Source organism: Notamacropus eugenii, chromosome 5, assembly GCF_028372415.1.
Source record: "Notamacropus eugenii isolate mMacEug1 chromosome 5, mMacEug1.pri_v2, whole genome shotgun sequence".
Taxonomy (NCBI): domain Eukaryota; kingdom Metazoa; phylum Chordata; class Mammalia; order Diprotodontia; family Macropodidae; genus Notamacropus; species Notamacropus eugenii.
This window is the reverse complement of record NC_092876.1, coordinates 317,882,485-317,954,573: the sequence shown is the minus strand read 5'-3', so window position 1 is coordinate 317,954,573 and position 72,089 is coordinate 317,882,485.

Here is a 72,089-nt window from a genome sequence, read left to right as displayed (position 1 = left end):
ATGGGCAGATGAGAACAACTTGTTCCAAAAGCCATGAAGGTAGTTGAAGCAAGTGATGTGGAGCACTTAGAACTTGGTTAGACCCCGAGGACGCCAAGGTCATCCACTGCATTCTGAGCCATCGCCAATTGTCTTGACTCTGTCCTGCCGCTGGACTATGATGACTCTGGAGGAGCAAATGAGGCTCATGACTTTGTGCAACTCTGCCTCACTTAAATCCAATTCATGGTCAGATCAAAAGATGTCACCCATACCATTTCACTATTATGCCTCAAAGTCCTGTGGCGACAGGCAGGTGATGAAGCAGCAGTTGCAGATACACTGGGAGCTATAGTCACAATCCTGCACACAGGCAGCCCAGGCCATAGGGTCATTTCTCACTGGAAGCATCAGTGGGACTCATCAGCCCCCTGGGTATCTGAGCAGCTTTTTAAGGATCGCACTGCTCACCTCCTGATATGAGGAAGGGGGCAAAAAAAGGTGCCCTAAACATTGCCTGCTTACCCAACCCTGGCCTGATGACTGTGGCAGGCAAGGAATCCTAGTATGTGGTCAAAACACAAAAAAAGTATGAAAACATCTACAAAGATGATTCCACTCACCATTGGCACATGGAATGTGTGCACACTAACAGACAACACAAAACCCAGTAGACCTGAAAGAACTACTCTTGTTGCAAGAGAACTCAACAGGTATCGTATCTAAATAGCAGCTCTGAGTGAAACAAAGTTGGCAAATGAAGGCCAGCTTATTGAAGTTGGACCTGGATACACCTTTTTTCTGGAGTGGGCACAGTGAAGGGGAGCACCGTGGAGCTGGTGTGGGTTTTGCAATCTAATCAGCAAGCTAGCATGCCTGCCAAAAAGCAAGGCAAGTTTATGACAATGCGATTGCCACTTGCAGGAAAATGCCACACCACCATCATCAGTGTCTATGCTCCCACCATGACAAACCCTGATGAAGTCAAAGACAAATTTTATGAAGACCTAGAGACCCATATTATCAATATGCCAAAAGAGGACAAGCTTATAATTCTGGGTGACTTTAATGCTAGAGTAGACTCAGACCACCAGACTTGGCACGGAGTCCTAGGGAGGGATGGGGTTGGAAATAGCAACAGCAATGGTCATTTACTGCTGAAGACTTGTGTATCACATGACCTTCTCCTCATCAACACCGTCTTCCTTTTACCTAAACACAATAAAACTTCATGGATGCACCCTCGCAATCACATGGTGGCCAAAAGAAACAATATAAGGACACTCTCAAAGTTTCTCTCAAGAACTTTGGATTTGACTGTGCAACATGGAAAACATTGGCACAGCATGGTGTGCCCACATCAGAAAGGATGCTGTGCTCTTTGAGCAAAGCAGAATAGAGACAGCTCAAAGTAAACGAAGAATGGGCAAATTTGGGATATCCATCCCAAATATTCATACAGACTATCAGTGCCCAACCTGTGGTAGAACATTCTGAGATTGTATTGGTCTGATCAGCCACAGTTGGACACACTGAAATTTCACTTTACAATGGTGATGTCATTTTGGTCCTCTTTGAAGACAAAGGACAACAACCAACCATGTGTAGAGCCCATATAAGCTTGAATGCCATCTTGGGGAGTGAGTGGGGAGGGAGGGAGAGAAAATTTTAAAATTATGGAAGTGGATGTTGAAAACTGAAAACAAATTTGGGAAAAATAAAAAAAAATAAAATGATGTTTTCTTTAATTTTCTCTTCCTGCTTCTTTTCTTTTCCTTTCCTATCCTTTTTTCCCCTGAGAATCTGGGTCAATGACTCTTCCAAATCACCCTGAATTCATGCTGGGTTCAAACAAATTATGTTATGGCCAGTTCTACATTTTATTTTGCAATGGAGCAGATATAGCAATGGCACTAGGATGGAACGAATAAGCTCGAACTTTCAATTGATGTTGATTGTGCCAGGAAAGATATTGGATTGCAGTGTCAGTTCATGCTCCTTTCAAAAATTCCCCTCAGAATCAGCTGTGTACCTAATCTTCAATTTCTAGTATGCAAGGAAATTCAGAGTACAGAGGCCTAAAAAACAGACTTTAAACTCAGAAGGAAAAGTATAAATCAATGCTTAAGAAAGGTACCGATGATTCTTTTTTTTTCTGGGTATGTGTGGACTCTCCTCAGAGTACCACTTATATATTTTTGTATACTCTTAACTGTCCAAAATCTTAGGAGGCAAGTGGTAGCGGATAAGGGAATGAGGAGGTAAACTTGGTAGTTGCCTGCTAGTCTGACTTAAGGGTACTAAGAAAGGGCTTCTCCCACTCCCTTTCCCCACTGAATAGGTGTCATCTGGGATTATTTTAATAATAGACCATCTGGTCCTTCAGTTATGCAACCCATTGTGTTCCTGGCTGTTACCTAGTGAGTTCTGCAATAGATCAGGAATTCTTAATGTGCATGTGTGCACATGTGTGTGTATGTAGGTGTGTGTGTGCATGTGTGTGTGTGTGTGTGTGTATGACAGACCCCTTTGGCAATCTAATGAAGCCTGTGGACCCCTTCTCAGAATAATGCTATTGATGCATACAATAAAGTGCACAAGATTACAAAAGAAACAAATTTTACTGAAATATATTTTTAAGAATTTACATACAACATTACAGTACAACATTACAAAATTACTGTATAAGCTCTGGACCAGACTCTTCAGACTCTAGAAATACTAAATAGATTTTAGCCCATCGATTTTGACACTCACCAACAAAAAACTCACACTTATGATGCTTGATTTATGTTTACAGTGAACTGTACATAATATCAGGTCCCTTGGAACAGCTTTGCCTAGAGCAGAAGGGAGGAATAAATAGATAATTATTGCTACCTCTTCGGGAATAGAGAGGAAATGAGGATACTGGGACTCTGGAGTTTATTGTCTTTGACTTAAGAGCCATAAGCAGGGTAGAGCAGCTAGAGTACATACGTACAATAAGTATGCTTCTTTTCCATAATAGTTTAGAGACTTTTCCCACACCTTGTTGTCTTCTACTGGTTTGTGTTTTATATGTGTCACCCAGACTACTCATAACATGACCCTCATTGCATGGAAGGCCATATCTGTTAGATTTTTATACCTCCCTTAGGAGTTCTCTAGTACTCTTAAATGTGGGTTGGAGGAAATCTAGGCTCTTTGCCATTAACTCCAAAAATATTCCCTTAAATCAAATGGAGGTCCCCTTACCTAACTTCTATTTAGCCAGCTAATTTATATTAGCAAATATATAAATTTGCCCTCCTAACTCTTGTGAGGCATAATCCTCCTGCCCTCCCTCTACCGCCTCAATCTTGGGGAAGGGAGAATGTATTAGGTTTATAGCTTAGTTCAGTTCCTGTAGTGTACCATCCCTTTTCCACTTAGGCCTGAGTCCCAGGCACCCTGGTTTCTCAGGGCTTCCATGAGGAGGTACCTGGTTGTACTGCCCTGGCTGCAGTCCTAACACCAAGGTTGCCATGGCTTGAGTTCCTGGCTCCCAAGAGGATCTCCTCTGGCACCTGAAGCTTAGGAGGATAAATAATAGAGAAAAGAAACAAACACTCTTGGAGTTGGAGTTAAAGAGAGAAAGTAGAGGAATGTACCCTCTCATATTTTCAATTCATGGCATCAAACTGGGCACAGCAGAAGATGGTGTCAGAAAAGAACAGGACTGAAAAGCAAATAGTTCAGTATTGCTACTTTTAAAGATGCAGGCAGACAATCAAAGGAGGCTACCCCTACTCAAATGGTAGAGGATGCAGTGGCTTCCAAGTTGGGCAAACTGGATGTGCTCAAAAGACCCCTAAAGGGCATCTCCTGTTAGAATCTGGCATTCCCAGAAAAACTCAGGTTACATACATTATACAGGATCATCCTGCTTCCACCACCCCCCAAGCTGCCACTTCCATTGCCCTGGCATCTTTCCCCCAATGCCCTCCTTCTCTTCCAAAACCACATGAATCAGCAAACTGTCTTCTCTGGAGGAATGACCAACATATATCCAAGTGTAACTGCATTGTTATGGTCAAGGTGTCCTTTGCACTGCCATCAACCCTCCTGTCAAACTGACCATCTCTCCCTACGCCACCACCACTAAATCATCCTGCACTAAGTCCCTAACATCCCAACCATTTTGCCCCACATAAAAGGATTTCTAGCTATGTCTCTGTTAGGGAAATATTTGGGGTTAAGCCTGGAGTGTGAATGACTCCTACTTTGTCTTTTCCCATTTTTAACCTCTGTTTGAATAGAATTCCTATCAAAGTCCCAATTTCTTTTTCAATCTCTCTGGATTAAAAATTCTTAGAGCTCCCCCAAAGAGAAAATAACAGGGAAAAAGGTCAGAAATGATACTCAGGTAGATACACTAAAATGTAGAGCATATGTAATAAGCAAAATGAAATTGATATTTTAATATGGGCAGTTGAGTGATGTTCAGATATTTTAGTTAATTTGTGACTTAATTGATGGGATTTATCACTGAAACCTTTAGAAGGAGGTATGATAGGAAGCATATAGGTGAGACTAGAAGGACAAAATGGAAAAAATGTCAGGGAATTTAGTGGTCTGCATGAATAAATAGTGTAATACGGTGGTAGAAAACACTGATGTGATCTTAAATGACATTAATGGAAATATGGCATGTAGAACAAAGGAGGGATAGTTTTATTGCATTGTGCCCAAATTAGACCACATTTGAACTGCTAAGTTTCTTGTAAATGCTGCATTTTAAGAAGAATATTTACAAACTTTAGTGTATCCAAATATGATATGACGAAGGTTGTGGGGAGATTCTAAAGCATGAGGAGTGGTTGAAGGAATAGGAAATGTCTAACCCAAACAGAAGACTTGGAGGCTCATGACTTCAGTCTTGAAATATTTGTTGAGTTGTTCAAATATTTGAAGGCTTTCTTAGGGAAAAGGGATTAGATTTATTAAGAGAGAACAACTAGGATCAACCAATAAACTGAAGTTGTAGAAATGGGGCCAAAATAAGGGGAAACAGTTTTCTAATAATTAAAGATATCTCCATATGGCATAAGGTTTTTGAGGAGGTATTGTATCTCCTCACCTTAGTAGCATTTTCAATACAAATTAGAAGATGATTTGTCAGAGATATCTCCCTAAAATGTGGCTTCTAGAATGAAATATAGTACTTTAGAATGATGCTTTGGGCTATATGATCCCTGACATTTTTTCTACCCCAGGATTTTAAAGGTGCTTGAAATATATACTTTTTAAAAGAAAATATATGTCTTGATTGTATAATTATTAGAACCACTGTGGTGGAATAGAAAGATAGTTGGAACATCTGAGTTCCAACTCCTCTGCCATTTACTAGCTACCTGTCTTTGGGCAAATCATTTCACCTTCCAGGGCCTCAGTATCCCAGTTTCTCAAATAAAGGTAAACCAGAAAATGCTTATTGTCTATTTTGTTCCTAAAACATTGTAGTTCTATAATTGTATGAATCTATCAGTCTATGCATGGAACCAGATGCCTCTCTAATGATAAACTCATCACTTGTAATCTCTTCACCATGTAGCTGACTCAGACTTTGAATAACACCTTCCTCAGCTTCCTGTCCTGATTAGAGGGTCTGAGGGTAGAATATTACACTCCTATCAAAACCTTCCTCTATAGTGGGCAGAAATTATACTTTCAACTCACTCTACTTTGTAGCACTATCTGGTTTCAACTCTGGTTCAACAATGGAACAAGATACCTCTCTACTTTGTGCCCTCTAGTATTCCCCCTTCCATTTCTGCATTCCATGGTGTGTTGTATTACCCCATAAGATTACACACTTCTTGAGAACAGGGACTTTCTTAGTACAGTGTCTGGCATGTAGTAGGTGTTTAATAAATGTGTATTTAACTGAATAGATATATGCACATAATAGATACTTAATAGGACTTCACCATCCTGTTTATAAAGGAATAGAGGTGGTCTTGGCCAAACTGTGAAAGAGCCAATCTATTTAAGCCATTTCCTCTAATATAATCTCACTCTGATATATCATTGGGGTGTGGAGTCAGTACTGAAGCCTATGCTAGCAGGAACAATCTCTGGTAGGTCTTTGATAAGCTCGATAAAGGCTTGGTGATGTTGTTCAATCATTCAAACATGTTCAACTCTCTGGCCCATGAACGGTAGCACACCAGGCCCTTCTGTCCTTCACTATCTCTTGAAGTCTTTCCAGGTTCATGTCCATTGTTTCCATGATATTCTCTCTCTCTCTGTCTCTCTCTCTCTTTCTTTCTTTTTCTCTGTCTACCTCATTCTCTGATTTCCCCCTTTCCTTTTGCCTTCAATCTTTCCCCAAATCAGGGTCTTTCCCAATGAATCCCATCTTCTTATTATGTGATCAAAGTATATCAGCTTCAGTATTTGAACTTCTAGGGAATAGCCTGAATTAATTTCTGTAAGTATTTACTGATTTGACCTCCTTGTTGTCCAAAGGTGTCTCAAGTGTCTTCTCCAGCATCACAATTCAAAAACATCTATTCTGTGGTGCTCAGATTTCCTTATGGTCTGGCTCTCACAACCATACATTGTTACTGGAAAAACCACAGCTTTTATGTTTGTTGGCAAGATGATGCCTCTGTTTTTTACTGTGCTGTCCAGATTTGCCATGCTTTTCCTTTCAAGGAGCAAACATCTTAATTTCATGACTGCAGTTGCTGTCTGCAGTGATCACTGAGCCCAAGAGTATAAAATCAGGCATTGTTTCCATTTCTTCTCCTTCTATTTGAGAGGAAGTGATGGGATCAGTTGCCAAAATCTTAGGGTTTGTTTTGTTTTTTGATGTTAAGTTTCAAGCCAACTTTTAGACTTTCCTTTTTCATCTTTATCAAAAGGTTTCTTCATTCATCTTCACTTTCTGCCATCAGAGTGATATCATCTGCATATCTGAGATTATTGGTATTCCTTCCAGCAGCCTTAATTCCAGCTTTTGATTCATCCAGCCTGGCATTTTGAATGATGTACTCTGCACATAAGTTAAATAAATAAGGTGACAATATACAGCCTTGTTGCACTTCTTTCCCAATCTTAAACTAATCAATTGAGAACATCAATTCTAACCGTTGCTTCTTGGCCCACATACAGTTTCCTTAGGAGACAAGTAAGCTGATCTGGTACTCCCATTTCTTTGAAGGGCTTGACACATTTTGTTGTGATCTACCCAATCAAAGACTTTATAGTATGGTCAATGAAGCAGAAGGAGACATTTTTCTGCAACTCCCTTACTTTCTCTATAGTTCAGAGAATGTTGGCAATTTGGTCTCTATTTTTTCTGCCTCTTTGAAAATCAACTGCATCTTCTGGTAATTCTTTGTTTCCATATTGCTGAAGCCTAGCTTGAGTAATCTAAATTTAGAAAGGCTTACCACCCTGTGAAGTACAAATAGATGTCATTTCACCACCACCACTACCACCACCCCTGCCCAGGAACCCTTGAAGAACATCTACTAAGTTGCAGTAGAGTTATGATCTGTCTTGGTGGAGGGGGTGCTCATACCAACAAAATTATAGATCCCAAAAGTATTGAATTTGCCAGTTGTTGCTATTGAAAACATTTGTGCAGTTACGTTTACCTCTTCATGACCCCATTGGGCTTCTCATGGCAAAGGTACTAGAGTGATTTGCTAATTCCTTCACCAGCTTGTATTATAGCGGAAGAATTAAGAGAAATAGGGTTATGTCACTTGCCCAGGGTCACATAGCTTGTAGGTGTCTGAAATCAGATTTTACCTCAGGAAGCTTCTTGACTCTAGGCCTGGTACATGTTATCAACTGCACCACTTAATAGGGAAGTCATCAAAGATACTTATATAGATTTAATGTGTTCATAAGAAATTTTTTGTACATTAGTCTTTCAGGCTGTTTGCTTTTTTCCAGTTGATTTCTAAAAATAAACACACAATGTATACAGTGGAATTCCACATTTTCTATATCTTTGAGCGAACTGTATGACAGAAATAGCCTGTGGGAAATCATCTACAAAAGCCTCCCTATACTCTTCAAACATGTAATTGAGTTATTAAGGAATTTTCCTACAACTTCACAACAAGGTGTGAATTTCCTTAAAAGAAAAAAAATCTTAAAAGAATTACAGAAACTTGGCCATAGATGAATGTAACTGATACCGCACAAGAAACATTTACCTATTTAGTAAGAGAATCAGTCATACTCCTTGGTCCCATTTTTTGCAAAAGTCATTTAACCTTTGGAGAATAGGAGGCAGTCAGTGCTCAGCACAGTTATTGAATAAGACATCACAGGATAGGAGGAGGGGATTTATCTCTAAAACCCCAATGACCAGGGCACTTACCAGGGAATTTATTCATCCAAAATTATTTTCCAAATTTATTTATCCACACATTCCAAGTGAATATAGATATCATGAGGTAATCATTAACAGGAGGAAACAGCTTTGAGGAACTGGTCTCCTGGAAGCAGAGAAGAGAATTGAATATGTCCCCAAGACAAAGGTAGCCCTGACACGTAAGTTTTTCTTATAAATATTTTATAAGAATGAGAACATAAATATGTGGGCTGGAGGTTAATGATATTTTCTCCGTCACACCCCCCTTTTTGGTGATATTGATCATGTTTTTTTTCCAAAGTGCTATTAACATTTCCATCAGTACTATGAAAACTGTTGCCAGATTTCCTTTGTTTGTACTTTGATCTGACTTAGACATTATTCCCAACTTTATTTCCTTAAGAGCAATTTCTGCTTCCTGACATACAAGCACATAGGTTACTGAGGTTTTAGAGTGTCATTGATAATGAAAATATATTGTTAGAGGGATACTGAAAAATCAGTTCCTTTTTGTTTGTTTTTCTCCTTCCAATTTTATTTCCTGCAATTCATGCATATTCTCTATGGATGTGCTTGTGATTATCTAGTTTAGTTAGAGATTATTCTAAGCTTTCCATATATTTAATTTCATCTTCATTTTTTTTCAGTTTAATGAGGCAGTCCTGTCTTCCTTCTTTGTAATAAAAATGGTATTTTAAAATGGTATTGCCTGTGATTGTCATATATTGCAACTTAGCAAGGAGATAAGTATTTATTGGCTAAAGTGCTTTAGGTGCTTTTATGGATTTCTATTTTTGACAACTGCTTTACCACACTGGTCAAACTTGTGTAAGAAGTGAGTGATAATAACCAAAGTATATATCTTTACTTGTTTTTCATTTTCCCACAATTTAATAGGTCAGATGGAAGCAGTTGTGAGTATAGGTTTGAATCATTTTTGTTATTTTTATTAATTATTATTAATTAATTTTTTACATCACCATTTCTAATGCAAAACCCTTAAAAGAATCCTTTTTTAAAATAAAGAAGTAAAGTTAATTAAATTAACCAAAACACTGGCTTATTCTATGTGGCCTCATTCTATACCTGCAAACAACAACCTCCATGATGAGGGAAGGGAATTATACTTGTCTGTTCATCATCTGGAGTCAAGATTGCACAATACATTGATGAGGATTCTGCTGTTCAGAGCTGTCGAGTACTCAACAACTGTACTAAGCACTGACTACCTCCTATTCTCCAAATGGTAAATGACTTTTGCAAAAAATGGGACCAAGGAGTGTGACTGTTCTATTGTTGTTTTCCTTTATGATACTGTGATTGTTGTGTAAATTATTCCCATGATCCCCAGTTAATTTAGCTCCATAATAGTCTTCTCAAGTTTCTCTGAATTCTTTATGTGTTTTTATTTTCACAGCAGAATAATACCTTATTGCATTAATATACCACATGTTTTGGCCATTTTCCCACTGATAGGCATTTACTTTAGTTCTTCCCCCAATCCCAACTTTCTTTTCTCTTTTATTTTTTAGCTTTCTATTATGTTATTCAATTTTATATTGTTTTCAGTTTCAAATTCTTTCCCTATCCCTTTACCCTTCTAGAACCCATTGAGAAAGTAAGAAATACAATGCCCACTATACATGTGAAGTAATGCAAAATATATTTCCACATTCGCCATGTTCTGAGGGGAAAAAACATACACACACAAGAAAAAGACAGAAAAATATTTGCTTCAATCTGCATTCTAAGTTCATCACATCTCTCTCTAGAGGTAGAAAACATTTTTTCTCATGAATTCTTTGCATTTGTGATAGATCATTGTCTTGATCGGTTACCAAGTCTTTCACAGTTGATTATCTTAGCAATAATACTGTTACTATGGTAATTGTTCTCTTGGTTCTGCTAACTTCACTTTGCACCTGTTCCTATAAGCCTTTTGAGGTTTTTCTGAGACCATCCTCTTCATCATCTCTCATAGCACAATAGTATCCCATCACATTTAAACTTGTTTAACTACTCCCAAATTGATGAGCATCCTCTTATTTTCAAATTTTTTTTTTGCCACCACAACTCATTCAATCTAGCCAACATTTATCTAGCCCCTCTTATGTGCAAGGTGCTGTCCTAGATGCTTTTAACACAAAGACAAAGGATGAAGAAAGGTAAAGATGAATAAAATATGATATATACACTATTTGTGGTAGCAAACAAAGAAAGAAAACAAAAAAGTGGAAGCCCTTCAATTAGGCAAAAGTTTAAACAAACTGGAGTATAATTGCAATGGGATATCATTGTGTCATTAAAAAATATGAAGAATGCAGAAAAAAAGAGCTCAACTTCTTCATGGAATTTTTCTTTCTCTCATTAACAACAGATATTGGCACAGAAGCTACATTATGATGGGTTTTTTTTGCTTACACTAACCATAGTGTAGCAAAACAAGATAACCAAGTGTTACCTAAGAGCATGATACTTAATGCCTTTGAGTGTGTAGCAAAACCAAATCTAACTAACCATTTACTTGTGTTTCCAGGAGAACTTGCACACTATTCCTCCTCTATTTCCCATTTAAATTTACTATATCTTCAGGTTTCATTTATAGAGAGAAGGTCAATAATGATGTGGTTCAAGTCTTCCAGTAGTATGTTATTTGAATAGTCTTAGGACCTTAATCTCACATTTAGAATACCAACAGGTATATTAATGTTTCTAGATAGTCTATAAACTTTGGGATCTATTCCAGCCTAGCTTAGCAGGTAATGATCTAGCAAGCTTATATCATGAATTAGTAGCACAAGTGATGTTTTGGCAGATTATGCACCTGGATGGTAGACTCTGAAGGGTGAATCATGAAATACCCTCTATGAAGTATAGGATGTATTCCTTTGAAATATACACAATCACAGGCTCATAGATTTCTAGAGCTGAGTAGCCCATCAACAGACATTAAGCTCCAATCCATCCCTAAGAAAGAATCCCCAATATGTCATACATATTATCTAGTTTTTGTATTAAAAAAAAAAACAATGAAAGAGATCATACTTTCTCCCAAGGAAATCCATTCCAGTTTTGGGTAGTATAATTTTTAGGAAGTCTTTGCTTTGTTTTCTTTTTGTAAAATTTCAACAGCATTAAGACTATATTTGCCTCTTCACAATGTCTACCAATGACTTCTGGTTCTGCCTTCTGGGGTCAAACTGAATAATTCTATTCCCTCTTCACTATAAGTGCTTCCCACTTCACTGTAAGTGCTTCAAAGATTTTGACAGCAGTCTTGTTCCTTTTGATATTTTCTCCTCCAGCCATATCTGGATATGTGGAAAGAAACAGTGTCTGAATGTTGCTTAGGCAAAGACTGAGATGATGTTCCAAATTGACTTGCATACTAACTTCATGTCTTTGCCTTAGATAATAGTTTCCTCAATGTATTCCAATGGAGAGGTGGTAGAGGTAAGCAACGTATATTACAGAAAAGTAGTTTAACCTCATTGATGACATTATCTTCCTTTAGAAAAGAAACAGAAATCGAAATACATTTCAGACTTTGACATGAACACATAAACAGTTCATATCTAAGTACCAAGAACAATATGTGGGGCCTAAGTTGGACGTACAATTAAACTTTTGGGCAAGAAGGGAGGAATATAGAGATTATATTACATATATGTATACATATCCATACATATACACACACAAAAATAATGCATGAATGCATAGATTATACACATACATGTATAACATAATATACACAGAACATAGATAACAATACATAACTATGTATATTATATACACATAAATGGCAGTTACATATATAACAATATGCTACCATCTTTTAAAATTAAATTTTATTTAACAATATGAAATGTACTTTTTCTTGCTCTCAATCTCCTCCCACTGAAAAAAGAAAAACAAAATATTTAATTTCAATACTTCATTCATTTCAACAAATATTCATCATCAAGCAACACAAATTCCCATATTGGTCAAGCTCCCAAATGTGTGTCTCTTTCTACATATTTAGTCTATTACTTGTCTCTGAGGAGCTGTGATCATCCTTCATTCTTGGTCTTGGAATTCATAACTTATTATCGCATTGGTCAGACTTCTTAAGTCTTTGGAATTTTTTTACAGTGCTGTTATTGCATATATTTTCCTTCTGATTGTGTTCATTGCACTCCATTCATTCACACAAGTCCTCCCAGCTTTTTATGAGATTGTCTTATAATTTTTTAAAGCAGAATAATATTCTATTACATTCATATAATTTGTTCTGCATATAATTATTCAATTGATCGTCATCCATTTAGTTTCCTTTTTTTTGTCAACACACACAATTGTTATAAATATTTCTGTACATATAGGATCTTTTCCTTTTCTTTGATATCTAGTGTGGACCAAGTAGTGGTATCTCTGGGTCAAGAGGTATGAAGAGTTTGGTAACTTTTTGGATTTAGATCCACAGTACTTTCTATAATGGTTGTAACAGTTCATAGCTCCACCAACACTGAATCGATGGATTAGTTTTCCTACAGCTCTTGTAACATTTGCTATTTTCCTTTTTTTGGACAACTGTACTAATTTGATGAATATGAGGTAGAGCACCAGAATTGCTTTAATTTGCATTAATCTTAATTATTAGTGATGTGGATTTTTAAATATACTTGGATTTCTTCTTTTGAGAACTGCCTATTCATGTGTTATGAAAATTTTTCCCTTGGAGAATGGGTATTATTCTTCTTAATTTGAATCACCTTTATATAATCTTAGAAATGAAACTTTTATCATAGAAACTTATTCATCCCATTACTTTTATGCTTGTCATGATGCCCCTTCTCTGTCTCTCCCCACTGGGTTAGGCTACAGATCTCATCAGAGGGCTGTGATTGGTGTGTGTGTGTGTGTGTGTGTGTGTGTGTGTGTGTGTGTGTGTGTGTGTGTGTGTGTGTGTGTGTGGCATTTAGGGGAGTACTGAGGCTTTTTCCTTTATATTTCCTTTATATTCTCCCCTTTGGTCCCCCGATCTCTCCCTTTGAATGCAGAAACCCAGACACATTTAGAATCATATGAAGGATTAGTTTCTAAGCATTGATTGATTCAGGATTTTTCCTCTAGCCTTAGGAGAGGATCTTAGCCCTATCTCTCTAGTCTCTGCCCTTCTTGATCCGTAATTGGTGTCTCTGAGTAAGAGCTACAGTGCTTTTGATGAAGCTCTTTTCCTCATCTGTGGGATACCTATCAGATGAGGCCTCTTTTTTCCCCTGACCCTTCCCTTTCTGCTTTTATTTTTTTCTGCAAACCAGCTACTTCAGTTTCAGGTATTCCCTAATACCTGGATAATAGGGTGCTTTAATATTATATCTCACATTCACATAGTACTTTCATGCTTCCTAAATACTTTCACCACACAATGCTTAATCACCAAGTAGTGCAAGAATTTTTTTTTCCTTTTTTGTTCTTTGCTACAAGGTATAACGCTGGGAAGAGGAGAGAAAATATATTAGGAAATGAATATGAAACAAAATATACCAAATAAAGTTGTAAAAGTGGTGTAAATATTAGTGTCCCTTTGGCAAAGAAAAAGTTCCTACTCTTAAGGAGCTCATAGTCTAATGAAAAGAGAAAATGATTTAACCATGGTAAGCCACATGGTAAGTCATTTGAACCCAGGTCCAGTTCTTATAGGGGCAGCTAGTGGCGCAGTGGATTGGTGCTGGGTCTGGAGTCCTGAAGACTTGTCTTCCTAAATTCAATCTGGCTTAGACACTTACTAGCTGTGTGACCCTGGGCAAGTCATTTAACCCTGTTTGCCTCAGTTTCCTCATCTACAAAATGATCTGGAGAAGGAAATGGCAAAGCACTGCAGTATGTTTGCCAAAAAGAACCCCAAATGGGATTACAAAGAGAAAGAACTACAAAACAATGACCAGCTTTTATTTACTCCTCTGTACCAAGGGTGGGGAACCTGAGGCTTCAATGCCACATATGGTCCTCTAGGTCCTCCAGCGTGGCCTTTTGACTGAATTTAAACTTTATAGAACAAATCCCCTTAATAAAAGGATTTGTTATGTAAAACTTGGACTCAGTCAGAAAGCTGCACCCAAGGCCCTAGAAGGCCACATATGGTCTTGAGGTCACAGATTCCTCACCCATGCTTTATACCATATCGTTTTAAAAAAAAGAAATTAAAGGATGTTGACCTCCAGAATAACTTTTCAAAGTCATTTCCATCCACTGGCACCTTGTAGTTCACTGGAATGAAGCCATAGTGTTGGAGAGGAAAATCTTCCTTTCATTTTCAAGTGAGGCATTTCCTCACGCTTCTTTACCATCCCTGGCTAACAAAATGCCAATTTTCCCACTTAGCTGAAAACTCAAAAAGTCTGGTGTTGGAGGAAGCCCTTCCTCCCTCCATTTCATCTTTCTCTCTCTGTGCTATCTGGGGCTGCCTTGGCAACCAAGACAGCAGAGTAACGTAAGAGTGAGACAGCGTCAGGCACTTTCTGATATTGGGAGGTCCGTTCTCAACAGGACCTTGGACAAAGGACCATATTTTCAGCTTTACCTCTTGCTGACTCATCCATCATAACCTCCTGAAGTGAGTTTTTCGTCTGAGTTTGGTCTGAAAGAAGAGGCAGCCTGCTTTGAAAATAGTCTCTTCATGCTCAGAATTACCTGAGTTACATAGGTAGCAACATATTAGTTATGTTTTCTCTTATTTCCAATTATTGTAAATGAGTTTCTCCTGAATCACAGGGAAGTAGGAAGATTTACAACAGATTAACTTCCATTTAGTTTAACAAAATTGTCTAAATGCATAAATCCAGCGAGGCTCATGCTCATGAATTTTTATGGGTCCTTGCTGGCAGACATTCTTTTTGTCCCTCCTTCCCTACTCTCTAGCCTGTCCTCCTCCTCCTCCCTTCTGCCTTTAGAGTCTTCCTAAGCTTACACCCATGTCAGAAACTTGAGAAAGCCAGCTGAGAGGAGTAGATGAAAGCTCTCAGGGAGCTCTGTAAAATATATTTTATGGCACCTTTCTCCAAATACTCCTATTTAGTCATAAATGAGTATAAATGAAGCATAACAAGCAATTTGCTGCATGGAAGCGGATATTAATGACTTGACATATTTATGACTAGTTGTGTGATCAGATTTCCCCCCCAATGACAAATTTCAGCCTAACCTGTCTTATATCAAAGGTACCCCCTTTCTTCCCATTTGAAGAAGAAATCTGTTTGGGTCCCCATAATACATCTAATTGGGCCTTAGGGTTTCATTATCCTAGTGTTTAATTGTAGCAATTTGGTTCTGTGATGCTTGACTGTTTAGATTGTAAGCCCCAAAGGAGCAAGCTCTGTGTTCTGTTCATTGGTATGTGAACACCTCTATATTCTGGTGCTTGCCAATTGTTAAATAATACAATGTCTGTCTTGGTGATTTCCACTGTGGCTAACTTTAAGTACCCAGGAGCTCACTTCTGAGAGAAAAAGAGATGGAATATATCCTAAAGATCATATCCATGAGGACATGAGGTTTCCTTGACTTGAGGTAAAGGATTTGGGTTCAAACCCCACCTCAGATACTAGAAGTCTGACCTGGGGCAAATCACTTAATGTCTCCAAATATCAATTTTTTCAAAAGTGAATTGAGAGATTTGGACGAGGTGACCTTTGAGGCCCCTTCCAGCTTTGCTTTAAATCTGATTCTATTAATTTATCCTAATAAACATTTTCATAAAGACATGGAGTGTAGAGGAATGACTAATAAGTCTAGTCAGAAGGCCTAGTTTCAAATCTTGCCTCTGATGTAGCTAGGTGAAACCATGGATAGAGTACTGAACATGGAATCAGAAAGGTCTGAGTTCAAGTTCAACCTCAGGCACTAGTTGTACAACACTACCTTTGCCTCAGCTTCATCATCTGTAAAAATGGGTATAATAGCACCTACTTCTTAGGGTTGTGGTGAGGATTAAATGATAATATTCATAAAGTTTTTGTTTTTGCAAACCTTAAAGCCCTATGTAAATTCTAGCTATTATTATTGTTTGATTAAATTAAGTTGCTTGACTTTCCTGGGTTGCAGTTTCTTCTTCTGTAGGTTGAGAGAATTTGACAAGAAAGCCTCTGAGGTCCTATGCTATTCTAGACTGACCTAGGAAATAGTTCATGTTTTTTGTCACCAGAGTTTGCCACAAGGCAGGGAGAGAACTTCTCTTCTTCATAATGTGTAACTTGAGAATGATACGATCATAAGATTCCATTCAAATATCTCCTATGTGTCACGGCACTGTGGCTATGGAGACAACAAAACAATCTATGACCTCCAGATACTTATATTCATAATAATTTTAACACTAGCAAAGGAGGACACTAAGTGCACCAGGGGTCATCAGGATCATGGGAAAATGGAAGGAACATTAGAGATCTACTTCAAGCCTCTCTTTTTACAGATGAAGCTATCAGAGGCTCGGTGAACCAGAGTGATTTGCTCAGGGTTATATAGATAGCAATTGTCAGAGCCAGATCTTACACCCAAGTCACAGGTAACAGAGCTTAAACAATACTTGTTGATAGATTAACTGCAAATTAAGAGTACTTTCTAATACTCAGTGGGAGAGGTTACATGCCTAAGAGGGTCTGTGCCAATTACAGAATGAATTTTACCCAATTTGTCCTGAAACTACTTCCAGAGACATGGGCATCCTTGTTTAAACTCAACGAGAGCCACATAAAAAAAAGAGGGAGACCCTGCAGCATCTTCAGTAATTCAGTTTGGCTTTAGGACCCCTCCTCCTAGGTTCCAGCTCTTCTTCTTAGGAAACCAAAGAGCACACAAGATCACATCCAGTATTAGAAATGGTGCATTGAATTGTGGAATTGATTGTATCACACTCATATAGAGGAATTGAAGAGAGAGAGAGAGAGAGAGAGAGAGAGAGAGAGAGAGAGAGAGAGAGAGAGAGAGAGAGAGAGAGAGAGAGAGAGAGAGACAGAGACAGAGACAGAGACAGACAGAGACAGAGACAGACAGACAGAGAGAAAGAAATCTGGGTCAGGCACTGAGCAGCAGACAGGCATAGCTGACCCACGGGGGTGGTAGAGGGAGCAGGTGCAGTCAGTGAGCAGAGCAGAGGTGCACACCTGTACTTGCTTATTGGTAGGGCTGCAATAACCGGGGCACAGTAGGAGGGAAGGAGCAATAGAACTTTGCTGACGTGTTTTCCTCAGACCAAGCTTATAAAACCACACACACAGTGTAAGTGAGTCCCTGGGGAAAGAAGGAGGGCATAACTGACAATGAAATTCAATAAAATGAAATCCAATAAGAGGTATACAAAGAATTTCTTAAGCTTAAAGAACGAGATAAATGTCAGCCATAAGGATTATCCGTCACAATGAGAAAGCACGGCCATAGTAGTCTGGGGTCCATGAGCACCTTCCATTTTATGTCTCTGTCCTCTCTGGGTATGCCTCTTATTGGGGAAGACAGCTAGGAAGAGGGGTGTTATGTGTGTTCCCTTCGAGAGACTATATATGTCCATGTACGGTTAGGTAAGCTTTCCAGAGTTTCTGGAAGATAAGAGAAAGCAGGGACATTTTTTTAATCTTTTAAAATAGTTTATTATTTTTTCCAATTTTCATGACTTTGTCCCTCCCACACATATTGAGCAAATAAAAAAAAAATCCTGAAGAATAAAACCCTTGGTACATAGACACATAATTTGGTGAAACAAATTTCCATATTATCCATATCTGAAAACTTAGGTTTCCTTCTGCATTTTAAGTTCATCGCTCACTTCTCGGTCAGGAGGTTAATGCCCTGTTTCATCTTCAGTCTTTTGGACTCAGGGTTTACCATTGCACTGACAGGGTTGTAAAGACTTTCAAAGTTGTTTTACTATGTAATGAATAAAGCATTTATTAAACAGCAACTGTACACAAAGTATTGTGGTAAATGCTAGGGGTAGAAATAGAAAAATAAGACAGCTCCTGCCCTCAAAGAGTTTACACTTCTTTGCAAAGTCTGAGCATGATGCCATCCTTGAGAGCTGGAAGCTCTCCAGGAGCATAGAGCTCACAGGAGGAATCATGTGAACATCACTTAGGATAGACGACTAGGGAGAAGGAATCTGCGTGAACTTTAAGCAGACCCTGATGCTTCACACTTTGGGAACTGGGAAACCGCTGGGTAAGGATGGAGAGAAAACGCTTACCCATCAGGGACATTTCAAAGACTCCACCTTGGCCTTTGTTCAGCTCCTGGCTAAAGCTCAGGCCCGTGGCTTTTGTGTCAAAAGCTCCCAAGGGCTGCAGAGAATGCCCAAGTGAATTCATTGGCATTTTGAACTAGCTCTCCTCCCATCTCTCTCTTCAATATAATGGTGTCGAAACCCGGGAGTCCGGATATTAATTAGACTCCTATGATCTTCTCCTAGCCACTGTATAAGGGGATGCCCTTGAGCTGGGTCAGTCACATTTTATTCTCCTCTTTTCCTGGGACACTGGGAAAAAGTGGCAAGAGGCTGCCTGGAGACTGCTGGGAGGGGAATTCGGGGAGGAGATCTTAGGGAAAAGCATCTAGTGTTCCATTGTAACACAGCCTGACCTCAGTATAATCTAGAAAACTAATTTGTGAAGGAGTTTCTAAACAAAACAAGCTTAGTAAGAAGTTTCGTCTCCAAAACTTAAAGAAAAGGCACCTTGCTCTGCTTGAGCAGACTTTTTACCCGGTGTTGTTCCTGCCCCTCCCCTGTGGGACATTGCAGGGAGGCGGTAAGTGGGCCTCTGCTCCTGGTTTTCTTTGGGGGTCCCTGTGTTGAGGTTCAGGGGTGCTAGGGACCCCAAAATACCAACACTCCGGGTCCTACTTGAATGAATTCGACTTAAGATTTCTTTAAACCAAAGAAAAACAAAATTTATTAAAGATTTGCCACCTTGAGTTGACTCTTAAGGAGCCTAACCATTTGCAGTGCTCGTATTTGAAAAGCTGGTCAGATAAAATCTCAGCTAGACAAAGTTTGTGCAGGAGTAAACCTGAGCACCTTCATGCAGGCGAGATGGAATTTACATACAGAAAGTCCATGGGAAAGATCTAGCGATGGTCTAGTGGTCTGGGAGGAGGGTCTAAGGAGGATCTTGATGGGATTGGGGTAACTAGTGATGTAATCTAGGATAGGAAACGGCTGGAAGCAATTGGGAGGTATCAGACAACAGCAGGGCTTGGGTGGGATGCAGGTGAGACAATCAAGAGGTGACAGACTATGGAAGACCAGGTTAGGCCAAGGGCAACAGATCTGAGTCTGAAAGGCCAGATTAAGTGGATTAAATGGGAGGATTCAAGGAGGTTCCAAGAGTCTGTACCCCATCACCTGCACCTCAGTTTCAGGGTCTCTGCCCTGTGGGCCAGTACCCCTGATTTACTGCCTAGATGTAAGCCTTCTGTCTGTCCCTAACCTTTTCTTCCCCTCCCTGAGGGATATGCATTTTCTAGTCTGCTATGGCTCAAAGGTAAAAGAGACAACCAACTACAGCTCCTCTCTAGCCAATCTGGAAGGCTCTGGGTCCAGCGGCTGGAGGCCATGAACCTGGGCACACCTTCCAAAGCCCTATCTGGAAGACTTTTAGGATACCAACCCCTTCCCTTGATGACCCCGAGTGGCTAGCCTCTCTCCAACCTGAGTTCGGCACTGAATTCTGCACTGATCACCCTCCTCAACCTATTCTGGCCCCTAAAGAGGACTCATTGTCCCTGTTCAGCAGGAAGCAGGTACTGAAGACAATAATCTTCCCCCTTTTTTCCAGAAAGAATTCTCCTACCTAGTGGTTGAATGGGGAAATGATGTGGATAGAAACAGTGTCCTAAGAGTTAAAATAATATTGATTGACTTTGTGAAGCCCTTGGTGCCCTAAGGTCTCCCCATACCACAACTTCCCCTTATGCTGGACCATAAGATTCCCTGTCCCCACCCCTCATCCTGTGGGGAACATAAAATTCCCTGTCCCTACCCCTCATTCTGGGGAATATGTCTTGTGACATATCTTGCAAGACTTACCTTAGATCTCCAACCCCCATAAGGAAATCCTAAAATCATTCTATATAATCCTGGTCCTTTTCCTACATCATTGCCTTTATTTAGCTCCTTGCTAAATCTCAGGCCAGCTGCTTTTGCATCAATAAAGCTCCCAATGGCTACAGAGGAAAAAAACAACCCAAAGTCTCCACCTCCCCATGAAGACCTGCCACACAGAAGACCACCTCATTCCCTTATCTAATGGGCATGACACTTTGACTATTCCATGTCCATCACTACCTGTGAGAGGGGGAAGAGGATGTGTGCTAGCAAAGTACTAGAACACATTTTATCCAATGCCTAGGAAGAAAAAGTAAAAATCCATAAAATTTTTGGTAATATAGACATAGATGTGCTCATTGATCCCCAAACTAAAACTCAAAAGAACTGAAATAAAAAGAAAAAGCTGGATTACTGCAATAGCTTTCAAACTGTTTTCCTTTGCATCCACTTTCTCTTATGTGTAATGTATCTGCTTCTGCATAATTTCTATGAAATTTAAAAAGAACGGCAGCGAAACAATGAAGATTGTGAAATTATAATGACAAGCTTGGCTGCAAAGAGGAGATTTGAGAAAGCACATCAGGCTGCTCTTACAAATGGGTGTGAAGGACTATAGGTATAGAATAATGTACAGAATACCTGACTATTTTTTTATATGCTGGTTACTTTTTCTGTACTGCTTTTTTTTTGCCCTCTTTAAAAGTATTATAAGGAGTGCCTTCCTAGGGAGAATAAACTGGGAAATGTAGTTGAGATAAAAACAAACTATAAAAAGTTTATTTAATGAGAAAAGTAGGAACTCTTTAGAAAAAAGGAACTGAAATAAAATTTAGTGGCAGCAAATAGACCTACACGACCCTGCTTAAAATTTATAGGTGACAATGGGGTCAGTGAGTTCAACAAATTAGATATTTTTCCTTATCTAACTCAATATTCTGTTGACTCAGGAGTATTAAACATTTGCTTTTTGAACCATGCCTCCTCTCCCTCCACTTCCCAGGAGCCCTCTAGATTTGTTTGAGTTTTTGATTTTGAGTTGACTCTTACTTTGGATATCACTACTACCACAACCCCTTTAGCTACACAAATACTGATCCCTGATGTTACTGTCAACAGCACCACTTGGTCCTTTCACCTCCATGGACTTTATTTATCCTTGCTAATTTCCTCTCACTTATTTATACCATGATTCTGACTCTGTCTGCCCCCTTCTTGTCCTGGGCCGAAAGGTGGCTGTTCAAACAGGAAGGCTCTGTGCAGCACTGTGAAACCCACTTAGCCACAATCCCTGCCTAGGTCTGACTGGACAAGGCCAAATACACAACCCACATTTTGCATCTTGCTGCCAGACTTATGTTCTTCAAGCATTACTTTCACTATGTTCCTACACTGCACAAAAACATGTTCCTAATTGCTCAAAAGAAAAACGGTCAGCCTGGTCTTCAAGGCCCTGGTTATTCTAGGTCTCTCTATCTCTCCTACCTCAACCCTATACAAATTGTCTTTTGTAACCAAACTGTTCTCTACTTAGGGCTTCCCTCACATGAATGGCACGTGCATTTCCAGTTCTATATCATTGCTTATCCCAAGGAATGCCCTTCTCACCCCTCCTTACTTGTTCCAGAGCTCCTTCTCCTTCAAAGCTCAATTCAAGTCTTCCTTTCTCTAGGAAGCCCTGCTTGACTGTCCCAGCCTTCAGGTAACTCTCCATCCTTTAAGGTCTATAACTAATTATTTGTCATTTCCCATATGCTATCTTGTTACATTGCTTATGTTCTGATACTTCTGTCCTGTCTCATTAGCTAGGTGTGAGTCCTTGGATTGCAAGGCCTTTATCTTATAAATGACCTAATGAAAAAAAAATATTGAGCACTTACTATAATGCAAAGCAACGTGCTAAGTGCTGGGGACAGCCATAGACAAGCCAGACAGTTCCTGCTCTCAAGGAGCTCTCCTCAGAATGGGAGAGACTACACACATAGATGTCAGCTGCAAGTGAAATGGAGAAGTCCCATGGACCTTAGGGGCAGAGACAAAGCAGATGGTAATACCTTTTTTTAAAATATCATCTCTAGTGATAATCATATCTGTTTCTGAGATGGAACCATTTGATAATATCAAGATTACATCTTCCTTGGAGGATGGATGCTGAGACTGAACTAGAAGCAGGCGGAGGGGGTCCTGCCACTTGAGGCTCTTGTCACTGTGGCACTTAGTCAGTAGTTGGTAATAGTGGTAGTGAGGAAATTGGGTCTATTTTTCACAGTGATTACTTCCCTCAGTGACAGCTGTGGAGACTGGACTAGGAACAGGATATCACCTAGGACCTTCATTCAGGGGGTGCTCTGTACATGTTAGGTTTCAAAATAATTTTATTTGTTGTTGATGAAGATCAAGAAATAAGAGGACTTTCAATTTAAAACTCACAGAATGAACTTAAAATCTATTACACCAAGTGGTAGTATAGAAGGGAAAATGAAAATCTTTTAGGCTTAAGTATGTTTTTAAATTGATAGATAAAAAAATGAATTATTACGGGGAAGCTAGGGAATCTAGGTCCTGTTTCTGATACAACTCCCCTCCCCCATTGGAAGTCACCTTCTCCCATCCAGGATAGCAGTCCTATTCTGCCCTCCTCCCCCACTGCCCCATCTGCCACCTTCTGACACATGACTACTTGAGGCTAGAAGAGTCCCTGGGGAGGGCGTCACGGGTTTCACACCAAGATATAGGATCTGTAACACAAAAAAAGGAAGGAGCTCATGAATGTTGTCCATATCTCCCAGCTCAGACTGCTAGCAGAAAAATGCCAAAATCAGTTAGCATTACACTTCTTGAGTTACAAGTTCTGTTTTTGTTTTTTGCAGGATTTTAATGAGGCCAATGGCGAAGTTTAACCCTTCTACAATTACAACCTCTTCGAAACAGATGAAAAACTAAACTGAAACCTTGTATGGCATAAGCTATTTGGAAGATTAGAAAAAAAAAATTTCTTTGTAGGCCAGTATCCAAACTCTCATTGTCATATGCACTAATTTTCTCATTTGTTAAATCAATAACCATTTTTTCAGGTACCTAGTAGATGCAAAGTTATCTGTCAAAAACTGTTGGAGACGTAAAGAAAAATAAGACAATCTCCCTGCCCCTTCCTCTCCTACCCCAAAGCTTCTAATTTAATAAAGAGAAATTTCTACACTTGGAAACACAAGTAGAGTGAGAATGAAACGTGCATTCTCAGGGAAGCACCAAAATTTACCCTTGTTTCTCCTCCTGGGTGTATTGTGGGGGATAAGGTTAGAGAGGGGGAAGGCTCCTGATAAGTTCCAAGAGTTCTCAGAAGAAGAAATCAGGGGCTTTGAGAACTGAAATTAACTCCTGACTGTGCCACCCAGTAGTCAAGCTATTTAGACTGGGGAGTTGTTTGTTGTGATGCTTCAGTATTCTACTTCCCACTGTTTCTTTACCACCATTCACTCTCCTTTTCCTTTTCAATACTTTTACTCCACCAACCTTCTAATCCTGCGGCAATCGTGTTTGCTCTTAGCAGCTGTTGGAACAACATGCCACAGATGTCCCTTGGCTGCAGACTCTAGAAAGTTCTATTATATTGATCCAATGAGTTTAATCCTCACTCTTTATGGATTTTCCTAATACTATGTCAGGCTCTTGGACTAAGGGCAATAATAATAATAATAGTAAATATTTATATATTGCTTTCAAGTTTGCAAAACATTTAATAAATAATTTCATTTTATTGTCATAACACCTCTGGGAGGTAAGTACTACTATTATCCTCATTTTACAAATAAAGAATTTGAGGCAGACACAGTTTAATGACTTGTCTAGGGTCACTCAGCTAGTTAAGTTAAAGAGGCTGGATTGAAACTCAGGTCTTCCTGACTCCCAGCTGAGCACTCCATCCGTTGTGCCACCTAGTTACCTATCACTCATGTACAATGTTCTGGCTTCACAGGGACTAATCTAGTCTGCCCTAACCATTTTCTTGTCCTTATCATAGTTATGAAAAGCATTAACTAATACATATGTATGGTATTTTAGAGGTGGAATGCATCAGAAAATCATAAATTTAGAGGTAGAAGAGATCCTAGAGGTCACTGTCCACGTACAGTGGAAAGCATACTAGATTTGGAATGAAGAGGTCTGGGTTCAAATTCCACCTTTATTGTTTGCTACCTGTGGACCTTGGGTGAGTCAGTCAACATCTCTGAACTTTAGTTCATAGACCTATGGCAGGCAGTAATACTGGCACTCTGTAATGCAAAAGGTTACTGTGAGAAGTCATAGGTCAAATTAAGTACCAACTAAGTATAAATGCGTATTATTATTAATGGTAGCGTTTCAGTCATCAGTGGATCAGGGGATAAACCTTTCCAGTCATACATCATGTGCTGTTCCTCAAAGCCCCCCTGCTTCTGTTCTCTTTTTGTCTGATTATAGAGTCTCTCCTTGAATGGTGAAGGAATTTATCATATAAAAAGCAGTCCTAATTGTAATGAATCCTTTCGTAAGTCTCAACAAATCACAAAGGTTGTTTTAGCAGCTGGAGCTAGTCTACTATCTTGTAAAAAAGCATTGCCATATATTGGTAAAATAAATTAAATCCCACTCTTCTCTATGGCAGGGCCTCACAATTCTGCTAAGGCTGCACCTGAGGCTTTTTCTATGAAAGATATCAGCCTAGGAAACATTCCTACCTGATAGGAAGTCTTGGTGAATTTGTTTCCTGGATCTTCAAAAAAACTTTTTAAAGCCCAAATCTCATTTGGAGGCCAAGTTTCCTGGAGGAGATTTCACTGACATGTACCACATGAGAAGAACATGGGGTCAATGCCATTACTTATCTGCCATGAGGCATATTTCATCACTAGTTTGAGACAAGCATTATGTCATTTGACAACAGATCTCTGGGGGGGAATAAATAACTCAAGGTGGGTGTCCAAGAATAGACTCCCCTTCTTTTAGAGAAGCTTCTGCTTACGGAAGAGTCTGCTTCAACAAGTGGGCTTTCATCACCTCCCATCATAGGGAATTAAGTGAGACTAGGGCTCAGATGTAGCTGGCAATGCTCTGAGGCAAAGGACTAACTATTGTACTTTATCTTCCATTAGTAACAAAATAATACCTGAAATAGCTTGATAGATTGCTACTTTAAAAATCACTTTCACATCCATTATCTCATCGGAAATTCTTAATATTCCTGTAAAACAAGTAAGGCAGGTGTTCAGAGGCCCCAAAATGCCAGTGGTAGAAGGGACCTCAGTTGTTCTAGTATAATCTGTAACAGAAAAGGAATCCCTTTACTATGGGATTTCTTAGCCTTGTGTGTGTGTGTGTGTGTGTGTGTGTGTGTGTGTGTGTGTGTGTGTGTGTGTGTGTGTGTATCATGGACTCCTTAGGCATTCTAGTGAAACCTAGGGAACCCTTTGCAGCAAAATGTTTTTAAATACATAAAATACATAAGATTACAAAGGAAAATTATATTGCAATTCATTGATGGAAATATTTTTTAAAAGTTCATGGACCCAAGATTAAGATTTGTCTGTAATACTCCTGGAAAATGGTTATCTACCCTCCATAGAAACATCTCAAGTTATGGGGAGCTCAGCGCTATTTGAGGGAGCCCATTGATCTTTTTTTTTTAATTAGGAGGAGTGTATGGCTCAGTGGGAAACGAGCAGGATTTAGAACCAGAGAAACTGAGTTCTAGTTCCAGTTCGGCTCCTTACCACTTGTGTGGCCTTGACCAAGACTGGCCTAAGGCTCAGATTTTCATCTTCAGAAGAAGGGGGTGGGACTATAAGAATCTTTAGCCCTTTTCACCAACCCTAGAATACAGAACGTTTGTGGATACACTGGCTCTCTGTAGTTGGGTCTCTTTTCTGTGGTCAGTCTGTGTTGTTTACAATCTTCATCCCCAGAAGCATAACTTTGAATTCTTAAACCCAAGTCAAAACATTTGGTTATTGGGCACAGAGGCAAGGGAGTTAGTAGCTGTAATACCAAGTAGAGTCTGTCAGGAAAGAAAGTGGTATAGATGATGGCCTGAATGTGGGGATCATCATGCCTGGAAAGGAGAGAGCCTATCCCTAAAGAGTCTAAGCTATACCTCCCTGGGGGTTGAGACTGGAATAGGGATGACGGGGTGGGGGAAGATGCTCCAAGAGAGGACAACCATATTGTTAGGGTCCTTGGAGTAGTGTTTAATGGCGGATGGTGGCAGAGTACTGAGAAGTTTTCAGTGGTTTCTGGGCTAGGGAGGAAACACAGCTACCCTAGAGTCAGCAACATGAGCAATAACCTTAAAAGTATATGAGGTGTTTCAAAAATATTATCTCATTTTCTAATCTCAATAACCATGGGAGATCGATGCTATTATTATTTCTTTTTTATAGATGAGAGAATTGATGCAAAGTTAAGTGACTTATGCAAGATCTCATAACTGGTAAGAGTCTGAGACAGGTATTTGAACTATCTGCTTCCACAACTAGGTCTTTCTATAGATCTACTTATAGCTACTCTAACTATAGCTCTGCTTATCTCTGCTTCTTATCTTGATGCTTTATTGCTTCTACTACTTGATTTTGGACACTTAGAGTAAGAAAAAATCTAGTCTCCAGATAACAGATTTTATTGTATTTAAACTTTTTTAATGATGAGAATCATTGTATTTGGTGAGACACTGTTCCAAAACGCTTTTGGAAGTGGCATTTCTTTTGATGACCCTCTTGAGAAATGGATTAGAAAAGACTAAGCAAGTATATACCAGAAGAGAAATACGGGCATACCTCAGGAGATAATATAGGTTTGGTTCCAGAGCACTGCAATGAAAGGCAAGTAACAGGAATTTTTTGGTTTTCCAATGCATATCAGAGTTACATTTAAACTACATTATAGGCTTTTCAGTGCGCAATAGTATTATGTCTAAAAACACAGTATAAATACCTTAATTAAAAATACTTTGTTGCTAAAAATGCTAACCATTACATGATCTCTTTGCTTATGGAGGTAGCTGCTGACTGATCAGGGTGGTGGGTTGTCGAAGGTTAGGGTGACTGTGGAAAATTCTTAAAATAAAACAGTAAGATTTGCTGCATTTGAACTTTTTAGCTTTGAATAGTTTTGAACTATTTGAACAATTGTAGGGTTATTAATTGACTAATTTGAGTATTGTTGTGTCCCAAGGAATATGGAAGCCTCAGGAGAGGAAAGGGAGAGATATGAGGAACCTCTGTAGGTGGAGCCGCCAGAACACACACACCATTCATCAATTTAAATTTGCCATCTTATAGGGGTGTGACTCGTAGTGCCCCCAAATAATGACAACAGTAACCCGAAAGACCACTGATCACGGATCACCATAACAGATGAAAGAATAATGAAAAGTTTAAAATATTGTACAAAATATGATACAGAGACATGATGTGAGCATATGCTGTTGGAAAAAATGCGCCAAAGCTCTGGTGCAGGGTTGCCACAGTCCTTCAATTTGTAAAAAACACAGTATCTACGAAACACAGTATTTGTGAAGCACAATAAAGTGAAGCATAATAAAAGAAAATATGCCTTTATATAACTTTCACAAGGAAGTCATGGTGCTACACTTCGGAGAATGAAGTGGATTGAGAGGGATAAAAGATATAAATTTCCATAAGTTAAAGACATAAGTATAAGAGATTGGAGGGTAATTATGAATGAGGTCATATGAGGGGTAAAAGGAAAGTTCTCTAGGAAAAGAAAATACTGATCTCTGCACTGATAGGGACAGTCCTGACTACACTTTTCTTCTTCCAATGAATATTTTCCCTGAAGGGAAAACATACTAAGTTGCTAACAAGTCAATGGACTGGGTTTCATCTTGAAAGTTGAGGCAATGGTGGTCTGCGAGGATTTATGAGTTTCACTCCACACACAGAGGCAATTGCTTTCCCTGTGTGCAACCCCTCTCTCAGTTCTGGTCTCTGAGTCACTCTGATCCTCTGTTTTTTTCAACCATATACTTCTGTTCGCTTGAATAGGGTAAAGCATAAGAGTGAGGATCAGATCCACAATAGCTCTAACTCAATCAATAATTCAATGCAACTACTAAATAACTCATCTATAAGGGAGGTATTTTCAGTGACACAACTTTCACTTAAAGGTGTCTTTGTATCGTTTCAAACTGAATTCTTTTTTCGAACAGAGGGAAGATCATGGCTTGTTCATGTCCCAGTAGGTGGACCATGGGAGGTGCTATAGCTAAGTTTGTCGTGGGGAAACTAACTTGCTAATGTGCTTCTTCTCACATAGCCTGGTGGTTACATAGTTATTCTTCCCTGAAACTATTCATAATTTCCTAACCTTATCCTGCCTTCTTCATGCATTTTCATGTGGCATACTTTGTGGAGTCTTCTTACTTTTCCTTATGAAACCTAGGCAAGTCATGCAAACAAATAGCAATGTCAAAAAATGTTCTCAGTATTAGTAAAAATAATAAAATATGGTCAACTGAAGAGCAATGAATGTTTTGTTTTTGTACCCCCATATCTATGTACAGAGCCCTTTACATAGAAGCTGCTTAATACTCACTGAATTAATAGTAGTGATACATAATTATATAGAACTTTTAAATAAAATTTTATCAAAAATCTACAATACACGATAAAAGTAATAGTAACATAACTGGAGAAACACTGTGTTATGGAAAATAAGTAGTTTAAAAAAATTCTGAAAGGGGATGAATCTAGCCCTGGCCTGTTTGTGAGAATGATGCCCTAGAAGAGGATGCAATATCAGAGGTGGGAAGGACCTGTGAACACATCTAGTTCAACTTTATCAATGTATGTCAACAATGTCCAGAGTCCTCTTGAAGATTTTCTGTGCTTTGGTGACAGATGGCCTCTGGGGCAATCCAATTCCATTTTTAGATAATTCTAATTTTTAGGAAATTCTCTTTCATACCTTTAACTCTTTCAGTCAGACCTGTGATTTTATCAGTGTAGGCAGATTCTGGGTAAAAATAACTTCTTCTGCAAAGGCACATTGACTGTTGCCATGCAATTTTTAGTCTTAGAGAGTTTCCTGGGGACAATTAATGGTTAAGTGTTAATAGTCCTAATGATCATAATGGCTAATATTTATAAAGCACTTACTATGTGCCAGATACTATACATAGTGCATCATAATCATCATCTCATTTGATCCTCACAATAATGCTGGGAGGTAAATGTTATTATTATCCCCATTTTACAAATTAGGAAATTGAGGTACACAATGGTAAAGTGACTTGCCCAGGGTCATACACCTAGTAAATATCTGAGGCCAGATTTAAACTTAGGTGCACCAGACAGTCCAATACTCTAACCACTGTACCACTTAGCTACAGAGTCAAACAGCCCATATGTGTCAGAGTTGGGATTTTAACCTATGCTAATTCTGCTACTGGCTTTCTATCCATTGTGCTATGTTGACTTTTACTTTCCTTATACTGAGTAGGAAATAGAAAATCTTGTAACTATTACTCATCTGTGCTTCAAGGCCTGGCAGAACAGGTTGAATCTTTCTTCTACAAGATAATTCTTCATACATTTGAAAACTGTCATTGCGTCCCTATTAACTCTCCTTTTTCCAGAATAAATGCTTCATCTGATCCTTCTATCTTACTATGTCAAGTCCCTTCACTATCAGGCTCATCTTCTGCTATACCCAACTTCAGTCTATCAATGTTTCTCCTAAAGCATGATTCCAAGAACTATCTTTGGACTCTTAAAAAAAATTATTAAGGACCTCTTCCCCTAAAACTTTTGTTTATATGGGCCATGTTATTATTTATTATATTAGAAATTAAAGCCTCTAGTATCATGAAAATAGTTTTGACCTTTTAAAGGGCCTCATAGACCCTGAATCACAGTTTGAGAACCATTGACATAGAATGATGGGAGAGGGAGAAAGAGACAGAAAGAGGAGTTGGGGAAGGAGAGAGCTAGTGAACATTTACTATAAATCAGACACTGTGCTAAATAGTGGGGACAACAGTACAAAAAGAAACTTCCTGGGGCTCTGAGAGGGTAAGTGGCTGTGGTTTCATGGTCAATATGTTTCAGAGGCAATAATTTAACTCATGGCTTCTTGCTTCCAAGTCTGTACCTTTATGTTTTGAGATCTTTTAGCATAAAATATATTACCTAGGAAATGAATGATCAGGAAAGGAGGTGGACCAGTCATTTAGTGGAAGTAAGAGCTAATTGAGAGATAACCTGAGTGTTATATTGGTAAACTTGAAACATTGAAAACAAAAAATAAAACAAAACAAAAATTTATATTAAGGACCTTCAGAGTGTTGGGCAGACATTCTATGAAGAGTTAATGATAGGGCACCTGAAGTACAGAAATTGCTTTCAGGAAATGACCTACAGATTTATTATCAATAGGACACGGTGTTGCAGTTGCTTACTAATAGTAGGGACTGTTTATACTGAAGTGTCTAGGTGTCAAGTGGATAAAATGCTAGAGGTAGAGTCTGGAAGACTTGAGTTCAAATCTGGCCTCAGACACTTACCAGTCCAGTGACCCTTGGCAAGTCACTTAATTCTGTGTGCCTCAGTTTCCTAGAAAAAGGAAAGGGAGTGGAGAATAGAGAGGAGGGGAAAGCCTTCTGTGTGCCAGGCACTGTGCTAACTAAGCATTTTAAGAATATTATTTCATTTGATCGTCAGATTATCATGTCAATATTTATTAAATGCTCATCATATGCTACAATTATATTTATTCAAGATAGTCATCTCTGGAAAAGTATGCAAGATCAATTCCAAGAAGATTAGGAAATGATGCATGTATGTAGTCTAGGTTCATTACGCAGTTCCTGCAAGACCTTAGGTTAGTTATCTCACCTTTTGATTCTGAATTCACTTTTCTATAAAATGAGTCAACTGGACTAGATATTCCTCAAATCTCTTTCAGTACTAGGATATTAAGATCTTTAGTAATGCTGCTAAGTTTTATCATCTAGTGTTTTTCTTTTTCTCTTTTTCTTTTTTTAAAGATTTTTTCCAATGCTTAGATCAGCCAAATTTCAACTCTTTATCAGAACTGAATCACCTTTTTAAACAGAGATATACAATGATTTCTTCACTATATGAAACAGTGAAAGAAAGGAGACAGGTCTCACAAAACTGTCTAGTTGACATTTCACACAAAAGGGCATTCTCTCAGGCTAGTCACAGGTACAGCCTGCATCTATGGGAATATTGACTGTTTTCCAAATCAGCCATCCATCAACATGTCCAAAGGTTTTTGCCAAATAGTTTCAAATGTATTCAGCTTCCCAGTTGTCCAAATACTTTGAGCAAAATCAATGATACTCATCTGCTATTTTTTAGAGATTTAAAGTCCAAAGTCTCTGGGAATCACAGCTGGCATCATCCAGCTTGTTAATTATTAGTAATTCTGGTCATTTTTTTTATTTTAATTTTTCTCAGAAGCAAGATCTTCTGTTATGAGCTCCATAAGGGTACACTCCAGGTCTCTTGGGTAATAGAAACTGAGAATAAATCAGTCCAATTTTAATTAGTGCTCTTTCGAGCCAAGAGATCATTAGAGGCAACAAGATGGAAGTGTTCACCAGCCTATCCTGAACTCCTATCTGCTCAGTCCACATGCTCTTGTGTGCCTGTTTTCATAATAGGCTCATTATCAAAGTGAGTAAATAGACATTTTGCTTCAATTAATCCCTGTTGTTCACTGTGTTTATCTTGTAAACTCTTGAGCTGAGTTGATTAAAAATTAGCTTAGGCATGCGATTTATGATTTGCCTGCTGAACTTTTTTGGTTGTGTTTAATTTAATATTATGAAGGTATATTTCTGGCTTGTATTGATGACTCACACCAGAATTGAGGGCAGTGTTGCTACAGGGATTATTAGTAGGGTGTTGGACCCAGGAGAGGTAGGCCACGGAAAGGGAATAGCAGCATGGTGTCATGGACAGAGAGCTGCTTTCAGAGTCAGGAAGGCTTGGGCTCAGTTTCAGCCTCTGTCACATAGATATGTGAACCTGGGCAACTCATAGGACTTCTCAGTGCCTTAAGTGCACTTTCTAAGGTAGGAAAGTTATGAGTCTTGCTTGGCAGAAGGAATATCTTTGCCAGAAGTGTCTTATAACAATGAGATAAAAGGTTTGGACCAAAGACGAAAAAAAAAGTCATCAGAACAACTTTCTCCCTCCTCCCTCTCTTCTTTCTTCTCTCTGTCTCTGTCTCTGTCTCTCTGTCTCTGTCTCTGTCTCTCTCTCTGTTTCATTTTTTAATTAACAAAAAATATTTTCTCTCCCTCTCACCTCCCACCCCATTGGGAACAACAAAAAAAGTGAAACCCATGTAATAAATATGAAGTCAGACAAAACAAGCTCCCACATTGGCTATAAAAAAGAAAACAAAGCATATGTCTTAATCTGCACCATGAGTCCCTCATCACTCCATTAGGAGTGGAGTAATAAGTTCTCTGAATCAGATTATGGAAGCCCTTGAATGTAAGACAAAGGAGCATGTATTTTATGTGGTAGATAATTGGAGACCATTGAATATCTATCTATCTATCTATCTATCTATCTATCTATCTATCTATCTATCTATCTATCTATCTATCTATCTTTCTTTCTTTCTTTCTTTCTATCTATCTATCTATCTATCTATCTATCTATCTATCTATCTATCTATCTATCATCTATCTATCTACCTGTCTGTCTGTCTGTCGGGCTGTCTGTCTGTCTGTCGGGCTGTCAGTCTGTCTCTCTCTCTCTGTCTCTCTATCATTTATTTGTCCATCTCTCTCTATGTACATACACATGTATAAAAATATATATCAGAGAAGTGACATGACTTTCTATGATATAAGAAAGGTTATCAAGGAAGTATATTTGAGTGGCTCGAGAGATTAGGGTTTAGAAGAGGAATATAAATTCCTTGAAAGCAGGGATTATTTCTTGCTTTGTGTCCATACCTTCAGCATCTGGAACAATTCTTTGGATTGGTAGGTACTTAATAAATTATTGTTGGATTAGAAATATTGTATTGGAGTTGAGAAGACTCAATAAGGTGCTAGTGTAATAGTACAGATGTGTAGTAACAAGAGACTGCTAAGGTGGTGGCAATGGAAATGGAAAAGAGGAGAAAGATACAAGAGCTGGAGGTATTGTGGGAAGACATAATGACATTTTAATGAGGAACATTTAAAGGAGAAATACAATAAGGTGAGTTTTAGATGTGTTGAATTTGGATACTGATGGGGCATTCAGGTGGAGATGTCCTATTGAAATCTAGAGATAAGTCTGAAGCTCAGATAAGAGTGCAAATCTAGAGCTATAAATATAGGACTCATCTACATAAGTGTGAGTGAATTGGCAAAGGGGAAAAGAGAAGTGGGGTAGGGGCAGACCCTGAGGATAAAAAGACATACACATCTTACTAAGATATCTGGAAGAAAACAATTAGTGAAGGAGCAGTTACAGAGAATGGAAATTTGAAGAATATAATATTTCTGAAGTTTTGGAGAAGAGAGAATGTGCATCATGAAGGGCTTATCAGCCACAGCAAAAGTGGCAGAGAATTAATGAATATGAGCACCAGGAAAGGGATATTGTGTTTGACTTCAGAGAGAGCACTTGCAATAGAATGGGTTAAGGAAGAAGCCAGTATCTAAGGGACTGAGCAGACAATGGAAGTGTGAAAGTGGATGCAACTGCAATAAATTAATTTTTTTGAAGTTTAGAAGTAAAGTGGAATAGAGGCATTTGCAGTCTTTTGATTTGGTTAAATACCTCATCACTCAAAACAAGGATTAAGAAACAGAGTCATCAGATGTGAGAGCAAGCAGCAGGTAAGGAAATAGTAATCCACAGACAACAAAATCAGTATGAAAAATCAGAAAACAGTGTTGGATGAATAAAAATTGACTCTGAGGCAATGGTCTGGCTTAATCTGAGTTTGAATAGATACCATCTATTTGGGTAGGAAGGATTCATAGGTAAAGTGACTGTTCCTGACTAGAAGGGAGAGTGAGAATTGAAGATAAATCCTGAAAGGAATAGTCCAATATCATCTTTCTATGGTGGTTGATACATTATTTCCACTAAGAAATTAAATGTCAGGCAATAAATATTTATTAATTACATACTATGTTAGAGGTACCCTGGTAAGCACAAGTGATACAAAGAAAGCAAAAAAAAAAAAACTGCCTCTGCTCTCAAGGAACCTATGATCTAGTGGGAGAACACAATGCACAATAAGAATAACTTGCTGGGACATAGTGAAATCCTGTAGGCTCATGGAAAATGAGGTGGTCTTCCTTGAATGGAAGAGCTGGTTAATTTCTACCCTCCCCCTTTTCTAATTAGAGGGAGAAAGGGGCCCCAGGGCCAGTGGTTATTGAGGGGGGAGCTACATGACAGGGTACCCAGATGTCATACTGAGAAGGTGTGAATTTTAGAGTTGGATTAAAAAGAATAAGGAGTGAATCTTGTTTTATTAATTAATTTTTCATTTATTGATAAAAAACTTTTGAGGAGGCTTAAGGATTCTGGAAATCTTTCTCATGACTCCTATCCCTGCCATTTTTTCAGTTTTCTGGGTATATGGAAAAGCTATCCACAAAGGATTAGAAGGATGGCAACAAGAGAAAAATGGAGACAGTGAGTAAACTATCTCTAAACTGACCCTGAGGATGTGAGGACAATCTTGCTTCAATTTCTTACAGCTCGTTGATGCCTAGGGCTGATTCAGCTTATGCTTCTGACTAGGTAGACATCTCTTCTTTCACCACTGTTCCAAATGTGGGCTTCCCCAATAAAGGAGGACTGAGGAATTCTCAGTTCCCTCAGCCTCCTCTCCCCTCTGATTGGAGGATGGAAGTTGGAGCACTAAACACTTGACAAAGTTTTCCTTTATAGACAGAAGGATCTGGACCATTGGTGGGGAACCTGTGGCCTCAAGGCCATATGTGTGGCCTTTTGACCAAATCCGAACTTCACAGATTTATTGGATTCAGTCAAAAGGTTGTGCTTGAGGACCTAGAGGGCCATATGTGCCCCCAAGGCCACAGGTTCCCCACTCCTGATAGACTTTCCAGTTCAGTCTCTACTTTCCATCTCCATCTCTGGTGTCCACACCTCCACACCTTTTCCAGCTTTGTCTGGTGTGTTTTTCCCCTATCAGACCATAAGCTCCTTGAGGGCAGGGGCTATCTTCTTTTTCTTCTTTGTATCCCCAGCCCTTAGAACACGATTGTCACATCATAGGCATTTAATTTATATTTACTGAGATAAATTGAATTTGGTAAACAATAAATCAGCACTTGTTCTGGGAATAAAGGATCTGAGTTTAAAATCCCATCTTTGTTGCCTACTCTGTTTGTGACTATGGCAAGGCACAGTAAGCTCTCCTGAATTCAGGATACTCCTCTTCAAAAGGAAGGGTTTGCATTAGATGGTCTTTGAGATCCTTTCTAGATATGTGATACTATGATCCTATTAGCAACTGCTCTCCCCTGCTAGACATGCTAAACAAGTACTCATGGCACATTTGGAGATGATAGAATGTTCCTACCATACAAGGGGCAAAAATTCCTAATTCATGCTTTTCCTAATTTCATCAAAGCATCTTCTATTATTTGCAGGGCTAGAGCAGCAATATTGTGATTCATTCCTGCTATATTAGAAATAAGGCAAGGAGGTGGTGCAGTGGATAGAGTGCTGGGCTTAGAGTCAGGAACATTAATCTTCCTGAATTCAAATCTGGCCTTATATACTTATTCACTGTGTGACCCTGAGCAAGTCACTTACCCCTCTTTGCCTCAGTTTCCTCATCTGTAAAATGAGCTGGAGAAGGAAATGGCAAACCACTCCTGTATCTTTGCCATGAAAATTCCAAATGGAGTCATGAGGAGTCAGTCAGACACTACTGAAAGCAACTAACCACTACCAGCACCACCAACAACCACCACATCAAATTGTAAGTAAGTGAAAGACTGGAAATTGGAACAAAAAGCTCCAATAACAACATTCTGCTATTTATAACAAATATTTTTGTCTATTACGTACAGAGCTCTGCTTTTCACACAGCTGTTGTCCCTACTGTTGTCTTGTCTTTGTTATACATATTAATGCTCCAGTTCTTGACCACCTGCTTTGAATTTCAAAATACTTTTGTGTTATAAGGGTACTTTTTATACTGTACCTTTTATACTGCATTAGCTTTTTTCTTGTTTTTAATTAATTAATTAATTAATCATTAGTTTCCAACATTCACTTCTGCAAGATTTTGAGTTTGAAATTTTCTCCCCATCTTTCCCCTCTGCCCACCCCAAGACAGGGTGCATTGTGATTATCCTTTCCCCAAATATGTTCTCCCTTTTATTACACCCCTCCCTCATTTCATCTCCATCTCTGCTATTTTCTTGTAGGGCAAGATAGTTTTCTATACCCCATTGCTTGTATATCTTATTTCTCAGTTTCATGTAAAAACAACTTTTAACATTCATTTTTAAAACTTTGAATTCCAACTTCTTTCCCTTCCTCCTTTCCTACAAATCCCCAGTGAGAAAGCAAGCAATTTGATATAGTTTACTGATGTGTAGTCATGCAAAACACTTCCATAAGAGTCATGTTGCGAAAGACTAACTTGATTTCCTTTCATCCTATCCTACCCTTCATTTATTCTATTCTCTCTTTGGACCATTTCCCTCCTCAAAAGTATTAACTTCTAATTACCACCCTCCCATTTGTCTTCCTTCTATCATCCCTCCAGTCCTTACTTATTCCCATCCCCCCTACTTTCCTATAGAATAAGATAAATTTTCATACCACATTGAGTGGGTATGTTTTTCCCTCCTTAAGGCAAATCTGATGACAGTAAGGTTCACTCTTTCCCTGTCACCTCCTTCCTCTTCCCCTCCATTGAAAAAGCTTTTTTCTTACATCTTTTATGTGAGAGAAAATTTATACCATTCTGTTTCTCCCTTTTTCCTTCTCCCAATATATTCCTCCCTCACCCCTTAATTTTATTTTTTTAGATATCATCCCTTCATATTCAACTCACTCTGTGTCTTTTGTATATATGTATATAATCCCTCCTCCTATTCTAATACTGAGAAAAGTCTCAAGAGTTACAAATATTGTCTATCCATATAGGAATGTGAACAGTTCAATTTTAGTAAATTCCTTATGATTTCTGTTTCCTATTTACCTTTTCAAACTTCTCTTGATTCTTGTGTTTGAAAGTCAAACTTTCTATTCAGCTCTGGTCTTTTCATCAAGAATGCTTGAAAGTCCTCTATTTCATTGAATGACCATTTCCCCCCCTGAAATATTATGCTCAGTTTTGTTGAGTAGGTGATACTTTATTTTAATCCTAGCTCCTCTGACCTCTTGAATATCATATTCTAAGCACTTTAATCCCTTAATGTGCAAGCTGATAGATTTTGTGTTATCCTGATTGTGTTTTTGCAGTACTCAAATTGTTTTTTTTCTGGTTGCTTACAATATTTTCTTCTTAACCTGGGACTCTGGAATTCAGCTCCATTATTTCTGGAAGTTTTCCTTTTGGAATCAATTGGTGGATTCTTTCAATATCTATTTTACCCATTGGTTCTACAGGGCAGCTTTCCTTGATAATTTCTTGAAAGATCATGTCTAGGTTCTTTTTGTTCATCTTGGCTTTCAAGTAGTCCAATAATTTTTAAATTGTCTCTCCTGGATCTATTTTCCAGGTCAGTTGTTTTCCCAATGACATATTTCACGCTGTTTGTTGTTTTTTTATTCCTTTGTTTTTGTTGTATAATTTCTTGATTTTTCATAAAGTCATTAGCTTCCATCTGCTCCATTCTAATCTTTATGGAATTATTTTCTTCAGTGAGCTTTTGGACCTTCTTTTTCATCTGGCCAATTCTGCTTTTTCAGGCATTCTTTTCCTCGTTGGTTTTATGAATCTCTTGCCATTTGGGTTAGTCTATTTTTAAGGTGTTATTTCCTTCAACATTTTTCTGAGTTTCATTTAGCAAGCAATTGACTCATTTTTCATGATTTTCTTGTATCACTATTATTTCTCTTCCCAATTTTTGTTCTACTTCTCTTACTTGATTTTCAAAATCCTTTTTTGAGCTCTTCCATGATCTGAGACCAAATCATATTTTTCTTTTAGGCTTTGGAGGTAGGAGCTTTGCTTTGTTGTTTTCTTCTGTTTGTTTATTTTGGTCTTCCTTGTCATCAAAGTAAGATTCTATAGTCCATTTTTTTCCCCTGGTTTCCTCAGCCATTTACCTGACTTTTGAGCTCTTTGTCAAGGTTGTTCTCTGCTTCCAGTGAGAATGGGGGGGAGGGTGTACTGTCAGCCACTCAATCCCCCCTAGAGCTTCACAAATAGCAGCAGCTTCTGCCCCTGCTGCTGCAGCTGCCTTGGGTTCCTCTACCCCCACTATGCTGGGGCCAGAGCACTCTACTCTCTCATACAGGTCTCACAGGTTTTTTCTACTGACCTGCTAATTTCTCCTCAATGTTTTGGGGTTGTAAAGTCTGGAAACTGCCACGGGTGCAGAGATTCAGTGCCCCAGAGACCTGCTTAGGTCCTCTCTGTGCTGCTGCATAACCCATGCTGGACTGTGCTCCATTCCCAACACGATATGATAGATGCTTCCCATTGACCTTTCATGCTGCCTTAGGTTTGAGATTTGCTTCACTGTTATTCTGTGAGTTCTGCAGCTCCAGAATTTATTTAGTCATTTTTTCAGGTATTTGGCTGGGTTTCGGAGGAGAGCTCTAGCAAGCCCTTACTTTTTCTCCACTATCTTGGCTTCACCGCTGCATTGGCTTTTTAGTTTTCTGATGGCTCCTTTTCCATTCTGACTGCTAATCATGGAATCATGGGATCTTAGACTTGAAAGAGGCCCAATATATCACTTAATCTAATGTACCCAAGCAAGAACTGACTCTATAATATTTCTTTAATATACATACATGAAAACAAATAGTATGTTTTGTTCTGCATTCAAACTCCATAGTTCATTCTCTGGACTTGATTAGCATTTTAATTGCAAATCTTTTAGAATTATATCATTCAAAGTTATTCATCACACAGTGTTGTTACTAGGTTCAGTATTCTCCTGGTTCTGCTCACTTGACTCAACATCAGTTCATGTAAGTCTTTCCAGGTTTTCCTGAAATCTGCCTGCTCATCGTTTCTTATAGAACAATAGTATTCTATTACATTCATATACTGCAACTTGTTGAGCCATTCTCCAATGGATGAGCACCCCTTAATTTCTAATCCTTTACCACCACAAAAAGGGCTGCTATAAATATCTTTGTACATGGAAGTCCTTTTCTCTTTTTTATGATTTCTTTCTGATTCAGACCTAGTAGTGATAGTAGTGATTGCTGGGTCAAACCATATATACGGTTTATAGCCCTTTGGACAGAGTTCCAAATTGTTCTCTAGAATTGTTGGATCAGTTCGCAACTCCATCAACAATGCACTAGTGATCCAGTTTTCCCACATCTTCTCCAGTATTTATCATTTTCATTTTTTGTAATATTAGCCAGTCTGACAGGTGTGAGAGGGCACCTCAGATTTGTTTTAATTTGTATTTCTTTAATAAATAGTGATTTAGAGAATTTTTTCATATGACTACAGATAACTTTAGTTACTTCATCTGAAAACTTTCTGTTCATATCCTATGACCATTCATCAATTGGTAAATGACTTGCATTCTCATACATTAGACCCAGTTTTCTATATATTTTAGAAATGAGACCTTTATCAGAAATACTGGCAGTAAGAATAGTTTCCAACTAGTTCCCAACTTTCTGCTTCCCTTCTAATCTTGTTTGTTTTGTCTTTGTTTGTGAAAATGTTTTTAATTTAGTGTAATCAAAATGATCCATTTTGCATTTCATAATGTGCTCTATTTCTTGTTTAGTAAATTCTTCACTTCTCCATAGATCCAAGAGTTAAACTATTCCTTGTTCTAATTGCTTATGGTATCACCCTTTACATCTAAATCACAGACACATTTTGACTTTATCTTGGTATACAGTGTAAGATGTTGGTCTATGCAGTGTTTCTGCCATACTAGTTTCTACATTTCTCAGTAGTTTTTGTCAAATAGTGAGTTCTTATCTCAGAAGCTGAAATAACTTTGGGTTTATCAAACAGTAGATTACTACAGTCATTGACTACTGTGTATTGTGTACCTAACTTATTCCACTGACCTACCACTCTATTTCTTAGCCAGTACCAAATACTTTTGATGATTGCTGTTTTATAATATAGTTTTAGATATGGTATGGTTAGGGCACCTTCCAATGAATTTTTTTTCATTAATTCCTTTGATATTCTGAACCTATTGTTCTTCCAGATGAGTTTTGTTATTATCTGTTCTAGCTCCATAAAATATTTTTTAGTAGTTTGATTGGTATGGCACTAAATTAATTTAGGTAGAATTGTCATTTTTATTATACTAGTTTGGCACATCCATGTACGACTGATATTTTCCCAATTGTTTGGATCTGACTTTGTTTGTGTGAAAAGTGTTTTGTAATTGTGTTTATATAGTTCCTGGGTTTGTCTTAACAGGGAAACTTCCAAATATTTTATATTGTGTACAGTTATTTTAAATGGAATTTATCTATCTCTTCCTGTTGGGCCTTGATAGTAATATACAGAATTGCTGATGATTTATATGGATTTATTTTATATCTTGCAACATTGTTAATGTTGTTACTTGTTTCAAATCATTTTTTAGTTGATTCTCTAGGATTCTGTAAGTATAGCATCATATCATCTGCAAAATGTGATGGCTTTGTTTCCTCATTGCCTATTTTAATTCCTTCAATTTCTTTTTCTTCTCTTATTTTTAAACCTAACTTTTCTAATACAATATTGAATGACAGTGGTGATAATAGACATCCTTGTTTCACCAAAGATTTATCTATTTTATTGTTATTTTTCATAAAACCAGCTTTGTTTATTAGTTTAATAGTTTTCTTACTTTCAATTTTATTAATCTCTCCTTTGATTTTCAGTATTTGTAATATTTAATTTTATCTTAATTCGTTCTTTTTTATCTTTTTTAATTGCATGCTGAATTCATTGATCTTTTTCTCTATTTTATTCATGTAAGCATTTAGAGATGCAAAATTTCCCCTAAAAACTCCTTTGACTGCATTCCATACGTTTTATTATGCTATCTCATTGTTTTCATTCTCTTGATGAAATTATTGTTACTATAATTATTTGTTTGACATTCAATCTTTAAGGATTATATTATTTAGTTTCCAATTAATTTTTAATCTATCTTTCCATTGCCCTTTGTTACACATTATTTTTATTGCATCATGATTTGAAAAAGTTGCATTCAATATTTCCACTTTTCTGCATTGGATTGTGAGGTTTTTATATCTTAATACATGATCAGTTTTCGTGTAGATGCCATGTACTGAAGAGAAATAGGTATGTTCCTTTCTATCCCGATTCAGTTTTCTCCAGATGTCTATGATATTTAACTTTTCTAAAATTCTATTCACCTCCTTAACTTCTTTCTATTTTTTTTTCTTCTAGTTTTGAGAGGATGAAATTGAGGTCCCCCACTAACAGAGTTTTGCTCTCAATTTCATCCCATAAGTCACTTAATTTCTCATCTAAAATTTGAATGCTATACCACTTGGTGTATGTATATTTAATATTGATATTACTTCATTATTTATGGTCCCTTTTAACAAGATGTACTTTACTTCCTTGTGTCTTTCAATTAAAATTACTTTTTATTTGTTTGAAATCAGTATTTAAAACTCTGTTTTTTTTTTTTTACTGTTTGTTTTTTTCTTCAGTTAAATATTCTATTCCAATCTTTTACTTTTACTCTGTGTGTATATCTCTGCTTCAAATGTGTTTCTGGTAAACAACATTTTGTAGGATTATGTTTTTTAATCCACTATGCTATATGCTTCCATTTTATGACAGAATTCATTACATTCACGTTCATAGTTATGATTACTAACTATGTCTTTCTCTCCATTCTATTCCCCCCCTCCATTTATATTTTTTTCTCTCCTTTTACTGTGTGCCTCCTATCCAGTGTTTTGCTTCTAACCACTGCCTCCCTCAATCTACCAACCTTTCTATCAGTGCCTCCTCTTTTCATTCCCCTGTCACCTCCTACTTACCTATAGGGTAAGATAGATTTCTCCACCGAACAGAGTGTGTATATTATTCCTTCTTTGAGTCAAATATGATGAGAGTAAGGTTCAAATAATGCTCACTTGATCCTCCCTTCTTTCCCTCTATTGTAATAGGTCTTTTGAACCACTTCATGTGATGTAATTTACCCTATTGTGCCTCCTCCTTTCCTCTTCTCTCAGTACAATACTTTTTTTTTATTTTACCCTTTAATTTATTTTTAGATCATCACCTCAAAGTCAACTTATACCCACACCCTCTGTCTTTGTATACCTCTTCTAACTGCCATAATAAAGATACAGTTCTTGAGAGTTACATGTATCATCTTTCCATATATGGATGTAAACAGTTTAATCTTGTTGATAACCATGTTTTTGTTTGTTTGTTTTTTCCCCTTTGTTTCCTGTTTATCTTTTTATGCTTCTCTTGAGGCTTATATTTGAAGATTGAATTCTCTATTCAGCCCTGGTCTTTTCATCAGGAAACATTGAATGTCCATTATTTTATTAAATATCTATCTTTCTCCCTGAAAAATTATGTTCAATTTTGCTGGGTAGTTGAATTCCAAGTTCCTTTGTCTTCTGAATTTCACTTTCTAAACCCTCCAGTGCTTTGATGTAGAAACTACTAAGTCCTATGTTCTCTTAACTGTGTCTCCATGATATTTGAATTGTTTCTTTTTGGCTGCTTGCAGTATTTTCTCCTTGACCTGGCGCTTCTGGAATTTGGTTACAATGCTCCTTGAAGTTTCATTTTGGGATCTCTTTCATGAGGTGATTGGTGTATTCTTTCAATGACTATTTTACCCTCTGGTTCTAGAATATCAGGAACATTTTCCTTGATAATTCCTTGGAAGAGTCTGTTCAGGTTCTTTTTTTTGGATTATGTCTTTCAGGTAGTCCAACAATTCTTAAACTATCTCTCCTGGAACTATTTTCCAGCCCATTTTTTTTCAATGAGATATTTTACATTTTATTTTATTTTTGGATGCATTTTTGATATCTCAGAGTCCTCTTGTCCTATTTGAATTTTCAAGGAATTATTTTCTTTAGTTAGATTTTGTACCTCCTTTTTCATTTGGCCAATTCTATTTTTTAAGGAGTTATTTTCTTCAGTGGATCACCCCCTCCCCCCAATTTGTCCTATATTGTTTTTAAAGGAATTGCTTGAATGTTTGGTAGTTTATTTCAAGAAAGAACTTCAGTATCTAGTATCGTAGCCTAATAGGTTCAGAGTCCACAGAGACAGAGGAAAAAAGAAATGGAAGGAATAAGAAGGGAGGGGAAGAAAACGAAAAGGAAGAGGAAGAAGAAAGGGAGGAGCTTTGTTGCCCAACTGGAACTGATCACTTGGGTCCCCGGTGAGGCAGCTTGTACTACTCACAAGTCATTGCTTGTTCTTCATTCTCAAAGAGGACAATGACATCAGGAAAGGGATGCCATGATTTACAAGTGAATTGGTTTTATGTGAGGGAGTGCTATGCAAAGTCATCAGCCTTATTTTCTCCTCCAGACCCATCTGGGCCCAGTGGAAAGATATAAATTAGGAAAACTGGAAATGCCTCTGCCCCCATTCTCACTTGGGTAAAAGGTAAGTGTAGCCTGGCACAGATAATATTCAGGCAAGCCAGCAAGAGGCACTTAGCCACAACAGATCAGGAACTGAGTACCCTTAGTTCAGATTCAGCAGGCCAATGGCAAAGCAGGCCAGCTGTGAGTCTTTCAGCCCTAGTGCAGAAGGCACTGAGAATCCAGGTAAGACTAGGCTGAACAGAACAGTACAGAGAGCAAACTACCAGCACCTGAGGCCCCACAGTAAGCCAGTGACCAGGCCCCTGGTTCCCAGCACAAGCCACTTGGGACAGTGCCCTCTGTGCCCCAGGAAGAGAGCTCAACTTCAAAACTCATGACACAGGCTAAAAAAATGAGTAAAAATTAGAAATGAGCCCTGACCATAAAAGGCTACTATGTTGACAGGGAAGTTCAAAACACCAACTCAGAAGAGGATAACATTGTCAAAATGCCCACAGGTGACTCTAGAAGTGGAAATATGAATTGGTCTCAAGCCCCCAAAACTCTTCTTGGAAGAACTCAAAAAAGGATTTTAAAAATCAAGTGAAGCAGAAGAAAAAGTGCGAAAATAATGAGAGGTATGCAACAGAAAGTCAACAGCTTGGAAAAGGAAGAACAAAAATTGACTGAAGAAAAAAATTCCTTTAAAAACAAAATTGGCCAAATAGTGAAAAAAAAAAAATTCAATGAAGAAAATAACTCCTTAAAAAATAGAATTCTCCAAATGGAAAAGGACATACAAAAGTTAACTGAAGAAAAGAATTCCTTAAAATTAGAATTGGGCAAGTAGAAGCTAATGACTCTGAAACATCAAGAATCCATCCAACAAAATTTTTAAAAATGAAAAAATAAAAGAAAATGTAAAATATATCATTGGAAAATCAACTGGCCTGTAAAATAGTTCCAGGAGAGATAGTATAAGAATTGTTTAACTACCTGAAAGTCATGATCAAAAAAAGCCTGAACAGTCTCTTTCAAAGAATTATCAAACTGCCCTGATATCCTAGAACCAGAAGGTAAAATAGTCATTGAAAGAATCCACCAATCACCTCATGAAAGAGATCCCAAAATGAAAACTCCAAGGAGAATTGGAGTCAAATTTCAGAAATATCAGGTGAAGGAGAAAATACTGCAAGCAGCCAGAAAGAAACAATTCAAATATCATAGAGCCACACCAAAGATTACACAGGATTTAACAGATTATACATTAAAGGACTGGAGGGCTTAGAATGTAATATTCAGAAGACAAAGGGACTTGAATTACAACCAAGAATCAGCTGCCTAGCAACATTGAGGATAATCTTTCAGGGGAAAAGATGGACATTCAATGAAATAGTGAACTTTCAAAGTTTCCTGTTGAAAGATCAGGGCTGAACAGAGAATTTAATCTTCAAATATTAGCCTCAAGAGAAGCATAAAAAGGTAAACAGGAAACAAAAGGAAAAATAAGCAAACAAAAAAAAATTACAGTTTATTCAATAAGGTTAAATTGTTTAGATCCCTATATGGGAAGATGATACTTGTAGCCCCTTATTAAGGCAGTTAGAAGAGGTATACAAAGACAGAGGGTATTGGGTATAATTGACTTTGAGGTGATGATATTAAAAAAATGCAGGCTAAAATAAAAAAAAAATGACGTATTGTGCCAATAGAAGAGGAAAGGGGGAGGCACAATAGGGTAAATTACATCACATGAAGAGATTTAAAAGATCTATTACAGTAGAGGGAAAGAAGCGGAGGGAGGTCAAGTGCACTTTGTTTGAACCTTATTCTCATCAGATTTGGCTCAAGGAGAGAATAACATACACACTCTGTTGTGTAGAGAAATCTATCTTACGCTATAGGGAAGTAGGAGGTGACAGGGGAAAGAAAAGGTGGAGGAGCTTATAGAAAGGGATGGCAGATTGAGGGAGTTAGGGGTCAGAAGCAGAACACTGGATAGGAGGGACAGGATGAAAGGAGAGAGAAAAGTATAAATAAGGGGGGAATAAGTTGGAGGGAAATACACAGTCAAAAACATTTAAATTACTATTAAATAAAAAGAAAAGAAAAAAAAGAAAATCCCAAATGGGGTAATGAAGAGTTAATCATGACTGAAATTACTGAACAATAATAAATTATAAATTTCTGGATAACATAGGATTAAAAAAAATATTCTGACGTTTATTTCCTGTGCTCCATCAAGCAAGTTACTTACTGATCCTCAGTTTTCTCATGAGTCAAATGAATGGGATGGATAGATGAACTGTAAGATTATTTCTAGCTCTAAATCTTTGTTTCTATCATTGTTTTCAGTTCTATATTATAAAGAAAAATGTGATAGGGTGAAAAGAATACTAATGGTAAAGAAGAGAAAATGACAAAGATCATTCAGTCCACTGTTTTCTTTCTACATAGTTAATTAGTTTCTCAGATATTCTCATTCCTATCTTTCTTTAAGCCTATTAACTTTTATACCTAATATAAAAAGAAACCTAATTTTTTTGTAGATAATTTTGAATATCACTGATAATTGAAATAATTTTATCCCCTTAGATTTGTGGATTCAAAATATTTGCAATATTTTAAAGTGTGACTTAATGATAATAAAGTCTCAGCATTACATAGCTCAGGATCATTTATTTTCTCCCTAAGGAATATGTCTCTAATTTTAAAATTAGAAGGGAAAATGCATCAACATGAAGACAATTTTTTTAAAAGGAATACATCTATTTCACAAAGTAAGATCAATCCATATAGTGTTTTATCTTGCCTTTAATAGGGGTGTGTGTGAAGTCATTAAAGAATAGAGAGTCATCTTTCAGATATAACCCCTCCAGGGGTGATCATCATGCTGATTCTTCTGAAGTTGATTTTGTTGAGCATTAGATACTGCTGTTATCATTTCACTCAGGCCATGAACATCGGAATCACTCAGGAGATTCTAAAAGGGATCATTTGTCTATGGGGAGGCTTAGCTTTCATGTCATCAGACTCCCAGGACATTTTATATTATAGGATCAAAGAACTTGAAAGATTAAATTAATCTTCGTGCAACCCTATTGTTTACAGTCTCTCAAGAAAACCCACCCTAAAACCCAAACAAACAACACTGTGATTTCAGTGCCAATAAACTGTTGCCTGTTTTCAAATTACTTTGCCACATCATATGGCAGGAATAATTTTTCACCAAGGAGCTTCAGTTCATAATTGTAGAAGGAGTATTTCTTAGAGATCTAAGCCCGTTATATAAAATGAATCAATCCACTTCCTCTCTTCCTTATTTCCTTCCTCCCTCTCTCCCTCCCTTCTTTTCTTTCTTCTTTCCTTTTTTTTCTTCCTTTCTTCCTTCTTTTCTTCCATGAGATATCCAACATTTACTGGTCTGAATTAGGGATGGAGGAAAAAATGTATCCATTTGTAAATAGATTAACCACATTAAGTATTATCCTAGAATTGTGAGCTGAGGTCCACAAATGTTAAGTAACTTACCTAAGTTCAAGTAATTAATTAGTGGCAGGCTTGGGACTTAAATCTCACTGGCCCTGACCCTTGATCTGTGCCACATAATCCAGGGTGGGTATTTCTGTCCTATGGCCTCCTTTTGAATATTTGTGAAGATCAAAGGATGGGTGCATATTGAACTGCTATACCTATGGCTGGCTTCCCAAAGAATCATTTTTTAAATTCCTGCTCTTGAGGACTGGCTGAATGCCTAGTTGTTTGCATATCAGCCTAAATTGGCTGATATTTGATCAAATCAGACTCAAACAATGTGAAAAGGAGAAAAATATTTTGTACTCTCTTACTGATATCAAAAAAAGATTGAAAAGCAATTAAATGACTGAGAGTAGAAATTTGATTTGGCAGTTTTCCTTTCTCTCTCCCCTAATTGTGAAATTCCTTGTGGTTTGCATCATTTACTTATTCTTACATTGTTTCCTCTGTTTCAGCCTTATCTCCTCAGACAGATATTAAGCTCCTTGAGGGCAGGGATCATATCATGTACTTTCTGTTTATCACCTACAGAGTCTAGAATAATTCCAGACACAGGAGAGACTCAATGAATATTTCTCCTCTCCCTCTCCCTCCTTGCCTCCCTTCCTCCCTCCCTCCCTCTTCCTTCCTCTCTCTCTCTCTCTCTCTCTTTCTCCGTCTTTCTTTCCCCCTCTCTCTCCCCTGACTAAAAATACAAATTTCCACAAAATCTAGAGCATTATATAGTCTTTCCAAAATTCTCTCCCACTCTTCTTGCCAATTCCCATATACATATAAAGTTGAAGTTGCCCTTACTCTGTGACCATTCCCAAATTCATTTGGAGTTCTCCTGTTTGTCTCAGAAATTGCCACTAGTTTTGCACTTCCTGAGTTTAAAGAGCATATTTCTGCCTCCTCTTTTGCTGCTTAATTAAATGCTGCTCTCTTGCACTCCAAACTTCTATTTATCTCCTGACCTCTTTCATCTCCTGGAACGATTTTATAATGGAAATTGCCTTGTGAGAAGTACAGTTTCTGGTGAAGCCAAAGCACCCTAAGAAGTAATTTCCTAAAAATAGGATGTTGTTAATATCAGCAGTAAAGTGGGGCTTAGAAAAATATCCACTGTCAAAAGACAAAGAAAGGTGAAAAAGCAAATAGAGAGTTTTTGGTGCATGTACCTTAGCATTGCATAGTGGGAATACATTTCCTAAAGAAATAGCTCACAGTGAGTGTCTGCAAATAGCAGAAACCTATAATAGCATCATTTCAGGAGCAAGAATGAAAGCATGGAGGTAAGTATAAAAAACTGCTGGAATTCTGCTTTTAGGCAGCCATTCTGAACACCACAATACTTGGAATTTGGAACTGAGGCCCTCTGGATAATTAAGTAGGAGGCCTGACAGGATATAGATTGTTAACAGAGGCAACTAGGGGATATCATTGGCAGAAAATTCCTGAAGCCAGATTAGCCATCAGAAGGCAGCATCAGACAGGGGAAAGAGTACTGTCTTTGAAATCAAAGGACACAAGTTCAAATCCTGCTTCTGATGCTGCTTATATGGGATCTTAAGCAAGTCACTTAACATGTCTGGACCCCTGTTTCTTCATCTATAGAGTAAGGGAATTGTATTAAATGGCTTTGATTTTGGATAGGAAACTTTTGCCAGCTAGCCTGGATTGAAAATTCAAAGAGGGAGGGGGGGCAAAGGGAATCAATATCCTCAATGGATCCATCAAGATGGTCAGGCGTTGCAGTATTCTCCTCTTTGTTCAATGATTCAAATTTGGAGATACCAGGAGCAGGTGCTCAGGCCAAAGTTAGGACCAAGACAAACTTATAGAAGGTTGGAAAAGAGAGAAATCTGCATGGGCTAAATTAGTTAGGAAAGACTTCATGAACTTCATTTCCTGTGAAGGCTAAGTAGCATGTGGATAAATCAATTAGAAAGGACAGGACATTTTAGAAAGGTTATGTATGTCTCTGTCCCATCCCTCCCATTCATCCTTTCTGTTTCATTCTTATTTCTCCCAAACTAGTCCAGGTTCACGTTCTTCCTTTCTTGTGCTTTTTAAAAAGGAGCTGATACTTATTTCTTTTTTAAAATTAATTTACTTGTTTTCAGTTATTTATAATCACTTCCATAAGTCTTAAATTCTCTCCCTCTCACTCCTCGCTCCTTCCCTGAGAGAGCATGCAGTCTTATATTCCAAACATACATTCTTATTAAACACATTTTCACATTAGTCATGTTGCATAGAAGAATTAAAATGACTAAGAGAAACCATGAGAAAAACCAAAACAAAACAAAACAAAATGTAACACAAGAGAAAGTAGTCTATTTCTTTCTCTTTTCCAATTCCATAGTTCTTTCTCTGGATGTAGATGATATTTTTCCTCAAGAGTCCCTTGGGAATGTTTTAGGTCCTTATATTTCTATGAAGGGGTAAGTCTATCAGAAATAGTTCTCATGCACTGTGGCTGTTACTGTGTACAATGTTCTCCTGGTTCTGCTCACTTCAGTCAACATCAGTTTATAGAAGTCCTTCCAGGTGTCTCTGAAGTCCTCCTGTTAATCATTTCTTATAGCGCAATAGTATTATTCCATTACTTTCATTGACCACAATTTCTTAAGTCATTCCCCAACTATGGGCATCCCCTTGATTTACAATTCTTAGCCACCATAAAGAGAGCTGCTATAAATATTTTTGTACATGTGGGACCCTTTCCCATTTTTATGATCTCTTTGGGATATAGTCCTAGAAGTGGTATTGCTGGGTCAAAGGGTATGCACATTTTTGTAGCCTTTTGGACATAGTTCCAAATTGCTCTTCAGAATGGTTGGATGAGCTCACAGCTCCACCAGCAATGAAGTAGTGTTCCAACTCTCCCACATCTTCTCCAACATTTATCACCTTCCTGTTTTGTCATGTTAGCCAGTCTGATAGGTGTGATGGGGTACCTCAGAGCTGTTTTGATTTGCATTTCTCTAATCAATAGTGATTTAGAGTATTTTTTCCTATAGATAGCTTTAATTTCTTCCTCTGAAAATTTCCTGTTCATATTGTTTGACCATTTATCAATTGGGGAATGACTTGTATTCTTGTAAATTTGACTCAGTTCTCTATCTATTTTAGAAATGAGGCCTTTATCATAGACAGTAGTTGCAAAAATTTTTTCCCAGTTTTCTGCTTCCCTCTTAATCTTGGTTGTACTGATCCTTTGTTTTTAAAGGCTATACTAGTGGAACACAAACTCTGACAAAATTCTATGAAGTTGTACATATGTTATCTGACTGTTTTCTGAGGTTCAGTGTAGTTAGACTTAGAGTGACTCAATGTCAAGTTATTAATTAGCTTTTTTGTTATAATAATTATAAAATAATTTGTTGAGGTTTGAAAAGGTGCTAGTTGCACCCATGGAGGAAATATTCACAACATTGAAATCACAGGTATTTTGAAAAATGGATGTATTCCATCCTCAATTTTAAATCCCTGTCTCTATCATATACACACACACACACGCACAGACACAGACACAGACACACATATATATATTTGTGTATATATGTACATATATATGTACACATATATATGTACATATATATGTACACATATATATGTACATATATATGTACACATATATATGTATATACACACATACATACATATATAGATACAATGTACCTAAAGAATAACTAATTATTTCATGTTATTCCTTTGCTCAAAGCCACCAATGACTCCTAAGTATTTATCAAATAATATAAAACATACTAGCTTGATATTTAAGTCCTACTATGTTCTGGAACCCACTAATTTCTCTCACATACCCTATAATAAGTCTGATCTAAATGGACACTTTTCTCCAAATATAGTCCTGAGTCTTTCATATCATTTCTCTGTTTGTAGTACAAAAGTCACCATTCCCATCTTTACTTGTCCAAGTGTTATTCATTCTTCAAGCTTACCACAAATACGGTTTATCCTATGAGGATTCTCATTCAATTCCAAGTGACAGGAAAAAATGTAATAATAGGTAATGAAAAGAAGATTGAGCTGCTCAATTCCAAAGCAACTAGCCATGAAAACATTTCTGTGGGAGAATTTAAAATCATTCTTACAAACAAAAATACACATACATGAGAAAAGAAAAGAAAAAAAGTTATGTACTATATCAAAATATAGTACATAATTTTAAGAAAATTGTTGTGAAATATTAGCAGTGAAGAAAGGAAAACAAGATTAAATTTTGCCCCTAAATGTAAGTATCAAATTTCAAAATTTTGAGATAGAAGAAAAATTCTCACAAGTGGCTAGAAAGAGACATTTCACTTACCAAAAGATATCAGTTCAAATAACCCAGGATTACTAATCAATGATGACAAATGAAAGAAAGAATGAACTATGATATACTCAAAGGAAAAGAAAAATATTTTATACCCAAGGAAAGCTTATTTTGTGAAGCAGTGTGCCTTTAAGGAAAAAAAAATGTATTTTCAACAAATTAACTATTTCCAAATGTTGCTTTTTTGACAGAATCAACTGAGAAAAAAATTTCAAATGAAAAGCAGGAAAGTGATCATTTTTTAAATTAATTTTATTTATTTTCAGTGTTCTATAATAACTACCATATAACTTAGATTTTTTTCGCCCTCTCTCCCCTCCCTCACTCCTACTTGCTACATTCTGCAATTGAATTCCATAGTTCTTTCTCTGGATGTGGAAGGCATTTTCCCTTAAAAGAACATGGGGAACTTTTTTAAGTCCTTGCATTGCAATAAAGTTCCAAGTCTACCAGAAAAAAATCTCGTACACTGTGGTCATTGCTGTGCACAAAGTTCTCCTGGTTCTGCTCCTTTCACTCAGCATCAGATCATATGAGTTTTTCCAGGCCTCCCTGAAGTCTTCCTGTTCATCATTTCTTACACCACAATAGTATTCCATTACATTCACAGACCATGCTTTATTCAGCTATTCCCCAATTCATGGGCATCCTGTTGATTTCTGGTTTTTGGCCACTACAAAGAAGGCTGCTATAAATATTTTTTTACATGTGGGACACTTTCCCTTTTTTATAATCTCTTGGGGACACAATCCTAGGAGCTATGTTGCTGGGACAAAGGGCATGCATATTTTTGTAGCCCTTTGGGAATAGTTCCAAATTGTGCCCTAGAATGGTTGGATCAGCTCACAACTCCACCAACAATGAATTAGTGTTCCAAATCTCCCACATCCTCTCCAACATTTATCATCTTCCTATTCTATCATGTTTGTCAATCTGATAGGTGTGATGTGGTACCTCAGAGTTATTTTGATTTGCATTTCTCTAATCAAAAGTGATTTAGAGCATTTTTTTCATATGATTATAGATATCTTTAATTTCTTCCTCTGAAAATTGCCTGTTCATATCCTTTGACCATTTATCAATTGGGGAATGACTTGTATTTTTGTACATTTGACTCAGTTCTCTATATATCCTAGAAATGAGGCCTTTATCACAGACACTTGCTGCAAAAATTCTTTCCCAGTTTTCTACATCCCTGTGAATCTTGGCTGCATTGGGCTTGCTTGTGCAAAAACTTTTCAATTTAATGTAATCAAAATTATCCATCCTGCACTTCATAATGCTTTCTATCTCTTTAGTCAAAAATACTTCCTTTCCCCATAAATTTGATAAATACGCTATTCTTTGCTCCACCAATTTGTTCATAGTATCAACCTTTATACCTAGATTGTGTATCCATTTGGACTTTATTCTTGTGTATCGTGTCAGGCTTTGGTCTATGCCTAGTTTCCACCACACTCTTATCCAGTGTTCCCACTAGATGGTCTGGTCAGGGGAGATCTCAGCTGAGGTAGAGCAAAGGCAAACTCAGTGCTTGGTGATCCGGGCTGCTGTATTGTCTTCCTGTTTCCCGTGGGTCCTAGTGCGTGTTTCCACCTACCCCCTGCCTGCCCCCCTGGGGCTTATGTCCTTCTAGTTAGCCTCTGCTACAGTAAGAGGAATCCCCCTTAGCTATTTTCCTAGTCTCAGGTGCTACGAGACTGTTTGCCCCTTCTGCTGATTCCACTGATCCTGGATTTTTCTGGGGAAATATTTTATGGTTCTTTTGAGGGCACCAAGGGGAGGGGGAGAGAGCATTTACAGATCAATCCACCATTTTGGCTCCTGGAAGTTCAAGTAGGTGACTTACAAACATTTCATCTGCAGGCTGAAATTCTCAGTAGTGGTTGCGGCTGATACCTGGGGCTCAGAGACTGTCACTCATTTGGCTCCACTGGTCCTCTGCCCTGGGCTGCCATTTTGCCATTCCGCCATCCTGCCCCTGGCTCAGGCCACCCCAGGACTTTCCTGCTTGGCATGCTGGATGTGCTTTGCTGTGTGCTTTGGCCTCACCCCTGAAGAAAAGATCCTTCCCATTGACCTTCCAGTCTGTCCTGGTCTGTGAATATGCCACAGTCTGTCTCCTATTGGATTCTGCACCTCCAAAATTTGATCAGATTCTCTTTCTAGAGGTATCTGAAGGAGTTTATCTAAGAGCTTAGGTGAGTTGTTGCTCTCACTCTATCGTCTTGGCTCCCCTTCCCAGAAAAGTAATCTAAAGATTTATGAGCAAGTCTAAATAGGCTGAAAAAGGTAGGAGATAGCTCAGTGTTTACATTCTCTAAGGAAGATATGTGATTATTCTCTTTTGAAAGTCTCACTCCACCTCTTCTCTATAAATTGTTATGCATGTGGAGGACTGGAAATCAATGTCTTCCAGAAGGAGATGGAAATGGAATGAAGTGATCTTAAATTTCTCAGAATCAGGGAAACATGGGTGACTCTTTCAGACAAAGAAATGCAAATAGTGTGAAAGGAGGGTTTATAGAAAAATACATAGAATATGACAGTGAAGTATGCAAAATGATTCTAGAAGTGAAAGTCCTTTAAACAGATCTAGAGCTGGTCTGGGAAACAATGAAGTGCATGCTTACACATCTGAAGATGTAGTCAAGGAGAGGATTATTGTAAGTAAAAAGCACCATAGTTATCTAGAGTGGATTCTTTTAAAAGGAAGATTTAGTATTCAGTGAGATAGAACTGGACTGTGAAGTGAATGGAAAATATTTCTGTGAAGGATAAAGAAGACTTCAATTGGCTTATTTTAAGAAAGCAAGCTAAAGTACCTGGGATGAATTTTTATTAACATGATGCAAGAAAAATTTTGGCAGAGGATAAAGCAAACTTTAAATTTATATCCTTGAATATTAAAAAAAAACCTCATTCCCAAAGCAGTTTTGCAGAAAAAAAATAAAACAAAGAAAATAAACATAATAAAGAAAAAAATATATTTTAAACATAAAAAATATACTTGAATTGGAAGTCTGAATTATAATTTATTATGTCTAAATTAAGTCTAAAACAAGTAGAAAAATCAAAGAAATTTTTTATGGAAAGTGTATATCTCTGAACAATTACATTAATGAAAGGTAACAACAATTCAGCATACAATTAAAATATGTGATGATTAGATTAATAATCTCAGAATATTCATAAAATAGAGATTTTATGAAACAAGTCAACCATTAATTTTTTAAAAAATACATTGATCAAATAAATGTTTTAAAAACACCAATACTATTAACAAGCTCTTATTTAATTTGATAAAAATGAGAGAAACTAAATCACCAAGATAGAAGTGAAATAGAGAAACTTTCAAAGAATAACAAAATAATAAATTAATCATTTATGTGTCAAAACCTGAAAACAAATAAAATAGAGGAATATTTAAAAAATAAAATGCTCAAATAAAAAATGAAGTGGAAATGATTTCATCTACAAACGAAAAATTGAAAAAAAAATTTTGAAAGAAAAAAAAACCTGAAGCTTCATATTGAATTACAAGTACCAGGGTGTGCTGGACCCAGCCCAGAAGAGCTTATGATTTCTGTGTGGACATTTACATTTCGAAAATCAGCAAGTGCTACAAATTGAGATTGGTTCATTATTTTGTTGATTTTATAGAATTAAGAAAGTGATGAGTAAAATTACAATAATTCAGATTAAACTTAAAAATGTCTCATGCATAGAGTATTTTTTTCTCAGAGAGCTGGACAAAAACATTTACCAGCATACATTGTTAAATATATTCTTTCAAACATTTAAACAATAGCTCTATTACTACATGAACTTTTGAGAAAAATAGATAAAGCAGACATTTTACCACAATTTCTTGATGTGAAAATATTATTCTGACATCCAAACTAGGGAGAAAGAAGAAAAAGAAAATCATAGATCAATATGGTTAAAACTTATTGCTATAAATTATTAAATATAATATTTACAAAAAGTTTTTGTAACACACTTACAAATACAATGATATATGCCAAGACTGAAAGTATGATTCAACATCAGAAAATTATTAGCCAAATAATCATGTTAACAAAAAAACAACAAAACAGTTACATCAATCTACAGAAGAAGTCTGACAAAAAGCTAAGAAAAGGAAATGACAGGACCTATCCTAAACATGATGAAAAGCCTTTAGAAAGGTCTTTTAAATTAAGTATTGGTATAACACATAATGGAGAAATACTGGAGGCTTTGTTAATAAGAATGAGTTAAAATAAAGGTACCAGCTTATTCTATTATTATTTGACATATTATAGGACATCTATAACAATAAGGTAAAGAAAAATGTAATGAATAGTGTAGACAAAGAAGAAGTAAAACTATATTTGCAGATTATATAATGCTTAGAAAACCAACAAACAATTCTTAAGACAATGCCAGCTTCAATAAAGGAGCAAGATAACAATAAATATACAAAATTATTAAGATTATCCCATAACTAACAAAATCTAGGAGAAAGAAAAATTCTACTTAAAATAACAAGATTCATTATGTATCTGATAATTTATCTGTGGAGACACACATGAGAGTTATATAAATATAATCATAAAACAATGTTTACAGATATAAAGACGTAATTGTTCATACCAATATAGTAAAAATGATAATACTATCTAAATTATGCTACAGATTTAATGTTATACTAATAAAATATCAAAAAAATACTTTATGTAATTATGCAGAATTAAGTATATCTCATTTGAATGCTACTGGTTGTATCCATTTATTTGAAGACCTAGGAGAGTTCCAAAAATGATAGATTCTTTCCTCAATATCCCCTCTCTGTGCCTATACTTTATCAGACACTCTAATATACTCTGCTCATTTGTTTACCTGAACATTTCCAGTAACCTGAAGTTTCACCTCAACCATAAAAGGACCAGATGTTAGCTAGAAATAAACATACATTTAAATTCAGAAAGAGAGCTAAATGTCTCTGTAAGGAATTTTTGTAACTGGAGGCTCTGAGCAACAGTGATTCTTGTCGTACCTTTTAATTTGCTATAAACTCCATAAAACAATAGAGAATGGGATTATGTGTATATCTGAGCATCCATTTTGTCGCCTTTAGGTTAAAAAAATGAGGCAATTGTAGGAACAGGGTATGTCTGATTAAATCTCTGGAGACAAATTGGGGTATGGAGCACAGGACTATCTATCTGTGGTCAATTACTCTCTCCATGGCAACAACTGTGATCACCAATCTTACATTAGTCACAATCACACTGTTAGACAGTTTTGCTTTGCTATTTACAAGGCACATCCTCTGTAGCCAAGTTTTAATTGGGTGTGTTGGAGAAGCATCTCTGTTCATTCACACCCCGGGAAAGAGACCAGAAGGAGAAAAATAAATGGAAAGAAGGAGGGCAGAAAGGCAAAGAATCAAGGAGAATAAGAAAAATATGAATGGGAGCTGGTGATAAAGAACAATTGCCATCATGACTCCTTTAGTTACTACTTTTTAATGATTAGGATTAATGTTACATGGACACAGAGTGGACAGGTATTCTCTTAGTATGATTTTAGTATCATTGGGAAGGGAGGTCATCAACTTGAGTCATTAAAAAAAAATAAGGAGGTATTGGGTCCTTAATGACAAACAGGCTTATTGGGGATTACTGAAAGATAAATTAGATAGATAATACAGAAAAAAGATGATGTATTCCAAAATAGTAAATTGTTTGGTCTTAATCCAATGGGTAATGGGTAACGGGGACATAATACAGTTTCTAGAACAGGAGATTTAGGAAAAATAGGGTTAGGTTGCCAAATGGCCTCAGGGGCTGTATATATTTTTTTCAGTTGATTATAGAAATGTATCTTTTTAAAAAAATTATTTATTTAAGTTTTCAACATTCATTTCCACAAAATTTTGCCCCCTGGTTCTGGAATATCAGGGCAGTTTTCCTTGATAATTTCATGAAAGATTATGTCTAGGTCCTTTTTTGATCATGGTTTTCAGGTAGTCCCATAATTTTTAAATTGTCTCTCCTGGATCTGTTTTCCAGGTCAGTTGTTTTTCCAATGAGATATTTCATATTATCTTCCATTTTTTCATTCTTTTGGTTTTGTTTTGTGATTTCTTGGTTTCTCATAAAGTCATTAGCCTTCAACTGTTACATTCTAATTTTTAAAGAACTATTTTCTTTAGTGAGCTTTTGAACCTCCTTTTCCATTTGGCTAATTCTGCTTTTTAAAGCATTCTTCTCCTCATTAGCTTTTTGAACCTGTTTTGCCAATTGAGTTAGCCTATTTTTCAAGGTGTTATTTTCTTCAGCATTTTTTTGGATCTCCTTTAGCAAGGTGTTGACCTGTTTTTCATGCTTTTCTTGCATCTCTCTCATTTCTCTTCCCAGTTTTTCCTCCACCTCTCTTACTTGATTTTCAAAATCCTTTTTGAGCTCTTCCATGGCCTGAGCCCATTGAATATTTATTTTGGATGTTTGGGATACAGAAGTCTTGACTTTTATGTCTTTCCCTGATGGTAAGCATTGTTCTTCCTCATCTGAAAGGATGGGATAAGATATCTGTTCACCAAGAAAGTAACGTTCTATAGTCTTATTATTTTCCCTCTTTTTTTAGGCTATTTTCCCAACCAGTTACTTGACTTTTGGGTCCTTTGTCAAGAGCAGACTATACTCTGGGGTTCTGTAAGATCTCAGTTCCTCTAAGGCAGTACAATCAAACATATACACTGGTCTGGGAGCAAGTAGAAATTTTTGTGCCCAGAATCTGAATAATAGAGTTTCCTCTTCACAACCCTCTCACCTCTAGTTCCACCAAGACAGCACTGGGGGCTGAGATTCAGATAAGCTGCAGGGGCAGGGCTGCCATTCAGTGTGAGATAAAGATCAGCTGCTCAAATCTCTCAGGAGTATTAGATGGGGGCAGGGCCTCTACACAGGGCTGAGGTAAGAGTCAGCTGTTCAGTGCCCCCAGAGGTTTTATGATCCAACAAAGGATGCAGGCAGCTGTAGGGACTGCTGTGGAAGCTGAAGTCTCTGCCTGAGGCTGGAGCTATGGGAAGGCCCTTCTCCTTTCTCAGCCAGCTGAAAAAACACTATCAGTGCCCTTTGGTGCCTGTGGGTAGAGGGATCTGCAAACTGTTGCTACTGGAACTGGGGATTCCACTCCCGAGGTCTGCTCTCCTCCTCCTCCCAGAGCCGACACAAGACCAAGGCTGGGCTGGGCTCTGCTCCCCGTTGGGTGAGACAGACATTTCCCGTTGGCCTTTCAGGTCACCCTGGGCTGGAAATCTCCTCTACTCTGTTGTTCTGTGGCTTCTGCTGCTCTAGAATTTGTCAAGAGTCTTTCTTTACAGGTATTTTATGGGCTGTGGGGGAAGAGCTAGTACATGTGTATCTTTCTACTCCATTTTCGTTCTGCCCCTGAGAAATCTTGGGCAGTATATTTTTAAAAAATAGAGACCCATAGTCAAGTTCTACTGTCCATATTTCTTTAAATTATATAGGAAAAAAAATCTGATATGCTAGCTTTCATTATTGTTCACCCTGTGCTGGTATACTCTGTATAAGGGATGGTAGTAACCATGCTACAAACTTTATGTGAACCTGAGTTCAAATACTGTCTCTGCCATTTATTTTTTTTGTGACTTTGGAAATGTCACTTAACTTCTCTAAGCTTCTTCTTCTTCTTCTTCTTCTTCTTCTTCTTCTTCTTCTTCTTCTTCTTCTTCTTCGTTTCCTCACCTACAAATTGATACCTTTGAATTAAATAATCCCCAATGGCCCCACTAATCAGGTTACCAACAAGAATTAATTATTTGTTAATCCCAGGCACTGTGGTAGGTAGATAAAAAGACAAAATAGACATAGTTCCTCACCTAATTCTATCATCCTATTATCCTTTGTACATACCAAAATGTCCATACTAAGAAAGCTCTCCAAGTCTTCTAACTTTTGTATTTACTTACTATCTTTTGGTGCAAGAGCAACTGTTAAGTCATCATGGCTTTGTGATATATTCTGTTTATTAAAGTCTTATTATTCCTTAAAAAAATGTGTGGGGGGGGGCTACTTGCAGAATGCACGGTCATAGATGTAAACTTAGCTTCCACATTGACCTACATTGACTTGAGTCACTTCCAAAACAGATGGCTGCTGAAAGCATTGCCTCTCCTTTTATTTACTTGTTACTCATACCTAATATACCTCCAAAATATATTCATCAGACCACTTTTTCATGCCATTATGCTCACAGAATAACGATCATCCCCTAGAGATTTCAAAGCAACATCTGTAAGCACTCAGGTATACTCCCCAATTCTCCCTAAATAACCTTCCTAAAAATGAAGTCAGATGCTCAACCTTGCAACCATTCCAAGAGGAGTGAGTGGGGAGAAAATCTTATTGCATGAGGAATATTAATGTCTACATCTATCTTTCTCATTCATAACCACAGCATTTTAAGCTCCTCATGAGTTGGGTGTTTGTAAAGATTAACTGAGCATCAGGCAAGGGGGCAAGGAATGAGGAAGAAAGAGATGTTTATGCTCTCTGTGTGTGCATTTCCCTAACTCCAGTTCAGTTACATTCATTGATCTGGAGAGATCAATTCCCCCTGGGAAGACATAGACTTGGTCTACTTGCAAAATTCCTTATTCTCATTCATAGGGAATTGTTTTTTAAAAAGAGCACAAAATACACAAGTCATACTCATTGCTTTATGCAAGTTGGTTTGTCATAATGACTGTAGCAGCAGGATTTAATAATGGATATTAAACTCTTTATATACCAATCCCAGAAACAAAGACTTAGATTGGGAAGAAGACCAGGCTTGGAACAAAATGGCTTCATTTCTTAAGTACCATTTGTTAAGAAACAAAAGGTAGGAAGAAACATCCAGATAAACTTAAAACATCTCATGAGGAACACTTAAATTTGAAAGTCAGCATTTTGATTTTGAGTTGTTTTCTTGAACATTGCATTACAACTAATGAGCTAACTATTTTTTCTGGCCAGTACTCTCCCCACTTTCTTCTTTCCAACTGTCCACAGGGGCAATTATGTAGCAGATAATTTTCCTGGACGCTCCCTTTCATCTTTCCACTTTCTCATCTTACATATCTCAGTGAAAAGCACCAGGAAGATTCATTCACTTTCAGTCTCAGCACCACTTTCTCCATTCTCTCCCAAATGATAATGGGAAACCTCCATTAGCTTTGTTGGCTGTCATTTTGGCTACCATTCAGTCAAAAACACATCTGATAGTTTGTTGATTTGCTGTGTTCGAGAAAGCTTTTTGTGGAAAAATCAAATTTTAATTCACCTTGAGGTTAGACAGTGTGAATGTGACCTTTAAGTTCTTTTTTTTTTTATAGTATACATCTTTTTAACTGACCCATAAATAACTAGTTAATGTCTTTTGATGCCAGGTCAGCTATTTTCCTTGTGAGGCCCACATTAGATGATTTTGCACATATACTTTGTATTATTATGCAGAAAATGGTGGGAAACCTATTGCTTTCTCAAAATGTCAAACAAGAAGCCATCCTTTTTGTACTCCTATCTGAACCATGAAGAATTGTGTAGATTTTTAACTCTGATATTATACTTTTGATTTTGTCTTTTTTTTAATTCCCACTTTCCCCACAATGCTCTGTTTTTCTGATAGTGAGTGCTTTCTCCTTTTCATTTTATCTTTCCCATGAGACCTCAAAAATAACGTTTTTATCATTTAAACCAAGGGGAAAGCCTCCTCCCTACCTTGATATGATTTCCTGCTTCCTTTTCATGAGGCCACAGGGAAATGAAACTTGAAAACTAGCCTGGGGCGGGGGGGGCGGAGAAAAATCCATCTTAGTCTCTCTTCTGTCATTTTCAGAACCCTCCAAAGAGGACAGTGGCCACACAGCTTCCATTCTCTCATCACGAAATGAGGTGTTAGTGACATTTTCTCATCTTTCTTGTTGCATCTCATATTCACACTGCTCCCAATTATATTCACTGGCAACTTCCCCAGTTCAGTCTTAAATGGACCCAAAGTTTCTCCTCAATCAAGTGAGAATATTTTAAATCATTTTCAAACTCATGGGAGATCTCAGTCACATTGTTTGCTTTAGACATTCCCTTTTTATTTTTTTTTCTTACGAAAAGCACAAAAGGCGGGAGGTGACTAAAGATAAAGGCAGTTATTTTTAACAGTAAGCAACAATCAGTAGAAAAGGTGAGAATTAGTTATACTGAAAACCATTTCTTCATGAATAACAATTAAATAACATTAGGCTCAGAATAAAAATCTGCGGAAATAAAGACTCCTTAGTTTAAATCACATGCACAGATTTTTTTTCTTTTGGCGACTTCATTTTTTCTGACTGTTGGCATTTATGTCACTGTCAAGTTCATGCATTTCAGAAGAAGTTCATGCATCTCCATTACTTTAATTATTTCAAGGGAGGCTGGTTTAGAAATCAATAAAAGTTAGAGCTGGTATTCCTGATGTAAGAGATCGTTCAGTTCAATTATAACCTAAGAAAATTTATTGCAAACCTCTAGTTTCTTGTGAGGGAGGCAGTGAGGTATAGTGGATAAAGACTTGGTCTTGGAATCAGGAAGACTGGGGTTCAAGTCCTGACATATAGTGGCTATGTAACCCTAGGAAAATCACTTAAGCTAGAGGTATCAAAATGGCAGCCTGCCAATAAAATTCCCAAGTGGAGCCAGAACCAGATTAAAATATAATTTGGAAATGTTTAACAAGATACACAAAAAGACAGTGCAACATAGAAAATGTTAATTTGTGATTTTATTAGTCAATATGCAGCCCACAGGGATCCATTTCTATTTGAGCTTAACTAGTAACAATTTCTCTGGACTTTCATTCATTTCATATTACTTATTAGGTACCTATTATGTGCCATGCACTGTGCTAAACTCTGGTTATTATGTAAGATTTTATTTTCATAGAAGGTTCTGAGGTACAGTCATAGAGGGAGTTTCCTTTAGTAGTTATCACTACCACTGAAATGGTCAGTTCAACCACTATCCCCTGTAGCAGAGTTTCTTAACCTGGGATCTGGAAAAAATTGAAGAATATTTTAATTGTATTTCAATTAATTGTTTTCCTTCATAATCATAAACATTTTGTTTTATGCATTCAAAAACATTATTCGTAGAACACCAGAGGTTTAAATAGATTTCCCAAAGGGTCTGTGCCACACATACACAAATTAAAATACCCTATCCTATAGTTTCTTGTGTATGTGTGTGTTTGCGTAGGTGTAGATAGACCTGTGATTTCAAAGATTTAGTAATCTCCCATTGTAAAACCCCACACATGGGGGAACCATTTTAATAAATGTTTGGTTAGTCAAACTGGATTCCTAGGTCCTATGCTAGGTACTTCTGGGACACAAGAGAAAAAGGCATAAGATCACATGTTTTCATATTATAAGGAATCTCAGAGATCATCTATTTCAATCTAAGTAGGCAGAGATACATTTGTAGTGAAAAAAATTAGGTTTGAAGTCTGAAGATTTGAAAGTCATTCTTTCATATGCTACTTACTAGGTTGCCAAAGAGACAAATTACTTTGCCTCTCTGTGATCTAGTTTCCTTATCTCCATAGTCTTCATCCTCCCTTAGAGGTCATGTTGACTTCATGACCCAAAAGTGTCCATGAGAGGGCAGGCATTACCACAATTCCTCAATTTCCTGTGGTCTTTGACTTTGAAGGATTTCTTCTTTTAAGAAGTGGCATCCACTTGGTCAATCCAAAATCAGAGAAAAAATTCTTGTAGTCCGTGTAGTACCTACCTGTTTGGGATATATAAATGGTGATGCTACAGAGATTGGCCCAGACATAACAAGCTGATGATGATAAGCCAAGGAGGTAGAGGTTGACATAAGAGGTAGTGGTGGAACCAGCAGACCATGGTGACTGAGGCACTTGTTGCCTATTCTTCCGCTTTTCTGTATTTTCCTCATAAGTATAATCTGAGAATAAATGTCTATCTTCTCTGTCCCTGCAGCTTAGAGTTCTGTGTTCACCATTTCATTCACTCATTTTCTGCTTATCCCTCTTATCTGGTGAGTGGCCAGGAGGAAAGGTATACATTAATCACTTTCCTTGACATTCAGGGAAGCAACCATCATTCTGAAAGTTTTATCTCTCTAACCATTTACTTCCATTCTAACCAATTTGAAACTGATTGTTAAAAAAGAAATGTAATGTCACCAAACACAAGTCTGTGAATGAATAGAGTGGTATTGAGAGAGTGGTAAAAGGGGAGCTAAAACTCATAAGGAGGGATTGTTTTCTTTGTTTTTCCTCAGCAAAAACCAGATTGGTGCTACCTAATTAGATTGCTTTATTTATTAATAACAGATATTATTAGTAACAGATATTGTTAATTAGTAGCAAGTATTATTCATACCTTATACTTTTTTTTAACTCAACAAGGAAAAAGCTACAAAACCTGATAGTATTGGGTGGGGTTGGAGCCATTTTTGCTGCAGAGCACTTTCTGAGTGATGGCTGCCAGTCTTGCTGGTGTGAAATAGAATACTTCAGCATTATGTCCTCTTTGGCAGGTCAGAAGCTGACCATCTAGATTGACCCAAGATCAAAGGACTTGAAATTCTACAATCGCCCCCTGGGAGCCCCTTTCTGGTGGGAGACCAGTTAGCTCAGACTTAGATCTATAAAGAAGAATGTTCAACACAATGATCTCCAAGGTCCTTTTCAGTTTTAAATCCTATGTCTCTTTATTTTATAGATAAGAAAATCAATGTAACATCCCGAAGACCAAAATGACTACACTTCTTTTCTTATTAGATCCAATTTCCACTGAATTGACCCTTATCAAGAGACTGAAACAGCAACACCAGAGAGAGGCGAAGGACATGTACTTAAAATAGATATCGAGGTGTGTGTGTGTGTGTGTGTGTGTGTGTGTGTGTGTTGGGGTGGGGATGGGAAAACATCAAATAAAGGATTAAATCAAGCAAGAGGCATTCATACAACCCTCTTTGCAAAACTCCCTCTTCCTAAGCCACTAGGAGCTGAAGACTGTGAGATCATTGATCCACAGTCTCCATATTGTTTTGTTTTGTTTCTGTTAGGTTATGGAACAGAAAAGGGTTTTATACATTTGTTCATTAAACAACTACTGAAGTCTTATGTCTGGAAGGCATTGCTTCTTACCACATGAACTCTGAAATCTCAATATTTTTTTGTGACTGCTTCTCCCAAGAGTGCTAGGACCAGAACGGACTAGAAACTATTGAGGAAAAATCTATCATGCTTCTAGCAGTGGTCTAAACTTCTGTAACCCCTATTTTCTTCTTTTTCTGACATTTTCTTTTCCCTTCTCTCCTCTACTAGCTTTCTTGTGGAAAGTACTTGTTTAAAAAAAATACATACCACTTAGGAGTCCTTATTACCTGGTGTCTGATGATATCTCCCTGCTGAACAGGCTTCTGAGATATATAGTTGTCCTAAACAATACATCCCTTTTCCTTTGAATTTCAGAAAGCTTAAGTGATTGCTCATAGACCACATAAACTACTAAATAGCAGATGCAGTATTTGAACTAAAAAATAATAATAATAGCTGTTTCATAACTATATATATATTATATATATAGGACCATAGGATCATTTATATATGATAGGCACTATACTAAACTCTACAATTATCTAATTCAATCTTCACAACAACCCTGAAAGGCAGATGCTATTATTATCCCCACTTTGTAGTTGAGGAAACTGAGGCAAACTGAATGTGTGACTTTCCTAGGGTCACATAGCCAATAGGTGTCTAAGGTTGAATTTGAACTCAGGTCTTTATGACTCCAGGCCTGGCCTTTTATCCCCCACACCACATAACTGCACTAAAGAATACTCAAGTCTTCTGATCCAAAATCTGGTATTCTTTCAGCTATATCACAGAGTCTTTGGACTTACAAATCATAATGATAATAGTTAATATTTTTATGATATTAATAGTTAATGTTGTTTATAGCAAGTAATGTTTTATATACAGCATGTCCTCAAAATATTCCTGAGAGGAAGGTGATGCATTTATTTTTATCCCTATTTTGTGCATAAAGAAACTGCATCTCAAAGAATCTAAGGGAGTTTATTTGAGGGTACGTGACAAGTAAGGAGCATTGCTAGCAGTTGAATATAGTTCTTCTGATTTCAAATCCAGCACTGTTTCTACTATACCACAGATTTTGTCATCTGGAAAGAGAACTAACCACAGAACCCATGAAAAAAGTAGAGAACAATCCAAAGTAGTGTACAAATAATTCAGGAGTAGGTTGAATATAATCAAGTATCAGATTCAAGTGTCAGATTTCCTGAGGAAGCTCATAGGCAAAACTGAAAACATGAGCCTTGAGAAAGGCCAGAACACAAGGGGACAGACATGACTGGCCTTGGACGTCTCTAGTGAAATATGTTCAGCATCAGTGTTAATAAGTAACCACACTGTTTCTGCTTTGGAGTGAGGTCTAGGATTAGTGTTTTATCCATTCCATATAATCACTGAACTCTTTCAACTGTTCCTCAGAAGTGATCCAGGAATATCCCTCAAGGCAACACAATTCATTAATTTTTAAGCTCATTATTTCTCGTTGTGCATCTGAAGCTGCAGGAAAAGCACACAAAGGGACATTCAGAAAATCATGGTGGCTATGGACGTAAGCAAAAGATGGAGGAATTTACTTTTGAAAATTTCTTTTTCATTTTGTTGGAGAGCAGAAGTATTCAAACCATGACTTGGTTGGAGACAATAGAATGTAAGCCTCTAGCAGGCAGAGAAAGCTGGTTTTTCATTGATTCATTAGTGGGGTTTTTTTTCACTGTATCCCTAGTGCCTTGTAGCATTTAGGAAACTGAATACATCCTGCTTGTACAGTATTGGAACGATATAGACTTAAGCTTAGAAACCAGAAAAACCCCAGAGATTCAGGGATCTGAATACTTGGAGTCCCTGGGACCTGTGTTCAGTTCCTCCCTCTCATATTACCTCTGTGACCTAGGGTGAATCAATTAATCTGTCTTGACCTCAGTTTCTTCATCAGCAAAATGAGAGTAATCACTTTCAACTCTGGGTTAGGGATGGTAAAGGAGAGGCACACTTTAAATTAAAGAAGCCCTCTGGTTTTAAAATGAGAGAACAAAGTTTCTGACACATACTTTCCTTTCTGCTTCATCCCTTTGATCTTTTTAGTTGCTTTTCCCTCATAATCTACAGTCTTTCTCGAAAGACTGCATAGAATTACAATTATTCAGTGCAGGAGGTTTTAAACAATGAGAGGACAGAAAGGATGAGTGAATCCCTCAGAATCACAGGAGCTAGAAATGACCCTAGAGATAAAGTTCATCTGCTTCATTTGAAAATGAAGAAACTAAGTCCTCGGAAGATCAATTGACTTGTCATGATGGGAATAAGCAATATAGCTAGGATTTGAACCCAGTTCCTCTGAGTCCAAATCTTGGGTTTATCCCCCATTACACCATGAAACATCTTGTGGAATACAATCAAATAATTGTAGATTTACAAAAAGATCGAAGAAAGAAGAAAAGGACCCACATAAAAAAAATTGTAGCAGCCCTTTTTGTAGAGGCAAAAAATGGAAACTAAGAAGGTAGCTATCAATTGGGGAATGGGTAAACAAATCATGGTAAATGAATATGGCAGAGTACTGTTGTAAGAAATGATATAAATGGATGGTCTCAGAGAAACCTGAGGAGACTTGTATGAACTGATGCGGAGTGAAGTGATCACAACCCAGAGAACAAATCATGCAACGACAATGCTGTAAACACAAACAAATTTCAATGACTTAATAATCCTGAACAATGAAATGACAGATGAAATACCAGAGGACTGATGATGAAGCATGCTTCTTCATCTTCTACCAGAGAGTTGATTGACTTAGGGTATAGAATGAGAAATAGATTTTTTAACTATGACCATTATAGGAATTAGTTTTGCTTGACTGTCTTAGTGTGCTATTCATTCATTCATTCATTTATCTATCTGTTTCTCTATCTATCCTTCCAGTGGGGAAGGATGCAATAGGAAGAAGAGAAAGTAGATTTTTGTTAACTGAAAGAAAAATTAAATTCAAAAAAAGAAAAAGTAAGGCATGTTTCAGGGACAATGAAACCATGTTATTTAGAAGAAAGTTCAAATAGGAGATGAGCTCAAAGAAGCTACTTTTTGCTTCTAAGCAAGTATTGAACACTGAGTACAAGAGAATATCTCTGCAAGTGAAGGGGTGTGTATGTGTGGACATAATTGCTCATTTTTAGGACCATAAGCAGTTTTTTCCAGGGTGAAGGTATTCTTTCTATAATCGCCAATTAGCATCTGTCACTGTAGTTTTCCCTGGCACTTGATGAGGATTGAGACCCTGGTACTTCAGGGATTTCACTAAAGCCCTCCAGTTAATAACTGTGATATTCAGAGCAGAACTCACAGCTCACACTTGGAATAGATTCCTTCTTTTATATGACTGGATTCTCCTAGGACCTGTAAGATTTGATTTCTCTGAGCACAAGCATTTTAATAAGCTATTGTTAGCTAATAATAACTTGAGGAGCACCCCTCTGCAAGAGAACACCACAGTTTATCATGGAGAAATCCAGCTAATTTATTTTATTAGGAGAGGAGTTTGTAGAGAAACAATCTATTTTTCCCCACTCTTAGGTGAATGGTGGAATGGGCCATCCTTCTCACTATTATCTCAGTACCTATGAATCCCATAAGGAGCTGAGATGTGCAAGAGTTTCACAGTGAAAAACAGGGAATAGACAAAGGCTAATTGCTGCAGCTTTTGATCTTTTATCTTGAACTATGACAGAACCTAGGTTTCTGTTTCTAGGTTAACACCCTTGCAAATAGTCACCCAGCTGAATAACAATTTACTGGAGGGTAAAGAATTCTCATTTCACTTATTTTAGATGTGAAGAAGGGCATTGTGGTACCTTTTCAAACTTGGACATTTCAGTATTCCTTTCCTTGTTCTTCCTGGGCTACACAAACCTCTACAGTGGGTTCATGGGTAGCTTTTAGTGGGTCTGTGAACATGGAGGAGAAAATATATATGCATAGGTACATGTATATGCATGTGCACATGCATGTGTATGTATACACATGTGTATCTATACATGCATACATGTATGTATATGTCTGCACACATAACATGTGTGTGTGCACACTATATATATATATATATATATATATCATTTTCACTAACCTCTAACTGAAATTTACTATTTCTTCAATCATTTATAAACATTATTATAGGATTCACCAGACTGCCAAAGGGATCTATGACATTAAAAGGGTAAGAAACCTTCACCTTGATGCTTAGTCAACAGTGACATGAATTAGAAATAGGTATACATAGTAAGAGAGAGCATTTAAAAAGAACTCTGGAAAGGAAGGGGGGGGGAGAGAAGAATGAAGGACAAATATGACTTTGATCATGTTTTCTCTGCCCTGCCAGGGCTTTTGGAAACGTTGGGATTCCTCCTTCCCTTCTACGAAATTTCAGTCCTAAATATTGATGTAGCCAATATGTCTTCAGTGGGAGGAGGTCTTAATATTCTTACTGATGCTGGACTAAAGATAAGATGGGGCCTAGAATTTCTAGGTTTCTGAATTGGCTGGGGTCGGGATTCAAGGATCTGGACAAGGGACCTAAGCAGACTACCCTCATCACCTTCCATTCTGGGTGGGGGGAGGTAATGGAGGAGAGAACTGACAGCAGATGATGTGGTCTACTTGGGCTAAGGATGTTGCTGACATATTCTCCTTTAGCTCATACTGCTCATTTAATTATCTTTATTCTAGATAAAATCTAAGTGATTTGTTAGCAATGACTGATTTGGAAGAAGGATGAGAAGTTATGCAAAGATAGGGTGAATGAGTATCTGGATCCTTAGAATAACTGAGACTTTAACTTCCATTCCACTGGAGCTTTGATAAAAGCTATTGGTTAGGATAATAATATTAATATTAGCAGCTAGTATTTATATAGCACTTCAGGGTTTTCAAAGCACCTTACAAATATCTCATTTAATATTCTCCACAGTTGTTGAGATATTGTTATTCCCATTTTACATTCAAGGAAACTGAGATGAAGTCACTTGGCCAGGGTCACACAGCTAACACACAGATTAAATTTGAACTCAGGTCTTCTTGACTGGAGGTCCAGGACTTTTTTTGTTTGTGCTGCTACTACTTCTCTTCTTTCTTCTGTTTCCAGTTTCCATTGCCCTTATCATCTCTTCTCTCCCTTTACCAAGCTCATATCTCAGGGACAGATCCAAAGTTTATTCACATTGAAATCTAAATGATGTATAACCATTTTCTTATTCAATGAATATTTATTTGCCTTCTGGACTACTATGTGCAGTAGACTGTGTTAAGTCCTGGGGAGAGATACAAAGATAAGTAAATTAGTCCTAGTCCTTAAGATATTTGCAATCTTTAGAGCGATGGTAATACAGATAAATGTATAAGTGATACAGATAAATACACAGATACATATATATATACATGTATGTAGATAAATATATTATATATTAATATGTTATATGTTTATTATATATTATGCTGGGATTGGAAGCTCAATTCCGTGTGGACGGTCTCGGGCGGGTAAAAGTGGGACTTCTAAATCTTAGAGTCTTATGAGGCCCTCCATGAACAGCGGGGGTTCGAGAAGGTCAGACTGAGCTAGCTCGGCTAGCTTGGGTATTTCCGTCTCTCCCCGGGAGATACGTGATGGGTGGAGTCTCCCTGCCCTCGAGATTGTCCCGGATTGGAGCACACCTAGTTACCTAACAGCACGGTATTGAGATGCAAACTGTGCGGCTGAAGGTTAAGTAGGATTGAGGAAGCCTGAAAGTTCTCTCTTAGCACGTGTGGAGCCAAGAGGACAGTAGGCTCCGCTTCTTTTCTTTCTCTCTCCCCTCCCCCTCTCTCCCCGCTTGTACTTCTACTTCCAATCCCTTAAGCTTAGCCTCCTTAGGAAATCTCCCCCTCTTCCTCCTAAGGAAGACCCCCCTGCACTTGTAACTAGACCCTGAAATAAAGCTCAACCCTTGTTCGACTCTGGAACGTCCTTTCTCTCATATGTGCATCCGGTTTTGGCCAACCGAAGACCTCGGAGGTGAGGTAAGAAAGACTCGGGTAGCCCAATACAGGCCTCTAGGCCTGGCAATATTACATAGCTTATGCTAAGTGCATTGCAAGAGTATAAAGTGTTATATGATTGGATAAGCAAGAAGTAATTTTCCTGTGGGGAATACAGGAGGGTTTTTCAGAGGAAATAGCTTAAGAGTTGGGCCTTGAAAAATGCAACTGCATATCAATAGGTGAAGAGAAAGGGTAAAATTCCAAGAATGGCAAGCAAAGTTACAGAAACATAGGCTCATAGATTGAGAAGGGATCTTAGAGGACAGCAAATTCAACTCCATTATCTTAGAGATGTAAAAATTAAGGCTCAAAGACATTATGGCATTTGCCCATGATAGACAGCAAGTGTCCAAGGGATCTGAAGGCATGTCTTCCTGACTATGAATCCAGCATTCTATCCAGTGTTGTGTAATCAATTGATCATTACTCCCTCTCAAGAATATTAGCATTTTAACAAGGGGCAGGATATTAAAACAAAGAATTAAGTTCCTTGGATGAAATTTCAGTCAACAAGCAGATGGCAGAGGTTTATTTTGGAGCTTCTCTTGTTGTCTATACTATTCTGGTATTTCCAATGTTTTTCACTTGAAGACTTGGGCTGTTACACATTCTAAGACCAATTTATTCCTGGACAAGAAGTATATAGGACTCTAATATATCCTTTGACGTGGTATCGAGCCCCTTTCCAGCTGGGGGTTCTCCACCACTGCTCCCACACCTGTTATACATATATCCTGACCTAGTGTTTATCCCCAGATTATCTGATCGTTACCTGAGTTTCTGACCTCTATTACGAGAACTTAGACTTGTGATATACGTGACTCTGCTATTCAATACCTATCTAATCCTTCTGCCTTG